Below are 72089 nucleotides of genomic sequence, written 5' to 3'. Positions count from 1 at the left end.
TTTTCGAAAAAACTTGTTAACATAAAAACACCAAAGTGCTTAGAATAGCTTCAAATCGCATTTGGAGACGTTTTACACCATTTTGTGATTTTCGAAAAAACTTGTTAACATAAAAACACCAAAGTGCTTAGAATAGCTTCAAATCGCATTTGGAGACGTTTTAGACCATTTTGTGACTTTCGAAAAAACTTGTTAACAAAAAAACATCAAAGTGTACAGAATAGCTTCAAATCGTATTTTTAGACATTTTAGACCCTTTTGTGATTTTCGAAAAAACTTGGTTACACAAAAACACCAAAGTGCTTAAAATAGCTTCAAATCGCATTTGGAGACGTTTTAGACCAATTTGTGATTTTCGAAAAAACTTGTTAACATAATAACACCAAAGTGCTTAGAATAGCTTCAAATCGCATTTTGTGACATTTTCGACCATTTTGTGATTTTCGAAAAAACTTGTTAACATAAAAACACCAAATTGCTTAGAATAGCTTAAAATCGCATTTGGAGACGTTTTATACCATTTTGTGATTTTCGAAAAAACTTGTTAACATAAAAACACCAAAGTGCTTAGAATAGCTTCAAATCGCATTTGTAGACGTTTTAGACCATTTTGTGATTTTCGAAAAAACTTGTTAACATAAAAACACCAAAGTGCTTAGAATACCTTAAAATCTCATTTGGAGACGTTTTATACCATTTTGTGATTTTCGAAAAAACTTGTTAACATAAAAACACCAAAGTGCTTAGAATTGCTTCAAATCGCATTTGGAGACGTTTTATACCATTTTGTGGTTTTCGAAAAAACTTGTTAACATAAAAACACCAAAGTGCTTAGAATACCTTAAAATCGCATTTGGAGAGGTTTTATACCATTTTGTGATTTTCGAAAAAACTTGTTAACATAAAAACACCAAAGTGCTTAGAATTGCTTCAAATCGCATTTGGAGACGTTTTAGACCATTTTGTGATTTTCTAAAAAAGTTGTTAACATAAAAACATCAAAGTTCTTAAAATCATTTCATTAGAAACCGTTTTAGACCATTTTGAGCATTTCGATAAAACTTTTCACACAAAAACATCAAAGAACACAAAATAGCTTAATATAGTATTTAAAAACGTTTTTGACCATTTTGAGCATTTTGACAAAATTATTCACACAAAACAGCAAAGTGTACGGAATAGCTTCAAATCGCATTTGGAGACGTTTTAGACCATTTTGTGATTTTCGAAAAAACTTGTAAACATAAAAACACCAAAGTGCTTAGAAAATCTTCAAATCGCATTTGGAGACGTTTTATACCATTTTGTGATTTTCGAAAAAACTTGTTAACATAAAAACACCAAAGTGCTTAGAATAGCTTCAAATCGCATTTGTAGACGTTTTAGACCATTTTGTGATTTTCGAAAAAACTTGTTAACATAAAAACACCAAAGTGCTTAGAATACCTTAAAATCGCATTTGGAGACATTTTAGACCATTTTGTGATTTTAGAAAAAACTTGTTAACATAAAAACACGAAATTGCTTAGAATAGCTTCAAATCGCATTTGGAGACGTTTTACACCATTTTGTAATTTTCTAAAAAAGTTGTTAACATAAAAACATCAAAGTGCTTAAAATCACATTAGAAACCGTTTTAGACCATTTTGAGCATTTCGATAAAACTTTTCACACAAAAACATCAAAGAGCACAAAATAGCTTAATATCGTATTTAAAAACGTTTTTGACCATTTTGAGCATTTCGACAAAAATTATTCTCACAAAACAGCAAAGTGTACAGAATAGCTTCAAATCGCATTTGGAGACGTTTTAGACCATTTTGTGATTTTCGAAAAAACTTGTTAACATAAAAACACCAAATTGCTTAGAATAGCTTAAAATCGCATTTGGAGACGTTTTACACCATTTTGTGATTTTCGAAAAAACTTGTTAACATAAAAAACCAAAGTGCTTAGAATAGCTTCAAATCGCATTTGGAGACGTTTTACACCATTTTGTGATTTTCGATAAAACTTGTTAACATAAAAACACCAAAGTGCTTAGAATAGCTTCAAATCGCATTTGGAGACTTTTTAGACCATTTTGTGACTTTCGAAAAAACTTGTTAACAAAAAAACATCAAAGTGTACAGAATAGCTTCAAATCGCATTTTGAGACATTTTAGACCCTTTTGTGATTTTCGAAAAAACTTGGTTACACAAAAACACCAAAGTGCTTAAAATAGCTTCAAATCGCATTTGGAGACGTTTTAGACCAATTTGTGATTTTCGAAAAAACTTGTTAACATAAAAACACCAAAGTGTTTAGAATAGCTTCAAATCACATTTGGAGACGTTTTAGACCATTTTGTGATTTTCGAAAAAACTTGTTAACATAAAAACACCAAAGTGCTTAGAAAAGCTTCAAATCGCATTTGGAGACATTTTAGACCATTTTGTGATTTTCGAAAAAACTTGTTAACATAAAAACACCAAAGTGCTTAAAATCACATTAGAAACCGTTTTAGACCATTTTGAGCATTTCGATAAAACTTTTCACACAAAAACATCAAAGAGCACAAAATAGCTTAATATCGTATTTAAAAACGTTTTTGACCATTTTGAGCATTTCAACAAAAATTATTCACACAAAACAGCAAAGTGTACAGAATAGCTTCAAATCGCATTTGGAGACGTTTTAGACCATTTTGTGATTTTCGAAAAAACTTGTTAACATAAAAACACCAAAGTGCTTAGAATTGCTTCAAATCGCATTTGGAGACGTTTTAGACCATTTTGTAATTTTCTAAAAAAGTTGTTAACATAAAAACATCAAAGTGCTTAAAATCACATTAGAAACCGTTTTAGACCATTTTGAGCATTTCGAAAAAACTTTTCACACAAAAACATCAAAGAACACAAAATAGCTTAATATAGTATTTAAAAACGTTTTTGACCATTTTGAGCATTTTGACAAAAATTATTCACACAAAACAGCAAAGTGTAAAGAATAGCTTCAAATCGCATTTTGAGACATTTTAGACAATTTTGTGATTTTCGAAAAAACTTGTTAACATAAAAACACAAAAGTGCTTAGAATAGCTTCAAATCGCATTTGGAGACGTTTTAGACCATTTTGTGATTTTCGAAAAAACTTGTTAACATAAAAACACAAAATTGCTTAGAATAGCTTCAAATCGCATTTGGAGACGTTTTACACCATTTTGTGATTTTCGAAAAAACTTGTTAACATAAAAACACCAAAGTGCTTAGAATAGCTTCAAATCGCATTTGGAGACGTTTTAGACCATTTTGTGATTTTCGAAAAAACTTGTTAACATAAAAACACCAAAGTGCTTAGAATAGCTTCAAATCGTATTTGGAGCCGTTTTAGACCATTTTGTGATTTTCGAAAAAACTTGTAAACATAAAAACACAAAAGTGCTTAGAAAAGCTTCAAATCGCATTTGGAGACGTTTTAGACCATTTTGTGATTTTCTAAAAAAGTTGTTAACATAAAAACATCAAAGTGCTTAAAATCACATTAGAAACCGTTTTAGACCATTTTGAGCATTTCGATAAAACTTTTCACACAAAAACATCAAAGAGCACAAAATAGCTTAATATCGTATTTAAAAACGTTTTTGACCATTTTGAGCATTTCGACAAAAATTATTCACACAAAACAGCAAAGTGTACAGAATAGCTTCAAATCGCATTTGGAGACGTTTTAGACCATTTTGTGATTTTCGAAAAAACTTGTTAACATAAAAACACCAAAGTGCTTAGAAAAGCTTCAAATCGCATTTGGAGACATTTTAGACCATTTTGTGATATTCAAAAAAACTCGTTACCATAAAAACACCAAAGTGCTTAGAATTGCTTCAAATCGCATTTGGAGACGTTTTAGACCATTTTGTGATTTTCTAAAAAACTTGTTAACATAAAAACACCAAAGTGCTTAGAATACCTTAAAATCGCATTTGGAGACGTTTTATACCACTTTGTGATTTTCGAAAAAACTTGTTAACATAAAAACACCAAAGTGCTTAGAATATCTTCAAATCGCATTTGGAGACGTTGTAGACCATTTTGTGATTTTCGAAAAAACGTGTTAACATAAAAACACCAAAGTGCTTAGAATTGCTTCAAATCGCATTTGGAGACGTTTTAGACCATTTTGTGATTTTCTAAAAAAGTTTTTAACATAAAAACATCAAAGTTCTTAAAATCACATTAGAAACCGTTTTAGACCATTTTGAGCATTTCGATAAAACTTTTCACATAAAAACATCAAAGAACACAAAATAGCTTAATATAGTATTTAAAAACGTTTTTGACCATTTTGAGCATTTTGACAAAAATTATTCACACAAAACAGCAAAGTGTACAGAATAGCTTCAAATCGCATTTGGAGACGTTTTAGACCATTTTGTGATTTTCGAAATAACTCGTTACCATAAAAACACCAAAGTGCTTAGAAAAGCTTCAAATCGCATTTGGAGACGTTTTAGACCAATTTGTGATTTTCGAAAAAACTTATTAACATAAAAACACCAAAGTGTTTAAAATAGCTTCAAATCACATTTGGAGACGTTTTAGACCATTTTGTGATTTTCGAAAAAACTTGTTAACATAAAAACACCAAAGTGCTTAAAATCACATTAGAAACCGTTTTAGACCATTTTGAGCATTTCGATAAAACTTTTCACACAAAAACATCAAAGAGCACAAAATAGCTTAATATCGTATTTAAAAACGTTTTTGACCATTTTGAGCATTTCGACAAAAATTATTCACACAAAACAGCAAAGTGTACAGAATAGCTTCAAATCGCATTTGGAGAGGTTTTAGACCATTTTGTGATTTTCGAAAAAAACTTTTTAACATAAAAACACCAAAGTGCTTAGAATTGCTTAAAATCGCATTTGGAGACGTTTTAGACCAATTTGTGATTTTCGAAAAAACTTGTTAACATAAAAACACCAAAGTGTTTAGAATAGCTTCAAATCACATTTGGAGACGTTTTAGACCATTTTGTGATTTTCGAAAAAACTTGTTAACATAAAAACACCAAAGTGCTTAGAAAAGCTTCAAATCGCATTTGGAGATATTTTAGACCATTTTGTGATTTTCGAAAAAACTTGTTAACATAAAAACACCAAAGTGCTTAAAATCACATTAGAAACCGTTTTAGACCATTTTGAGCATTTCGATAAAACTTTTCACACAAAAACATCAAAGAGCACAAAATAGCTTAATATCGTATTTAAAAACGTTTTTTACCATTTTGAGCATTTCAACAAAAATTATTCACACAAAACAGCAAAGTGTACAGAATAGCTTCAAATAGCATTTGGAGACGTTTTAGACCATTTTGTGATTTTCGAAAAAACTTGTTAACATAAAAACACCAAAGTGCTTAGAATTGCTTCAAATTGCATTTGGAGACGTTTTAGACCATTTTGTAATTTTCTAAAAAAGTTGTTAACATAAAAACATCAAAGTGCTTAAAATCACATTAGAAACCGTTTTAGACCATTTTGAGCATTTCGAAAAAACTTTTCACACAAAAACATCAAAGAACACAAAATAGCTTAATATAGTATTTAAAAACGTTTTTGACCATTTTGAGCATTTTGACAAAAATTATTCACACAAAACAGCAAAGTGTACAGAATAGCTTCAAATCGCATTTTGAGACATTTTAGACCATTTTGTGATTTTCGAAAAAACTTGTTAACATAAAAACACAAAAGTGCTTAGAATAGCTTCAAATCGCATTTGGAGACGTTTTAGACCATTTTGTGATTTTCGAAAAAACTTGTTAACATAAAAACACAAAATTGCTTAGAATAGCTTCAAATCGCATTTGGAGACGTTTTACACCATTTTGTGATTTTCGAAAAAACTTGTTAACATAAAAACACCAAAGTGCTTAGAATAGCTTCAAATCGCATTTGGAGACGTTTTAGACCATTTTGTGATTTTCGAAAAAACTTGTTAACATAAAAACACCAAAGTGCTTAGAATAGCTTCAAATCGTATTTGGAGCCGTTTTAGACCATTTTGTGATTTTCGAAAAAACTTGTAAACATAAAAACACCAACGTGCTTAGAAAAGCTTCAAATCGCATTTGGAGACATTTTAGACCATTTTGTGATATTCAAAAAAACTCGTTACCATAAAAACACCAAAGTGCTTAGAATTGCTTCAAATCGCATTTGGAGACGTTTTAGACCATTTTGTGATTTTCTAAAAAAGTTGTTAACATAAAAACATCAAAGTGTACAGAATAGCTTCAAATCGCATTTTGAGACATTTTAGACCCTTTTGTGATTTTCGAAAAAACTTGGTTACACAAAAACACAAAAGTGCTTAAAATAGCTTCAAATCGCATTTGGAGACGTTTTAGACCAATTTGTGATTTTCGAAAAAACTTGTTAACATAAAAACACCAAAGTGTTTAGAATAGCTTCAAATCACATTTGGAGACGTTTTAGACCATTTTGTGATTTTCGAAAAAACTTGTTAACATAAAAACACCAAAGTGCTTAGAATACATTAAAATCGCATTTGGAGACGTTTTATACCACTTTGTGATTTTCGAAAAAACTTGTTAACATAAAAACACCAAAGTGCTTAGAATAGCTTCAAATCGCATTTGGAGACGTTGTAGACCATTTTGTGATTTTCGAAAAAACGTGTTAACATAAAAACACCAAAGTGCTTAGAATTGCTTCAAATCGCATTTGGAGACGTTTTAGACCATTTTGTGATTTTCTAAAAAAGTTTTTAACATAAAAACATCAAAGTTCTTAAAATCACATTAGAAACCGTTTTAGACCATTTTGAGCATTTCGATAAAACTTTTCACATAAAAACATCAAAGAACACAAAATAGCTTAATATAGTATTTAAAAACGTTTTTGACCATTTTGAGCATTTTGACAAAAATTATTCACACAAAACAGCAAAGTGTACAGAATAGCTTCAAATCGCATTTGGAGACGTTTTAGACCATTTTGTGATTTTCGAAAAAACTTGTAAACATAAAAACACAAAAGTGCTTAGAAAAGCTTCAAATCGCATTTGGAGACATTTTAGACCATTTTGTGATTTTCGAAAAAACTTGTTAACATAAAAACACAAAAGTGCTTAGAATAGCTTCAAATCGCATTTGGAGACGTTTTAGACCATTTTGTGATTTTCGAAAAAACTTGTTAACATAAAAACACCAAATTGCTTAGAATAGCTTCAAATCGCATTTGGAGACGTTTTACACCAATTTGTAATTTTCTAAAAAAGTTGTTAACATAAAAACATCAAAGTGCTTAAAATCACATTAGAAACCGTTTTAGACCATTTTGAGCATTTCGATAAAACTTTTCACACAAAAACATCAAAGAGCACAAAATAGCTTAATATAGTATTTAAAAACGTTTTTGACCATTTTGAGCATTTTGACAAAAATTATTCACACAAAACAGCAAAGTGTACAGAATAGCTTCAAATCGCATTTGGAGACGTTTTAGACCATTTTGTGATTTTCGAAATAACTCGTTACCATAAAAACACCAAAGTGCTTAGAAAAGCTTCAAATCGCATTTGGAGACATTTTAGACCATTTTGTGATATTCAAAAAAACTCGTTACCATAAAAACACCAAAGTGCTTAGAATTGCTTCAAATCGCATTTGGAGACGTTTTAGACCATTTTGTGATTTTCTAAAAAAGTTGTTAACATAAAAACATCAAAGTGCTTAAAATCACATTAGAAACCGTTTTAGACCATTTTGAGCATTTCGATAAAACTTTTCACACAAAAACATAAAAGAGCACAAAATAGCTTAATATCGTATTTAAAAACGTTTTTGACCATTTTGAGCATTTCGACAAAAATTATTCACACAAAACAGCAAAGTGTACAGAATAGCTTCAAATCGCATTTGGAGACGTTTTAGACCATTTTGTGATTTTCGAAAAAACTTGTTAACATAAAAACACCAATGTGCTTAGAAAAGCTTCAAATCGCATTTGGAGACATTTTAGACCATTTTGTGATATTCAAAAAAACTCGTTACCATAAAAACACCAAAGTGCTTAGAATTGCTTCAAATCGCATTTGGAGACGTTTTAGACCATTTTGTGATTTTCTAAAAAAGTTGTTAACATAAAAACATCAAAGTGCTTAAAATCACATTAGAAACCGTTTTAGACCATTTTGAGCATTTCGATAAAACTTTTCACACAAAAACATCAAAGAGCACAAAATAGCTTAATATCGTATTTAAAAACGTTTTTGACCATTTTGAGCATTTCGACAAAAATTATTCACACAAAACAGCAAAGTGCTTAGAATAGCTTCAAATCGCATTTGGAGACGTTTTAGACCATTTTGTGACTTTCGAAAAAACTTGTTAACAAAAAAACATCAAAGTGTACAGAATAGCTTCAAATCGCATTTTGAGACATTTTAGACCCTTTTGTGATTTTCGAAAAAACTTGGTTACACAAAAACACCAAAGTGCTTAAAATAGCTTCAAATCGCATTTGGAGACGTTTTAGACCAATTTGTGATTTTCGAAAAAACTTGTTAACATAAAAACACCAAAGTGTTTAGAATAGCTTCAAATCACATTTGGAGACGTTTTAGACCATTTTGTGATTTTCGAAAAAACTTGTTAACATAAAAACACCAAAGTGCTTAAAATCACATTAGAAACCGTTTTAGACCATTTTGAGCATTTCGATAAAACTTTTCACACAAAAACATCAAAGAGCACAAAATAGCTTAATATCGTATTTAAAAACGTTTTTGACCATTTTGAGCATTTCGACAAAAATTATTCTCACAAAACAGCAAAGTGTACAGAATAGCTTCAAATCGCATTTGGAGACGTTTTAGACCATTTTGTGATTTTCGAAAAAACTTGTTAACATAAAAGAACACCAAATTGCTTAGAATAGCTTAAAATCGCATTTGGAGACGTTTTACACCATTTTGTGATTTTCGAAAAAACTTGTTAACATAAAAACACCAAATGCTTAGAATAGCTTCAAATCGCATTTGGAGACGTTTTACACCATTTTGTGATTTTCGAAAAAACTTGTTAACATAAAAACACCAAAGTGCTTAGAATAGCTTCAAATCGCATTTGGAGACGTTTTAGACCATTTTGTGACTTTCGAAAAAACTTGTTAACAAAAAAAACATCAAAGTGTACAGAATAGCTTCAAATCGCATTTTGAGACATTTTAGACCCTTTTGTGATTTTCGAAAAAACTTGGTTACACAAAAACACCAAAGTGCTTAAACTAGCTTCAAATCGCATTTGGAGACGTTTTAGACCAATTTGTGATTTTCGAAAAAACTTGTTAACATAAAAACACCAAAGTGTTTAGAATAGCTTCAAATCACATTTGGAGACGTTTTAGACCATTTTGTGATTTTCGAAAAAACTTGTTAACATAAAAACACCAAAGTGCTTAGAAAAGCTTCAAATCGCATTTGGAGACATTTTAGACCATTTTGTGATATTCAAAAAAACTCGTTACCATAAAAACACCAAAGTGCTTAGAATAGCTTCAAATCGCATTTGGAGACGTTTTACACCATTTTGTAATTTTCTAAAAAAGTTGTTAACATAAAAACATCAAAGTGCTTAAAATCACATTAGAAACCGTTTTAGACCATTTTGAGCATTTCGATAAAACTTTTCACACAAAAACATCAAAGAGCACAAAATAGCTTAATATAGTATTAAAAAACGTTTTTGACCATTTTGAGCATTTTGACAAAAAATATTCACACAAAACAGCAAAGTGTACAGAATAGCTTCAAATCGCATTTGGAGACGTTTTAGACCATTTTGTGATTTTCGAAATAACTCGTTACCATAAAAACACTAAAGTGCTTAGAAAAGCTTCAAATCGCATTTGGAGAAATTTTAGACCATTTTGTGATATTCAAAAAAACTCGTTACCATAAAAACACCAAAGTGCTTAGAATTACTTCAAATCGCATTTGGAGACGTTTTAGACCATTTTGTGATTTTCTAAAAAAGTTGTTAACATAAAAACATCAAAGTGCTTAAAATCACATTAGAAACCGTTTTAGACCATTTTGAGCATTTCGATAAAACTTTTCACACAAAAACATCAAAGAGCACAAAATAGCTTAATATCGTATTTAAAAACGTTTTTGACCACTTTGAGCATTTCGACAAAAATTATTCACACAAAACAGCAAAGTGTACAGAATAGCTTCAAATCGCATTTGGAGACGTTTTAGACCATTTTGTGATTTTCGAAAAAACTTGTTAACATAAAAACACCAAAGTGCTTACAATAGCTTCAAATCGCATTTGTAGACGTTTTAGACCATTTTGTGATTTTCGAAAAAACTTGTTAACATAAAAACACCAAAGTGCTTAGAATACCTTAAAATCGCATTTGGAGACGTTTTATACCATTTTGTGATTTTCGAAAAAACTTGTTAACATAAAAACACCAAAGTGCTTAGAATTGCTTCAAATCGCATTTGGAGACGTTTTAGACCATTTTGTGATTTTCTAAAAAAGTTGTTAACATAAAAACATCAAAGTTCTTAAAATCATTTCATTAGAAACCGTTTTAGACCATTTTGAGCATTTCGATAAAACTTTTCACACAAAAACATCAAAGAACACAAAATAGCTTAATATAGTATTTAAAAACGTTTTTGACCATTTTGAGCATTTTGACAAAAATTATTCACACAAAACAGCAAAGTGTACAGAATAGCTTCAAATCGCATTTGGAGACGTTTTAGACCATTTTGTGATTTTCGAAAAAACTTGTTAACATAAAAACACCAAATTGCTTAGAATAGCTTAAAATCGTATTTGGAGAAGTTTTACACCATTTTGTGATTTTCGAAAAAACTTGTTAACATAAAAACACCAAAGTGCTTAGAATAGCTTCAAATCGCATTTGGAGACGTTTTACACCATTTTGTGATTTTCGAAAAAACTTGTTAACATAAAAACACCAAAGTGCTTAGAATAGCTTCAAATCGCATTTGGAGACGTTTTAGACCATTTTGTGACTTTCGAAAAAACTTGTTAACAAAAAAACATCAAAGTGTACAGAATAGCTTCAAATCGCATTTTGAGACATGTTAACAAAAAAACATCAAAGTGTACAGAATAGCTTCAAATCGCATTTTGAGACATTTTAGACCCTTTTGTGATTTTCGAAAAAACTTGGTTACACAAAAACACCAAAGTGCTTAAAATAGCTTCAAATCGCATTTGGAGACGTTTTAGACCAATTTGTGATTTTCGAAAAAACTTGTTAACATAATAACACCAAAGTGCTTAGAATAGCTTCAAATCGCATTTGGAGACGTTTTACACCATTTTGTGATTTTCGAAAAAACTTGTTAACATAAAAACACCAAAGTGCTTAGAATAGCTTCAAATCGCATTTGGAGACGTTTTAGACCATTTTGTGATATTCAAAAAAACTCGTTACCATAAAAACACCAAAGTGCTTAGAATTGCTTCAAATCGCATTTGGAGACGTTTTAGACCATTTTGTGATTTTCTAAAAAAGTTGTTAACATAAAAACATCAAAGTGCTTAAAATCACATTAGAAACCGTTTTAGACCATTTTGAGCATTTCGATAAAACTTTTCACACAAAAACATCAAAGAGCACAAAATAGCTTAATATCGTATTTAAAAACGTTTTTGACCATTTTGAGCATTTCGACAAAAATTATTCACACAAAACAGCAAAGTGTACAGAATAGCTTCAAATCGCATTTGGAGACGTTTTAGACCATTTTGTGATTTTCGAAAAAACTTGTTAACATAAAAACACCAAAGTGCTTAGAATACCTTAAAATCGCATTTGGAGACGTTTTATACCATTTTGTGATTTTCGAAAAAACTTGTTAACATAAAAACACCAAAGTGCTTAGAATTGCTTCAAATCGCATTTGGAGACGTTTTATACCATTTTGTGATTTTCGAAAAAACTTGTTAACATAAAAGCACCAAAGTGCTTAGAATTGCTTCAAATCGCATTTGGAGACGTTTTAGACCATTTTGTGATTTTCTAAAAAAGTTGTTAACATAAAAACATCAAAGTGCTTAAAATCACATTAGAAACTGTTTTAGACCATTTTGAGCATTTCGATAAAACTTTTCACACAAAAACATCAAAGAACACAAAATAGCTTAATATAGTATTTAAAAACGTTTTTGACCATTTTGAGCATTTCAACAAAAATTATTCACACAAAACAGCAAAGTGTACAGAATAGCTTCAAATCGCATTTGGAGACGTTTTAGACCATTTTGTGATTTTCGAAAAAACTTGTTAACATAAAAACACCAAATTGCTTAGAATAGCTTAAAATCGTATTTGGAGAAGTTTTACACCATTTTGTGATTTTCGAAAAAACTTGTTAACATAAAAACACCAAAGTGCTTAGAATTGCTTCAAATCGTATTTGGAGACGTTTTATACCATTTTGTGATTTTCGAAAAAACTTGTTAACATAAAAACACCAAATTGCTTAGAATAGCTTAAAATCGTATTTGGAGAAGTTTTACACCATTTTGTGATTTTCGAAAAAACTTGTTAACATAAAAACACCAAAGTGCTTAGAATAGCTTCAAATCGCATTTGGAGACGTTTTAGACCATTTTGTGATTTTCGAAAAAACTTGTTAACATAAAAACACCAAAGTGCTTAGAATACCTTAAAATCGCATTTGGAGACATTTTAGACCATTTTGTGATTTTCGAAAAAACTTGTTAACATAAAAACACAAAAGTGCTTAGAATAGCTTCAAATCGCATTTGGAGACGTTTTAGACCATTTTGTGATTTTCGAAAAAACTTGTTAACATAAAAACACGAAATTGCTTAGAATAGCTTCAAATCGCATTTGGAGACGTTTTACACCATTTTGTAATTTTCTAAAAAAGTTGTTAACATAAAAACATCAAAGTGCTTAAAATCACATTAGAAACCGTTTTAGACCATTTTGAGCATTTCGATAAAACTTTTCACACAAAAACATCAAAGAGCACAAAATAGCTTAATATCGTATTTAAAAACGTTTTTGACCATTTTGAGCATTTCGACAAAAATTATTCTCACAAAACAGCAAAGTGTACAGAATAGCTTCAAATCGCATTTGGAGACGTTTTAGACCATTTTGTGATTTTCGAAAAAACTTGTTAACATAAAAACACCAAATTGCTTAGAATAGCTTAAAATCGCATTTGGAGACGTTTTACACCATTTTGTGATTTTCGAAAAAACTTGTTAACATAAAAACACCAAAGTGCTTAGAATAGCTTCAAATCGCATTTGGAGACGTTTTACACCATTTTGTGATTTTCGATAAAACTTGTTAACATAAAAACACCAAAGTGCTTAGAATAGCTTCAAATCGCATTTGGAGACTTTTTAGACCATTTTGAGACTTTCGAAAAAACTTGTTAACAAAAAAACATCAAAGTGTACAGAATAGCTTCAAATCGCATTTTGAGACATTTTAGACCCTTTTGTGATTTTCGAAAAAACTTGGTTACACAAAAACACCAAAGTGCTTAAAATAGCTTCAAATCGCATTTGGAGACGTTTTAGACCAATTTGTGATTTTCGAAAAAACTTGTTAACATAATAACACCAAAGTGCTTAGAATAGCTTCAAATCGCATTTTGTGACATTTTCGACCATTTTGTGATTTTCGAAAAAACTTGTTAACATAAAAACACCAAATTGCTTAGAATAGCTTAAAATCGCATTTGGAGACGTTTTATACCATTTTGTGATTTTCGAAAAAACTTGTTAACATAAAAACACCAAAGTGCTTAGAATAGCTTCAAATCGCATTTGTAGACGTTTTAGACCATTTTGTGATTTTCGAAAAAACTTGTTAACATAAAAACACCAAAGTGCTTAGAATACCTTAAAATCTCATTTGGAGACGTTTTATACCATTTTGTGATTTTCGAAAAAACTTGTTAACATAAAAACACCAAAGTGCTTAGAATAGCTTCAAATCGCATTTGTAGACGTTTTAGACCATTTTGTGATTTTCGAACAAACTTGTTAACATAAAAACACCAAAGTGCTTAGAATACCTTAAAATCGTATTTGGAGAGGTTTTATACCATTTTGTGATTTTCGAAAAAACTTGTTAACATAAAAACACCAAAGTGCTTAGAATTGCTTCAAATCGCATTTGGAGACGTTTTAGACCATTTTGTGATTTTCTAAAAAAGTTGTTAACATAAAAACATCAAAGTTCTTAAAATCATTTCATTAGAAACCGTTTTAGACCATTTTGAGCATTTCGATAAAACTTTTCACACAAAAACATCAAAGAACACAAAATAGCTTAATATAGTATTTAAAAACGTTTTTGACCATTTTGAGCATTTTGACAAAATTATTCACACAAAACAGCAAAGTGTACAGAATAGCTTCAAATCGCATTTGGAGACGTTTTAGACCATTTTGTGATTTTCGAAAAAACTTGTAAACATAAAAACACCAAAGTGCTTAGAAAATCTTCAAATCGCATTTGGAGACGTTTTATACCATTTTGTGATTTTCGAAAAAACTTGTTAACATAAAAACACCAAAGTGCTTAGAATAGCTTCAAATCGCATTTGTAGACGTTTTAGACTATTTTGTGATTTTCAAAAAAACTTGTTAACATAAAAACACCAAAGTGCTTAGAATACCTTAAAATCGCATTTGGAGACATTTTAGACCATTTTGTGATTTTCGAAAAAACTTGTTAACATAAAAACACAAAAGTGCTTAGAATAGCTTCAAATCGCATTTGGAGACGTTTTAGACCATTTTGTGATTTTCGAAAAAACGTGTTAACATAAAAACACCAAAGTGCTTAGAATTGCTTCAAATCGCATTTGGAGACGTTTTAGACCATTTTGTGATTTTCTAAAAAAGTTTTTAACATAAAAACATCAAAGTTCTTAAAATCACATTAGAAACCGTTTTAGACCATTTTGAGCATTTCGATAAAACTTTTCACATAAAAACATCAAAGAACACAAAATAGCTTAATATAGTATTTAAAAACGTTTTTGACCATTTTGAGCATTTTGACAAAAATTATTCACACAAAACAGCAAAGTGTACAGAATAGCTTCAAATCGCATTTGGAGACGTTTTAGACCATTTTGTGATTTTCGAAAAAACTTGTAAACATAAAAACACAAAAGTGCTTAGAAAAGCTTCAAATCGCATTTGGAGACATTTTAGACCATTTTGTGATTTTCGAAAAAACTTGTTAACATAAAAACACAAAAGTGCTTAGAATAGCTTCAAATCGCATTTGGAGACGTTTTAGACCATTTTGTGATTTTCGAAAAAACTTGTTAACATAAAAACACCAAATTGCTTAGAATAGCTTCAAATCGCATTTGGAGACGTTTTACACCATTTTGTAATTTTCTAAAAAAGTTGTTAACATAAAAACATCAAAGTGCTTAAAATCACATTAGAAACCGTTTTAGACCATTTTGAGCATTTCGATAAAACTTTTCACACAAAAACATCAAAGAGCACAAAATAGCTTAATATAGTATTTAAAAACGTTTTTGACCATTTTGAGCATTTTGACAAAAATTATTCACACAAAACAGCAAAGTGTACAGAATAGCTTCAAATCGCATTTGGAGACGTTTTAGACCATTTTGTGATTTTCGAAATAACTCGTTACCATAAAAACACCAAATTGCTTAGAAAAGCTTCAAATCGCATTTGGAGACATTTTAGACCATTTTGTGATATTCAAAAAAACTCGTTACCATAAAAACACCAAAGTGCTTAGAATTGCTTCAAATCGCATTTGGAGACGTTTTAGACCATTTTGTGATTTTCTAAAAAAGTTGTTAACATAAAAACATCAAAGTGCTTAAAATCACATTAGAAACCGTTTTAGACCATTTTGAGCATTTCGATAAAACTTTTCACACAAAAACATAAAAGAGCACAAAATAGCTTAATATCGTATTTAAAAACGTTTTTGACCATTTTGAGCATTTCGACAAAAATTATTCACACAAAACAGCAAAGTGTACAGAATAGCTTCAAATCGCATTTGGAGACGTTTTAGACCATTTTGTGATTTTCGAAAAAACTTGTTAACATAAAAACACCAAAGTGCTTAGAAAAGCTTCAAATCGCATTTGGAGACATTTTAGACCATTTTGTGATATTCAAAAAAACTCGTTACCATAAAAACACCAAAGTGCTTAGAATTGCTTCAAATCGCATTTGGAGACGTTTTAGACCATTTTGTGATTTTCTAAAAAAGTTGTTAACATAAAAACATCAAAGTGCTTAAAATCACATTAGAAACCGTTTTAGACCATTTTGAGCATTTCGATAAAACTTTTCACACAAAAACATCAAAGAGCACAAAATAGCTTAATATCGTATTTAAAAACGTTTTTGACCATTTTGAGCATTTCGACAAAAATTATTCACACAATACAGCAAAGTGCTTAGAATAGCTTCAAATCGCATTTGGAGACGTTTTAGACCATTTTGTGACTTTCGAAAAAACTTGTTAACAAAAAAACATCAAAGTGTACAGAATAGCTTCAAATCGCATTTTGAGACATTTTAGACCCTTTTGTGATTTTCGAAAAAACTTGGTTACACAAAAACACCAAAGTGCTTAAAATAACTTCAAATCGCATTTGGAGACGTTTTAGACCAATTTGTGATTTTCGAAAAAACTTGTTAACATAAAAACACCAAAGTGTTTTGAATAGCTTCAAATCACATTTGGAGACGTTTTAGACCATTTTGTGATTTTCGAAAAAACTTGTTAACATAAAAACACCAAAGTGCTTAAAATCACATTAGAAACCGTTTTAGACCATTTTGAGCATTTCGATAAAACTTTTCACACAAAAACATCAAAGAGCACAAAATAGCTTAATATCGTATTTAAAAACGTTTTTGACCATTTTGAGCATTTCGACAAAAATTATTCTCACAAAACAGCAAAGTGTACAGAATAGCTTCAAATCGCATTTGGAGACGTTTTAGACCATTTTGTGATTTTCGAAAAAACTTGTTAACATAAAAAAACACCAAATTGCTTAGAATAGCTTAAAATCGCATTTGGAGACGTTTTACACCATTTTGTGATTTTCGAAAAAACTTGTTAACATAAAAACACCAAATTGCTTAGAATAGCTTCAAATCGCATTTGGAGACGTTTTACACCATTTTGTGATTTTCGAAAAAACTTGTTAACATAAAAACACCAAAGTGCTTAGAATAGCTTCAAATCGCATTTGGAGACGTTTTAGACCATTTTGTGACTTTCGAAAAAACTTGTTAACAAAAAAAACATCAAAGTGTACAGAATAGCTTCAAATCGCATTTTGAGACATTTTAGACCCTTTTGTGATTTTCGAAAAAACTTGGTTACACAAAAACACCAAAGTGCTTAAACTAGCTTCAAATCGCATTTGGAGACGTTTTAGACCAATTTGTGATTTTCGAAAAAACTTGTTAACATAAAAACACCAAAGTGTTTAGAATAGCTTCAAATCACATTTGGAGACGTTTTAGACCATTTTGTGATTTTCGAAAAAACTTGTTAACATAAAAACACCAAAGTGCTTAGAAAAGCTTCAAATCGCATTTGGAGACATTTTAGACCATTTTGTGATATTCAAAAAAACTCGTTACCATAAAAACACCAAAGTGCTTAGAATAGCTTCAAATCGCATTTGGAGACGTTTTACACCATTTTGTAATTTTCTAAAAAAGTTGTTAACATAAAAACATCAAAGTGCTTAAAATCACATTAGAAACCGTTTTAGACCATTTTGAGCATTTCGATAAAACTTTTCACACAAAAACATCAAAGAGCACAAAATAGCTTAATATAGTATTTAAAAACGTTTTTGACCATTTTGAGCATTTCAACAAAAATTATTCACACAAAACAGCAAAGTGTACAGAATAGCTTCAAATCGCATTTGGAGACGTTTTAGACCATTTTGTGATTTTCGAAAAAACTTGTTAACATAAAAACACCAAATTGCTTAGAATAGCTTAAAATCGTATTTGGAGAAGTTTTACACCATTTTGTGATTTTCGAAAAAACTTGTTAACATAAAAACACCAAAGTGCTTAGAATAGCTTCAAATCGCATTTGGAGACGTTTTACCCCATTTTGTGATTTTCGAAAAAACTTGTTAACATAAAAACACCAAAGTGCTTAGAATAGTTTCAAATCGCATTTGGAGACGTTTTAGACCATTTTGTGACTTTCGAAAAAACTTGTTAACAAAAAAACATCAAAGTGTACAGAATAGCTTCAAATCGCATTTGGAGACATTTTAGACCATTTTGTGATATTCAAAAAAACTCGTTACCATAAAAACACCAAAGTGCTTAGAATTGCTTCAAATCGCATTTGGAGACGTTTTAGACCATTTTGTGATTTTCTAAAAAAGTTGTTAACATAAAAACATCAAAGTGCTTAAAATCACATTAGAAACCGTTTTAGACCATTTTGAGCATTTCGATAAAACTTTTCACACAAAAACATCAAAGAGCACAAAATAGCTTAATATCGTATTTAAAAACGTTTTTGACCATTTTGAGCATTTCGACAAAAATTATTCACACAAAACAGCAAAGTGTACAGAATAGCTTCAAATCGCATTTGGAGACGTTTTAGACCATTTTGTGATTTTCGAAAAAACTTGTTAACATAAAAACACCAAAGTGCTTAGAATAGCTTCAAATCGCATTTGTAGACGTTTTAGACCATTTTGTGATTTTCGAAAAAACTTGTTAACATAAAAACACCAAAGTGCTTAGAATACCTTAAAATCTCATTTGGAGACGTTTTATACCATTTTGTGATTTTCGAAAAAACTTGTTAACATAAAAACACCAAAGTGCTTAGAATAGCTTCAAATCGCATTTGTAGACGTTTTAGACCATTTTGTGATTTTCGAAAAAACTTGTTAACATAAAAACACCAAAGTGCTTAGAATACCTTAAAATCGCATTTGGAGAGGTTTTATACCATTTTGTGATTTTCGAAAAAACTTGTTAACATAAAAACACCAAAGTGCTTAGAATTGCTTCAAATCGCATTTGGAGACGTTTTAGACCATTTTGTGATTTTCTAAAAAAGTTGTTAACATAAAAACATCAAAGTTCTTAAAATCATTTCATTAGAAACCGTTTTAGACCATTTTGAGCATTTCGATAAAACTTTTCACACAAAAACATCAAAGAACACAAAATAGCTTAATATAGTATTTAAAAACGTTTTTGACCATTTTGAGCATTTTGACAAAATTATTCACACAAAACAGCAAAGTGTACAGAATAGCTTCAAATCGCATTTGGAGACGTTTTAGACCATTTTGTGATTTTCGAAAAAACTTGTAAACATAAAAACACCAAAGTGCTTAGAAAATCTTCAAATCGCATTTGGAGACGTTTTATACCATTTTGTAATTTTCGAAAAAACTTGTTAACATAAAAACACCAAAGTGCTTAGAATTGCTTCAAATCGTATTTGGAGACGTTTTATACCATTTTGTGATTTTCGAAAAAACTTGTTAACATAAAAACACCAAATTGCTTAGAATAGCTTAAAATCGTATTTGGAGAAGTTTTACACCATTTTGTGATTTTCGAAAAAACTTGTTAACATAAAAACACCAAAGTGCTTAGAATAGCTTCAAATCGCATTTGGAGACGTTTTAGACCATTTTGTGATTTTCGAAAAAACTTGTTAACATAAAAACACCAAAGTGCTTAGAATACCTTAAAATCGCATTTGGAGACATTTTAGACCATTTTGTGATTTTCGAAAAAACTTGTTAACATAAAAACACAAAAGTGCTTAGAATAGCTTCAAATCGCATTTGGAGACGTTTTAGACCATTTTGTGATTTTCGAAAAAACTTGTTAACATAAAAACACGAAATTGCTTAGAATAGCTTCAAATCGCATTTGGAGACGTTTTACACCATTTTGTAATTTTCTAAAAAAGTTGTTAACATAAAAACATCAAAGTGCTTAAAATCACATTAGAAACCGTTTTAGACCATTTTGAGCATTTCGATAAAACTTTTCACACAAAAACATCAAAGAGCACAAAATAGCTTAATATCGTATTTAAAAACGTTTTTGACCATTTTGAGCATTTCGACAAAAATTATTCTCACAAAACAGCAAAGTGTACAGAATAGCTTCAAATCGCATTTGGAGACGTTTTAGACCATTTTGTGATTTTCGAAAAAACTTGTTAACATAAAAACACCAAATTGCTTAGAATAGCTTAAAATCGCATTTGGAGACGTTTTACACCATTTTGTGATTTTCGAAAAAACTTGTTAACATAAAAACACCAAAGTGCTTAGAATAGCTTCAAATCGCATTTGGAGACGTTTTACACCATTTTGTGATTTTCGATAAAACTTGTTAACATAAAAACACCAAAGTGCTTAGAATAGCTTCAAATCGCATTTGGAGACTTTTTAGACCATTTTGAGACTTTCGAAAAAACTTGTTAACAAAAAAACATCAAAGTGTACAGAATAGCTTCAAATCGCATTTTGAGACATTTTAGACCCTTTTGTGATTTTCGAAAAAACTTGGTTACACAAAAACACCAAAGTGCTTAAAATAGCTTCAAATCGCATTTGGAGACGTTTTAGACCAATTTGTGATTTTCGAAAAAACTTGTTAACATAAAAACACCAAAGTGTTTAGAATAGCTTCAAATCACATTTGGAGACGTTTTAGACCATTTTGTGATTTTCGAAAAAACTTGTTAACATAAAAACACCAAAGTGCTTAAAATCACATTAGAAACCGTTTTAGACCATTTTGAGCATTTCGATAAAACTTTTCACACAAAAACATCAAAGAGCACAAAATAGCTTAATATCGTATTTAAAAACGTTTTTGACCATTTTGAGCATTTCAACAAAAATTATTCACACAAAACAGCAAAGTGTACAGAATAGCTTCAAATCGCATTTGGAGACGTTTTAGACCATTTTGTGATTTTCGAAAAAACTTGTTAACATAAAAACACCAAAGTGCTTAGAATTGCTTCAAATTGCATTTGGAGACGTTTTAGACCATTTTGTAATTTTCTAAAAAAGTTGTTAACATAAAAACATCAAAGTGCTTAAAATCACATTAGAAACCGTTTTAGACCATTTTGAGCATTTCGAAAAAACTTTTCACACAAAAACATCAAAGAACACAAAATAGCTTAATATAGTATTTAAAAACGTTTTTGACCATTTTGAGCATTTTGACAAAAATTATTCACACAAAACAGCAAAGTGTACAGAATAGCTTCAAATCGCATTTTGAGACATTTTAGACCATTTTGTGATTTTCGAAAAAACTTGTTAACATAAAAACACAAAAGTGCTTAGAATAGCTTCAAATCGCATTTGGAGACGTTTTAGACCATTTTGTGATTTTCGAAAAAACTTGTTAACATAAAAACACAAAATTGCTTAGAATAGCTTCAAATCGCATTTGGAGACGTTTTACACCATTTTGTGATTTTCGAAAAAACTTGTTAACATAAAAACACCAAAGTGCTTAGAATAGCTTCAAATCGCATTTGGAGACGTTTTAGACCATTTTGTGATTTTCGAAAAAACTTGTTAACATAAAAACACCAAAGTGCTTAGAATAGCTTCAAATCGTATTTGGAGCCGTTTTAGACCATTTTGTGATTTTCGAAAAAACTTGTAAACATAAAAACACCAAAGTGCTTAGAAAAGCTTCAAATCGCATTTGGAGACGTTTTAGACCAATTTGTGATTTTCGAAAAAACTTGTTAACATAAAAACACCAAAGTGCTTAAAATCACATTAGAAACCGTTTTAGACCATTTTGAGCATTTCGATAAAACTTTTCACACAAAAACATCAAAGAGCACAAAATAGCTTAATATCGTATTTAAAAACGTTTTTGACCATTTTGAGCATTTCGACAAAAATTATTCACACAAAACAGCAAAGTGTACAGAATAGCTTCAAATCGCATTTGGAGACGTTTTAGACCATTTTGTGATTTTCGAAAAAAACTTGTTAACATAAAAACAACAAAGTGCTTAGAATAGCTTAAAATCGCATTTTGTGACATTTTCGACCATTTTGTGATTTTCGAAAAAACTTGTTAACATAAAAACACCAAATTGCTTAGAATAGCTTCAAATCGCATTTGTAGACGTTTTAGACCATTTTGTGATTTTCGAAAAAACTTGTTAACATAAAAACACCAAAGTGCTTAGAATACCTTAAAATCGCATTTGGAGACGTTTTAGACCATTTTGTGATTTTCGAAAAAACTTGTAAACATAAAAACACCAAAGTGCTTAGAAAATCTTCAAATCGCATTTGGAGACGTTTTATACCATTTTGTGATTTTCGAAAAAACTTGTTAACATAAAAACACCAAAGTGCTTAGAATAGCTTCAAATCGCATTTGTAGACGTTTCGACCATTTTGTGATTTTCGAAAAAACTTGTTAACATAAAAACACCAAAGGGCTTAGAATACCTTAAAATCGCATTTGGAGACATTTTAGACCATTTTGTGATTTTCGAAAAAACTTGTTAACATAAAAACACAAAAGTGCTTAGAATAGCTTCAAATCGCATTTGGAGACGTTTTAGACCATTTTGTGATTTTCGAAAAAACTTGTTAACATAAAAACACCAAATTGCTTAGAATAGCTTCAAATCGCATTTGGAGACGTTTTACACCATTTTGTAATTTTCTAAAAAAGTTGTTAACATAAAAACATCAAAGTGCTTAAAATCACATTAGAAACCGTTTTAGACCATTTTGAGCATTTCGATAAAACTTTTCACACAAAAACATCAAAGAGCACAAAATAGCTTAATATCGTATTTAAAAACGTTTTTGACCATTTTGAGCATTTCGACAAAAATTATTCTCACAAAACAGCAAAGTGTACAGAATAGCTTCAAATCGCATTTGGAGACGTTTTAGACCATTTTGTGATTTTCGAAAAAACTTGTTAACATAAAAACACCCAATTGCTTAGAATAGCTTAAAATCGCATTTGGAGACGTTTTACACCATTTTGTGATTTTCGAAAAAACTTGTTAACATAAAAACACCAAATTGCTTAGAATAGCTTAAAATCGCATTTTGAGACGTTTTACACCATTTTGTGATTTTCGAAAAAACTTGTTAACATAAAAACACCAAAGTGCTTAGAATAGCTTCAAATCGCATTTGGAGACGTTTTAGACCATTTTGTGACTTTCGAAAAAACTTGTTAACAAAAAAAACATCAAAGTGTACAGAATAGCTTCAAATCGCATTTTGAGACATTTTAGACCCTTTTGTGATTTTCGAAAAAACTTGGTTACACAAAAACACCAAAGTGCTTAAAATAGCTTCAAATCGCATTTGGAGACGTTTTAGACCAATTTGTGATTTTCGAAAAAACTTGTTAACATAAAAACACCAAAGTGTTTAGAATAGCTTCAAATCACATTTGGAGACGTTTTAGACCATTTTGTGATTTTCGAAAAAACTTGTTAACATAAAAACACCAAAGTGCTTAGAAAAGCTTCAAATCGCATTTGGAGACATTTTAGACCATTTTGTGATATTCAAAAAAACTCGTTACCATAAAAACACCAAAGTGCTTAGAATAGCTTCAAATCGCATTTGGAGACGTTTTACACCATTTTGTAATTTTCTAAAAAAGTTGTTAACATAAAAACATCAAAGTGCTTAAAATCACATTAGAAACCGTTTTAGACCATTTTGAGCATTTCGATAAAACTTTTCACACAAAAACATCAAAGAGCACAAAATAGCTTAATATAGTATTAAAAAACGTTTTTGACCATTTTGAGCATTTTGACAAAAAATATTCACACAAAACAGCAAAGTGTACAGAATAGCTTCAAATCGCATTTGGAGACGTTTTAGACCATTTTGTGATTTTCGAAATAACTCGTTACCATAAAAACACTAAAGTGCTTAGAAAAGCTTCAAATCGCATTTGGAGAAATTTTAGACCATTTTGTGATATTCAAAAAAACTCGTTACCATAAAAACACCAAAGTGCTTAGAATTACTTCAAATCGCATTTGGAGACGTTTTAGACCATTTTGTGATTTTCTAAAAAAGTTGTTAACATAAAAACATCAAAGTGCTTAAAATCACATTAGAAACCGTTTTAGACCATTTTGAGCATTTCGATAAAACTTTTCACACAAAAACATCAAAGAGCACAAAATAGCTTAATATCGTATTTAAAAACGTTTTTGACCACTTTGAGCATTTCGACAAAAATTATTCACACAAAACAGCAAAGTGTACAGAATAGCTTCAAATCGCATTTGGAGACGTTTTAGACCATTTTGTGATTTTCGAAAAAACTTGTTAACATAAAAACACCAAAGTGCTTACAATAGCTTCAAATCGCATTTGTAGACGTTTTAGACCATTTTGTGATTTTCGAAAAAACTTGTTAACATAAAAACACCAAAGTGCTTAGAATACCTTAAAATCGCATTTGGAGACGTTTTATACCATTTTGTGATTTTCGAAAAAACTTGTTAACATAAAAACACCAAAGTGCTTAGAATTGCTTCAAATCGCATTTGGAGACGTTTTAGACCATTTTGTGATTTTCTAAAAAAGTTGTTAACATAAAAACATCAAAGTTCTTAAAATCATTTCATTAGAAACCGTTTTAGACCATTTTGAGCATTTCGATAAAACTTTTCACACAAAAACATCAAAGAACACAAAATAGCTTAATATAGTATTTAAAAACGTTTTTGACCATTTTGAGCATTTTGACAAAAATTATTCACACAAAACAGCAAAGTGTACAGAATAGCTTCAAATCGCATTTGGAGACGTTTTAGACCATTTTGTGATTTTCGAAAAAACTTGTTAACATAAAAACACCAAATTGCTTAGAATAGCTTAAAATCGTATTTGGAGAAGTTTTACACCATTTTGTGATTTTCGAAAAAACTTGTTAACATAAAAACACCAAAGTGCTTAGAATAGCTTCAAATCGCATTTGGAGACGTTTTACACCATTTTGTGATTTTCGAAAAAACTTGTTAACATAAAAACACCAAAGTGCTTAGAATAGCTTCAAATCGCATTTGGAGACGTTTTAGACCATTTTGTGACTTTCGAAAAAACTTGTTAACAAAAAAACATCAAAGTGTACAGAATAGCTTCAAATCGCATTTTGAGACATGTTAACAAAAAAACATCAAAGTGTACAGAAAAGCTTCAAATCGCATTTTGAGACATTTTAGACCCTTTTGTGATTTTCGAAAAAACTTGGTTACACAAAAACACCAAAGTGCTTAAAATAGCTTCAAATCGCATTTGGAGACGTTTTAGACCAATTTGTGATTTTCGAAAAAACTTGTTAACATAATAACACCAAAGTGCTTAGAATAGCTTCAAATCGCATTTGGAGACGTTTTACACCATTTTGTGATTTTCGAAAAAACTTGTTAACATAAAAACACCAAAGTGCTTAGAATAGCTTCAAATCGCATTTGGAGACGTTTTAGACCATTTTGTGATATTCAAAAAAACTCGTTACCATAAAAACACCAAAGTGCTTAGAATTGCTTCAAATCGCATTTGGAGACGTTTTAGACCATTTTGTGATTTTCTAAAAAAGTTGTTAACATAAAAACATCAAAGTGCTTAAAATCACATTAGAAACCGTTTTAGACCATTTTGAGCATTTCGATAAAACTTTTCACACAAAAACATCAAAGAGCACAAAATAGCTTAATATCGTATTTAAAAACGTTTTTGACCATTTTGAGCATTTCGACAAAAATTATTCACACAAAACAGCAAAGTGTACAGAATAGCTTCAAATCGCATTTGGAGACGTTTTAGACCATTTTGTGATTTTCGAAAAAACTTGTTAACATAAAAACACCAAAGTGCTTAGAATACCTTAAAATCGCATTTGGAGACGTTTTATACAATTTTGTGATTTTCGAAAAAACTTGTTAACATAAAAACACCAAAGTGCTTAGAATTGCTTCAAATCGCATTTGGAGACGTTTTATACCATTTTGTGATTTTCGAAAAAACTTGTTAACATAAAAGCACCAAAGTGCTTAGAATTGCTTCAAATCGCATTTGGAGACGTTTTAGACCATTTTGTGATTTTCTAAAAAAGTTGTTAACATAAAAACATCAAAGTGCTTAAAATCACATTAGAAACTGTTTTAGACCATTTTGAGCATTTCGATAAAACTTTTCACACAAAAACATCAAAGAACACAAAATAGCTTAATATAGTATTTAAAAACGTTTTTGACCATTTTGAGCATTTCAACAAAAATTATTCACACAAAACAGCAAAGTGTACAGAATAGCTTCAAATCGCATTTGGAGACGTTTTAGACCATTTTGTGATTTTCGAAAAAACTTGTTAACATAAAAACACCAAATTGCTTAGAATAGCTTAAAATCGTATTTGGAGAAGTTTTACACCATTTTGTGATTTTCGAAAAAACTTGTTAACATAAAAACACCAAAGTGCTTAGAATAGCTTCAAATCGCATTTGGAGACGTTTTACACCATTTTGTGATTTTCGAAAAAACTTGTTAACATAAAAACACCAAAGTGCTTAGAATAGCTTCAAATCGCATTTGGAGACGTTTTAGACCATTTTGTGACTTTCGAAAAAACTTGTTAACAAAAAAACATCAAAGTGTACAGAATAGCTTCAAATCGCATTTTGAGACATTTTAGACCCTTTTGTGATTTTCGAAAAAACTTGGTTACACAAAAACACCAAAGTGCTTAAAATAGCTTCAAATCGCATTTGGAGACGTTTTAGACCAATTTGTGATTTTCGAAAAAACTTGTTAACATAATAACACCAAAGTGCTTAGAATAGCTTCAAATCGCATTTTGTGACATTTTCGACCATTTTGTGATTTTCGAAAAAACTTGTTAACATAAAAACACCAAATTGCTTAGAATAGCTTAAAATCGCATTTGGAGACGTTTTATACCATTTTGTGATTTTCGAAAAAACTTGTTAACATAAAAACACCAAAGTGCTTAGAATAGCTTCAAATCGCATTTGTAGACGTTTTAGACCATTTTGTGATTTTCGAAAAAACTTGTTAACATAAAATCACCAAAGTGCTTAGAATACCTTAAAATCGCATTTGGAGACGTTTTATACCATTTTGTGATTTTCGAAAAAACTTGTTAACATAAAAACACCAAAGTGCTTAGAATTGCTTCAAATCGCATTTGGAGACGTTTTAGACCATTTTGTGATTTTCTAAAAAAGTTGTTAACATAAAAACATCAAAGTTCTTAAAATCATTTCATTAGAAACCGTTTTAGACCATTTTGAGCATTTCGATAAAACTTTTCACACAAAAACATCAAAGAACACAAAATAGCTTAATATAGTTTTTAAAAACGTTTTTGACCATTTTGAGCATTTTGACAAAATTATTCACACAAAACAGCAAAGTGTACAGAATAGCTTCAAATCGCATTTGGAGACGTTTTAGACCATTTTGTGATTTTCGAAAAAACTTGTAAACATAAAAACACCAAAGTGCTTAGAAAATCTTCAAATCGCATTTGGAGACGTTTTATACCATTTTGTGATTTTCGAAAAAACTTGTTAACATAAAAACACCAAAGTGCTTAGAAGAGCTTCAAATCGCATTTGTAGACGTTTTAGACCATTTTGTGATTTTCGAAAAAACTTGTTAACATAAAAACACCAAAGTGCTTAGAATACCTTAAAATCGCATTTGGAGACATTTTAGACCATTTTGTGATTTTCGAAAAAACTTGTTAACATAAAAACACAAAAGTGCTTAGAATAGCTTCAAATCGCATTTGGAGACGTTTTAGACCATTTTGTGATTTTCGAAAAAACTTGTTAACATAAAAACACGAAATTGCTTAGAATAGCTTCAAATCGCATTTGGAGACGTTTTACACCATTTTGTAATTTTCTAAAAAAGTTGTTAACATAAAAACATCAAAGTGCTTAAAATCACATTAGAAACCGTTTTAGACCATTTTGAGCATTTCGATAAAACTTTTCACACAAAAACATCAAAGAGCACAAAATAGCTTAATATCGTATTTAAAAACGTTTTTGACCATTTTGAGCATTTCGACAAAAATTATTCTCACAAAACAGCAAAGTGTACAGAATAGCTTCAAATCGCATTTGGAGACGTTTTAGACCATTTTGTGATTTTCGAAAAAACTTGTTAACATAAAAACACCAAATTGCTTAGAATAGCTTAAAATCGCATTTGGAGACGTTTTACACCATTTTGTGATTTTCGAAAAAACTTGTTAACATAAAAACACCAAAGTGCTTAGAATAGCTTCAAATCGCATTTGGAGACGTTTTACACCATTTTGTGATTTTCGATAAAACTTGTTAACATAAAAACACCAAAGTGCTTAGAATAGCTTCAAATCGCATTTGGAGACTTTTTAGACCATTTTGTGACTTTCGAAAAAACTTGTTAACAAAAAAACATCAAAGTGTACAGAATAGCTTCAAATCGCATTTTGAGACATTTTAGACCCTTTTGTGATTTTCGAAAAAACTTGGTTACACAAAAACACCAAAGTGCTTAAAATAGCTTCAAATCGCATTTGGAGACGTTTTAGACCAATTTGTGATTTTCGAAAAAACTTGTTAACATAAAAACACCAAAGTGTTTAGAATAGCTTCAAATCACATTTGGAGACGTTTTAGACCATTTTGTGATTTTCGAAAAAACTTGTTAACATAAAAACACCAAAGTGCTTAGAAAAGCTTCAAATCGCATTTGGAGACATTTTAGACCATTTTGTGATTTTCGAAAAAACTTGTTAACATAAAAACACCAAAGTGCTTAAAATCACATTAGAAACCGTTTTAGACCATTTTGAGCATTTCGATAAAACTTTTCACACAAAAACATCAAAGAGCACAAAATAGCTTAATATCGTATTTAAAAACGTTTTTGACCATTTTGAGCATTTCAACAAAAATTATTCACACAAAACAGCAAAGTGTACAGAATAGCTTCAAATCGCATTTGGAGACGTTTTAGACCATTTTGTGATTTTCGAAAAAACTTGTTAACATAAAAACACCAAAGTGCTTAGAATTGCTTCAAATCGCATTTGGAGACGTTTTAGACCATTTTGTAATTTTCTAAAAAAGTTGTTAACATAAAAACATCAAAGTGCTTAAAATCACATTAGAAACCGTTTTAGACCATTTTGAGCATTTCGAAAAAACTTTTCACACAAAAACATCAAAGAACACAAAATAGCTTAATATAGTATTTAAAAACGTTTTTGACCATTTTGAGCATTTTGACAAAAATTATTCACACAAAACAGCAAAGTGTAAAGAATAGCTTCAAATCGCATTTTGAGACATTTTAGACAATTTTGTGATTTTCGAAAAAACTTGTTAACATAAAAACACAAAAGTGCTTAGAATAGCTTCAAATCGCATTTGGAGACGTTTTAGACCATTTTGTGATTTTCGAAAAAACTTGTTAACATAAAAACACAAAATTGCTTAGAATAGCTTCAAATCGCATTTGGAGACGTTTTACACCATTTTGTGATTTTCGAAAAAACTTGTTAACATAAAAACACCAAAGTGCTTAGAATAGCTTCAAATCGCATTTGGAGACGTTTTAGACCATTTTGTGATTTTCGAAAAAACTTGTTAACATAAAAACACCAAAGTGCTTAGAATAGCTTCAAATCGTATTTGGAGCCGTTTTAGACCATTTTGTGATTTTCGAAAAAACTTGTAAACACAAAAAAACACAAAAGTGCTTAGAAAAGCTTCAAATCGCATTTGGAGACGTTTTAGACCATTTTGTGATTTTCTAAAAAAGTTGTTAACATAAAAACATCAAAGTGCTTAAAATCACATTAGAAACCGTTTTAGACCATTTTGAGCATTTCGATAAAACTTTTCACACAAAAACATCAAAGAGCACAAAATAGCTTAATATCGTATTTAAAAACGTTTTTGACCATTTTGAGCATTTCGACAAAAATTATTCACACAAAACAGCAAAGTGTACAGAATAGCTTCAAATCGCATTTGGAGACGTTTTAGACCATTTTGTGATTTTCGAAAAAACTTGTTAACATAAAAACACCAAAGTGCTTAGAAAAGCTTCAAATCGCATTTGGAGACATTTTAGACCATTTTGTGATATTCAAAAAAACTCGTTACCATAAAAACACCAAAGTGCTTAGAATTGCTTCAAATCGCATTTGGAGACGTTTTAGACCATTTTGTGATTTTCTAAAAAACTTGTTAACATAAAAACACCAAAGTGCTTAGAATACCTTAAAATCGCATTTGGAGACGTTTTATACCACTTTGTGATTTTCGAAAAAACTTGTTAACATAAAAACACCAAAGTGCTTAGAATATCTTCAAATCGCATTTGGAGACGTTGTAGACCATTTTGTGATTTTCGAAAAAACGTGTTAACATAAAAACACCAAAGTGCTTAGAATTGCTTCAAATCGCATTTGGAGACGTTTTAGACCATTTTGTGATTTTCTAAAAAAGTTTTTAACATAAAAACATCAAAGTTCTTAAAATCACATTAGAAACCGTTTTAGACCATTTTGAGCATTTCGATAAAACTTTTCACATAAAAACATCAAAGAACACAAAATAGCTTAATATAGTATTTAAAAACGTTTTTGACCATTTTGAGCATTTTGACAAAAATTATTCACACAAAACAGCAAAGTGTACAGAATAGCTTCAAATCGCATTTGGAGACGTTTTAGACCATTTTGTGATTTTCGAAATAACTCGTTACCATAAAAACACCAAAGTGCTTAGAAAAGCTTCAAATCGCATTTGGAGACGTTTTAGACCAATTTGTGATTTTCGAAAAAACTTATTAACATAAAAACACCAAAGTGTTTAAAATAGCTTCAAATCACATTTGGAGACGTTTTAGACCATTTTGTGATTTTCGAAAAAACTTGTTAACATAAAAACACCAAAGTGCTTAAAATCACATTAGAAACCGTTTTAGACCATTTTGAGCATTTCGATAAAACTTTTCACACAAAAACATCAAAGAGCACAAAATAGCTTAATATCGTATTTAAAAACGTTTTTGACCATTTTGAGCATTTCGACAAAAATTATTCACACAAAACAGCAAAGTGTACAGAATAGCTTCAAATCGCATTTGGAGAGGTTTTAGACCATTTTGTGATTTTCGAAAAAAACTTTTTAACATAAAAACACCAAAGTGCTTAGAATTGCTTAAAATCGCATTTGGAGACGTTTTAGACCAATTTGTGATTTTCGAAAAAACTTGTTAACATAAAAACACCAAAGTGTTTAGAATAGCTTCAAATCACATTTGGAGACGTTTTAGACCATTTTGTGATTTTCGAAAAAACTTGTTAACATAAAAACACCAAAGTGCTTAGAAAAGCTTCAAATCGCATTTGGAGATATTTTAGACCATTTTGTGATTTTCGAAAAAACTTGTTAACATAAAAACACCAAAGTGCTTAAAATCACATTAGAAACTGTTTTAGACCATTTTGAGCATTTCGATAAAACTTTTCACACAAAAACATCAAAGAGCACAAAATAGCTTAATATCGTATTTAAAAACGTTTTTGACCATTTTGAGCATTTCAACAAAAATTATTCACACAAAACAGCAAAGTGTACAGAATAGCTTCAAATAGCATTTGGAGACGTTTTAGACCATTTTGTGATTTTCGAAAAAACTTGTTAACATAAAAACACCAAAGTGCTTAGAATTGCTTCAAATTGCATTTGGAGACGTTTTAGACCATTTTGTAATTTTCTAAAAAAGTTGTTAACATAAAAACATCAAAGTGCTTAAAATCACATTAGAAACCGTTTTAGACCATTTTGAGCATTTCGAAAAAACTTTTCACACAAAAACATCAAAGAACACAAAATAGCTTAATATAGTATTTAAAAACGTTTTTGACCATTTTGAGCATTTTGACAAAAATTATTCACACAAAACAGCAAAGTGTACAGAATAGCTTCAAATCGCATTTTGAGACATTTTAGACCATTTTGTGATTTTCGAAAAAACTTGTTAACATAAAAACACAAAAGTGCTTAGAATAGCTTCAAATCGCATTTGGAGACGTTTTAGACCATTTTGTGATTTTCGAAAAAACTTGTTAACATAAAAACACAAAATTGCTTAGAATAGCTTCAAATCGCATTTGGAGACGTTTTACACCATTTTGTGATTTTCGAAAAAACTTGTTAACATAAAAACACCAAAGTGCTTAGAATAGCTTCAAATCGCATTTGGAGACGTTTTAGACCATTTTGTGATTTTCGAAAAAACTTGTTAACATAAAAACACCAAAGTGCTTAGAATAGCTTCAAATCGTATTTGGAGCCGTTTTAGACCATTTTGTGATTTTCGAAAAAACTTGTAAACATAAAAACACCAACGTGCTTAGAAAAGCTTCAAATCGCATTTGGAGACATTTTAGACCATTTTGTGATATTCAAAAAAACTCGTTACCATAAAAACACCAAAGTGCTTAGAATTGCTTCAAATCGCATTTGGAGACGTTTTAGACCATTTTGTGATTTTCTAAAAAAGTTGTTAACATAAAAACATCAAAGTGTACAGAATAGCTTCAAATCGCATTTTGAGACATTTTAGACCCTTTTGTGATTTTCGAAAAAACTTGGTTACACAAAAACACCAAAGTGCTTAAAATAGCTTCAAATCGCATTTGGAGACGTTTTAGACCAATTTGTGATTTTCGAAAAAACTTGTTAACATAAAAACACCAAAGTGTTTAGAATAGCTTCAAATCACATTTGGAGACGTTTTAGACCATTTTGTGATTTTCGAAAAAACTTGTTAACATAAAAACACCAAAGTGCTTAGAATACATTAAAATCGCATTTGGAGACGTTTTATACCACTTTGTGATTTTCGAAAAAACTTGTTAACATAAAAACACCAAAGTGCTTAGAATAGCTTCAAATCGCATTTGGAGACGTTGTAGACCATTTTGTGATTTTCGAAAAAACGTGTTAACATAAAAACACCAAAGTGCTTAGAATTGCTTCAAATCGCATTTGGAGACGTTTTAGACCATTTTGTGATTTTCTAAAAAAGTTTTTAACATAAAAACATCAAAGTTCTTAAAATCACATTAGAAACCGTTTTAGACCATTTTGAGCATTTCGATAAAACTTTTCACATAAAAACATCAAAGAACACAAAATAGCTTAATATAGTATTTAAAAACGTTTTTGACCATTTTGAGCATTTTGACAAAAATTATTCACACAAAACAGCAAAGTGTACAGAATAGCTTCAAATCGCATTTGGAGACGTTTTAGACCATTTTGTGATTTTCGAAAAAACTTGTAAACATAAAAACACAAAAGTGCTTAGAAAAGCTTCAAATCGCATTTGGAGACATTTTAGACCATTTTGTGATTTTCGAAAAAACTTGTTAACATAAAAACACAAAAGTGCTTAGAATAGCTTCAAATCGCATTTGGAGACGTTTTAGACCATTTTGTGATTTTCGAAAAAACTTGTTAACATAAAAACACCAAATTGCTTAGAATAGCTTCAAATCGCATTTGGAGACGTTTTACACCAATTTGTAATTTTCTAAAAAAGTTGTTAACATAAAAACATCAAAGTGCTTAAAATCACATTAGAAACCGTTTTAGACCATTTTGAGCATTTCGATAAAACTTTTCACACAAAAACATCAAAGAGCACAAAATAGCTTAATATAGTATTTAAAAACGTTTTTGACCATTTTGAGCATTTTGACAAAAATTATTCACACAAAACAGCAAAGTGTACAGAATAGCTTCAAATCGCATTTGGAGACGTTTTAGACCATTTTGTGATTTTCGAAATAACTCGTTACCATAAAAACACCAAAGTGCTTAGAAAAGCTTCAAATCGCATTTGGAGACATTTTAGACCATTTTGTGATATTCAAAAAAACTCGTTACCATAAAAACACCAAAGTGCTTAGAATTGCTTCAAATCGCATTTGGAGACGTTTTAGACCATTTTGTGATTTTCTAAAAAAGTTGTTAACATAAAAACATCAAAGTGCTTAAAATCACATTAGAAACCGTTTTAGACCATTTTGAGCATTTCGATAAAACTTTTCACACAAAAACATAAAAGAGCACAAAATAGCTTAATATCGTATTTAAAAACGTTTTTGACCATTTTGAGCATTTCGACAAAAATTATTCACACAAAACAGCAAAGTGTACAGAATAGCTTCAAATCGCATTTGGAGACGTTTTAGACCATTTTGTGATTTTCGAAAAAACTTGTTAACATAAAAACACCAATGTGCTTAGAAAAGCTTCAAATCGCATTTGGAGACATTTTAGACCATTTTGTGATATTCAAAAAAACTCGTTACCATAAAAACACCAAAGTGCTTAGAATTGCTTCAAATCGCATTTGGAGACGTTTTAGACCATTTTGTGATTTTCTAAAAAAGTTGTTAACATAAAAACATCAAAGTGCTTAAAATCACATTAGAAACCGTTTTAGACCATTTTGAGCATTTCGATAAAACTTTTCACACAAAAACATCAAAGAGCACAAAATAGCTTAATATCGTATTTAAAAACGTTTTTGACCATTTTGAGCATTTCGACAAAAATTATTCACACAAAACAGCAAAGTGCTTAGAATAGCTTCAAATCGCATTTGGAGACGTTTTAGACCATTTTGTGACTTTCGAAAAAACTTGTTAACAAAAAAACATCAAAGTGTACAGAATAGCTTCAAATCGCATTTTGAGACATTTTAGACCCTTTTGTGATTTTCGAAAAAACTTGGTTACACAAAAACACCAAAGTGCTTAAAATAGCTTCAAATCGCATTTGGAGACGTTTTAGACCAATTTGTGATTTTCGAAAAAACTTGTTAACATAAAAACACCAAAGTGTTTAGAATAGCTTCAAATCACATTTGGAGACGTTTTAGACCATTTTGTGATTTTCGAAAAAACTTGTTAACATAAAAACACCAAAGTGCTTAAAATCACATTAGAAACCGTTTTAGACCATTTTGAGCATTTCGATAAAACTTTTCACACAAAAACATCAAAGAGCACAAAATAGCTTAATATCGTATTTAAAAACGTTTTTGACCATTTTGAGCATTTCGACAAAAATTATTCTCACAAAACAGCAAAGTGTACAGAATAGCTTCAAATCGCATTTGGAGACGTTTTAGACCATTTTGTGATTTTCGAAAAAACTTGTTAACATAAAAGAACACCAAATTGCTTAGAATAGCTTAAAATCGCATTTGGAGACGTTTTACACCATTTTGTGATTTTCGAAAAAACTTGTTAACATAAAAACACCAAATTGCTTAGAATAGCTTCAAATCGCATTTGGAGACGTTTTACACCATTTTGTGATTTTCGAAAAAACTTGTTAACATAAAAACACCAAAGTGCTTAGAATAGCTTCAAATCGCATTTGGAGACGTTTTAGACCATTTTGTGACTTTCGAAAAAACTTGTTAACAAAAAAAACATCAAAGTGTACAGAATAGCTTCAAATCGCATTTTGAGACATTTTAGACCCTTTTGTGATTTTCGAAAAAACTTGGTTACACAAAAACACCAAAGTGCTTAAACTAGCTTCAAATCGCATTTGGAGACGTTTTAGACCAATTTGTGATTTTCGAAAAAACTTGTTAACATAAAAACACCAAAGTGTTTAGAATAGCTTCAAATCACATTTGGAGACGTTTTAGACCATTTTGTGATTTTCGAAAAAACTTGTTAACATAAAAACACCAAAGTGCTTAGAAAAGCTTCAAATCGCATTTGGAGACATTTTAGACCATTTTGTGATATTCAAAAAAACTCGTTACCATAAAAACACCAAAGTGCTTAGAATAGCTTCAAATCGCATTTGGAGACGTTTTACACCATTTTGTAATTTTCTAAAAAAGTTGTTAACATAAAAACATCAAAGTGCTTAAAATCACATTAGAAACCGTTTTAGACCATTTTGAGCATTTCGATAAAACTTTTCACACAAAAACATCAAAGAGCACAAAATAGCTTAATATAGTATTAAAAAACGTTTTTGACCATTTTGAGCATTTTGACAAAAAATATTCACACAAAACAGCAAAGTGTACAGAATAGCTTCAAATCGCATTTGGAGACGTTTTAGACCATTTTGTGATTTTCGAAATAACTCGTTACCATAAAAACACTAAAGTGCTTAGAAAAGCTTCAAATCGCATTTGGAGAAATTTTAGACCATTTTGTGATATTCAAAAAAACTCGTTACCATAAAAACACCAAAGTGCTTAGAATTACTTCAAATCGCATTTGGAGACGTTTTAGACCATTTTGTGATTTTCTAAAAAAGTTGTTAACATAAAAACATCAAAGTGCTTAAAATCACATTAGAAACCGTTTTAGACCATTTTGAGCATTTCGATAAAACTTTTCACACAAAAACATCAAAGAGCACAAAATAGCTTAATATCGTATTTAAAAACGTTTTTGACCACTTTGAGCATTTCGACAAAAATTATTCACACAAAACAGCAAAGTGTACAGAATAGCTTCAAATCGCATTTGGAGACGTTTTAGACCATTTTGTGATTTTCGAAAAAACTTGTTAACATAAAAACACCAAAGTGCTTACAATAGCTTCAAATCGCATTTGTAGACGTTTTAGACCATTTTGTGATTTTCGAAAAAACTTGTTAACATAAAAACACCAAAGTGCTTAGAATACCTTAAAATCGCATTTGGAGACGTTTTATACCATTTTGTGATTTTCGAAAAAACTTGTTAACATAAAAACACCAAAGTGCTTAGAATTGCTTCAAATCGCATTTGGAGACGTTTTAGACCATTTTGTGATTTTCTAAAAAAGTTGTTAACATAAAAACATCAAAGTTCTTAAAATCATTTCATTAGAAACCGTTTTAGACCATTTTGAGCATTTCGATAAAACTTTTCACACAAAAACATCAAAGAACACAAAATAGCTTAATATAGTATTTAAAAACGTTTTTGACCATTTTGAGCATTTTGACAAAAATTATTCACACAAAACAGCAAAGTGTACAGAATAGCTTCAAATCGCATTTGGAGACGTTTTAGACCATTTTGTGATTTTCGAAAAAACTTGTTAACATAAAAACACCAAATTGCTTAGAATAGCTTAAAATCGTATTTGGAGAAGTTTTACACCATTTTGTGATTTTCGAAAAAACTTGTTAACATAAAAACACCAAAGTGCTTAGAATAGCTTCAAATCGCATTTGGAGACGTTTTACACCATTTTGTGATTTTCGAAAAAACTTGTTAACATAAAAACACCAAAGTGCTTAGAATAGCTTCAAATCGCATTTGGAGACGTTTTAGACCATTTTGTGACTTTCGAAAAAACTTGTTAACAAAAAAACATCAAAGTGTACAGAATAGCTTCAAATCGCATTTTGAGACATGTTAACAAAAAAACATCAAAGTGTACAGAATAGCTTCAAATCGCATTTTGAGACATTTTAGACCCTTTTGTGATTTTCGAAAAAACTTGGTTACACAAAAACACCAAAGTGCTTAAAATAGCTTCAAATCGCATTTGGAGACGTTTTAGACCAATTTGTGATTTTCGAAAAAACTTGTTAACATAATAACACCAAAGTGCTTAGAATAGCTTCAAATCGCATTTGGAGACGTTTTACACCATTTTGTGATTTTCGAAAAAACTTGTTAACATAAAAACACCAAAGTGCTTAGAATAGCTTCAAATCGCATTTGGAGACGTTTTAGACCATTTTGTGATATTCAAAAAAACTCGTTACCATAAAAACACCAAAGTGCTTAGAATTGCTTCAAATCGCATTTGGAGACGTTTTAGACCATTTTGTGATTTTCTAAAAAAGTTGTTAACATAAAAACATCAAAGTGCTTAAAATCACATTAGAAACCGTTTTAGACCATTTTGAGCATTTCGATAAAACTTTTCACACAAAAACATCAAAGAGCACAAAATAGCTTAATATCGTATTTAAAAACGTTTTTGACCATTTTGAGCATTTCGACAAAAATTATTCACACAAAACAGCAAAGTGTACAGAATAGCTTCAAATCGCATTTGGAGACGTTTTAGACCATTTTGTGATTTTCGAAAAAACTTGTTAACATAAAAACACCAAAGTGCTTAGAATACCTTAAAATCGCATTTGGAGACGTTTTATACCATTTTGTGATTTTCGAAAAAACTTGTTAACATAAAAACACCAAAGTGCTTAGAATTGCTTCAAATCGCATTTGGAGACGTTTTATACCATTTTGTGATTTTCGAAAAAACTTGTTAACATAAAAGCACCAAAGTGCTTAGAATTGCTTCAAATCGCATTTGGAGACGTTTTAGACCATTTTGTGATTTTCTAAAAAAGTTGTTAACATAAAAACATCAAAGTGCTTAAAATCACATTAGAAACTGTTTTAGACCATTTTGAGCATTTCGATAAAACTTTTCACACAAAAACATCAAAGAACACAAAATAGCTTAATATAGTATTTAAAAACGTTTTTGACCATTTTGAGCATTTCAACAAAAATTATTCACACAAAACAGCAAAGTGTACAGAATAGCTTCAAATCGCATTTGGAGACGTTTTAGACCATTTTGTGATTTTCGAAAAAACTTGTTAACATAAAAACACCAAATTGCTTAGAATAGCTTAAAATCGTATTTGGAGAAGTTTTACACCATTTTGTGATTTTCGAAAAAACTTGTTAACATAAAAACACCAAAGTGCTTAGAATAGCTTCAAATCGCATTTGGAGACGTTTTACACCATTTTGTGATTTTCGAAAAAACTTGTTAACATAAAAACACCAAAGTGCTTAGAATAGCTTCAAATCGCATTTGGAGACGTTTTAGACCATTTTGTGACTTTCGAAAAAACTTGTTAACAAAAAAACATCAAAGTGTACAGAATAGCTTCAAATCGCATTTTGAGACATTTTAGACCCTTTTGTGATTTTCGAAAAAACTTGGTTACACAAAAACACCAAAGTGCTTAAAATAGCTTCAAATCGCATTTGGAGACGTTTTAGACCAATTTGTGATTTTCGAAAAAACTTGTTAACATAATAACACCAAAGTGCTTAGAATAGCTTCAAATCGCATTTTGTGACATTTTCGACCATTTTGTGATTTTCGAAAAAACTTGTTAACATAAAAACACCAAATTGCTTAGAATAGCTTAAAATCGCATTTGGAGACGTTTTATACCATTTTGTGATTTTCGAAAAAACTTGTTAACATAAAAACACCAAAGTGCTTAGAATAGCTTCAAATCGCATTTGTAGACGTTTTAGACCATTTTGTGATTTTCGAAAAAACTTGTTAACATAAAATCACCAAAGTGCTTAGAATACCTTAAAATCGCATTTGGAGACGTTTTATACCATTTTGTGATTTTCGAAAAAACTTGTTAACATAAAAACACCAAAGTGCTTAGAATTGCTTCAAATCGCATTTGGAGACGTTTTAGACCATTTTGTGATTTTCTAAAAAAGTTGTTAACATAAAAACATCAAAGTTCTTAAAATCATTTCATTAGAAACCGTTTTAGACCATTTTGAGCATTTCGACAAAACTTTTCACACAAAAACATCAAAGAACACAAAATAGCTTAATATAGTATTTAAAAACGTTTTTGACCATTTTGAGCATTTTGACAAAATTATTCACACAAAACAGCAAAGTGTACAGAATAGCTTCAAATCGCATTTGGAGACGTTTTAGACCATTTTGTGATTTTCGAAAAAACTTGTAAACATAAAAACACCAAAGTGCTTAGAAAATCTTCAAATCGCATTTGGAGACGTTTTATACCATTTTGTGATTTTCGAAAAAACTTGTTAACATAAAAACACCAAAGTGCTTAGAAGAGCTTCAAATCGCATTTGTAGACGTTTTAGACCATTTTGTGATTTTCGAAAAAACTTGTTAACATAAAAACACCAAAGTGCTTAGAATACCTTAAAATCGCATTTGGAGACATTTTAGACCATTTTGTGATTTTCGAAAAAACTTGTTAACATAAAAACACAAAAGTGCTTAGAATAGCTTCAAATCGCATTTGGAGACGTTTTAGACCATTTTGTGATTTTCGAAAAAACTTGTTAACATAAAAACACGAAATTGCTTAGAATAGCTTCAAATCGCATTTGGAGACGTTTTACACCATTTTGTAATTTTCTAAAAAAGTTGTTAACATAAAAACATCAAAGTGCTTAAAATCACATTAGAAACCGTTTTAGACCATTTTGAGCATTTCGATAAAACTTTTCACACAAAAACATCAAAGAGCACAAAATAGCTTAATATCGTATTTAAAAACGTTTTTGACCATTTTGAGCATTTCGACAAAAATTATTCTCACAAAACAGCAAAGTGTACAGAATAGCTTCAAATCGCATTTGGAGACGTTTTAGACCATTTTGTGATTTTCGAAAAAACTTGTTAACATAAAAACACCAAATTGCTTAGAATAGCTTAAAATCGCATTTGGAGACGTTTTACACCATTTTGTGATTTTCGAAAAAACTTGTTAACATAAAAACACCAAAGTGCTTAGAATAGCTTCAAATCGCATTTGGAGACGTTTTACACCATTTTGTGATTTTCGATAAAACTTGTTAACATAAAAACACCAAAGTGCTTAGAATAGCTTCAAATCGCATTTGGAGACTTTTTAGACCATTTTGTGACTTTCGAAAAAACTTGTTAACAAAAAAACATCAAAGTGTACAGAATAGCTTCAAATCGCATTTTGAGACATTTTAGACCCTTTTGTGATTTTCGAAAAAACTTGGTTACACAAAAACACCAAAGTGCTTAAAATAGCTTCAAATCGCATTTGGAGACGTTTTAGACCAATTTGTGATTTTCGAAAAAACTTGTTAACATAAAAACACCAAAGTGTTTAGAATAGCTTCAAATCACATTTGGAGACGTTTTAGACCATTTTGTGATTTTCGAAAAAACTTGTTAACATAAAAACACCAAAGTGCTTAGAAAAGCTTCAAATCGCATTTGGAGACATTTTAGACCATTTTGTGAATTTCGAAAAAACTTGTTAACATAAAAACACCAAAGTGCTTAAAATCACATTAGAAACCGTTTTAGACCATTTTGAGCATTTCGATAAAACTTTTCACACAAAAACATCAAAGAGCACAAAATAGCTTAATATCGTATTTAAAAACGTTTTTGACCATTTTGAGCATTTCAACAAAAATTATTCACACAAAACAGCAAAGTGTACAGAATAGCTTCAAATCGCATTTGGAGACGTTTTAGACCATTTTGTGATTTTCGAAAAAACTTGTTAACATAAAAACACCAAAGTGCTTAGAATTGCTTCAAATCGCATTTGGAGACGTTTTAGACCATTTTGTAATTTTCTAAAAAAGTTGTTAACATAAAAACATCAAAGTGCTTAAAATCACATTAGAAACCGTTTTAGACCATTTTGAGCATTTCGAAAAAACTTTTCACACAAAAACATCAAAGAACACAAAATAGCTTAATATAGTATTTAAAAACGTTTTTGACCATTTTGAGCATTTTGACAAAAATTATTCACACAAAACAGCAAAGTGTAAAGAATAGCTTCAAATCGCATTTTGAGACATTTTAGACAATTTTGTGATTTTCGAAAAAACTTGTTAACATAAAAACACAAAAGTGCTTAGAATAGCTTCAAATCGCATTTGGAGACGTTTTAGACCATTTTGTGATTTTCGAAAAAACTTGTTAACATAAAAACACAAAATTGCTTAGAATAGCTTCAAATCGCATTTGGAGACGTTTTACACCATTTTGTGATTTTCGAAAAAACTTGTTAACATAAAAACACCAAAGTGCTTAGAATAGCTTCAAATCGCATTTGGAGACGTTTTAGACCATTTTGTGATTTTCGAAAAAACTTGTTAACATAAAAACACCAAAGTGCTTAGAATAGCTTCAAATCGTATTTGGAGCCGTTTTAGACCATTTTGTGATTTTCGAAAAAACTTGTAAACATAAAAACACAAAAGTGCTTAGAAAAGCTTCAAATCGCATTTGGAGACGTTTTAGACCATTTTGTGATTTTCTAAAAAAGTTGTTAACATAAAAACATCAAAGTGCTTAAAATCACATTAGAAACCGTTTTAGACCATTTTGAGCATTTCGATAAAACTTTTCACACAAAAACATCAAAGAGCACAAAATAGCTTAATATCGTATTTAAAAACGTTTTTGACCATTTTGAGCATTTCGACAAAAATTATTCACACAAAACAGCAAAGTGTACAGAATAGCTTCAAATCGCATTTGGAGACGTTTTAGACCATTTTGTGATTTTCGAAAAAACTTGTTAACATAAAAACACCAAAGTGCTTAGAAAAGCTTCAAATCGCATTTGGAGACATTTTAGACCATTTTGTGATATTCAAAAAAACTCGTTACCATAAAAACACCAAAGTGCTTAGAATTGCTTCAAATCGCATTTGGAGACGTTTTAGACCATTTTGTGATTTTCTAAAAAACTTGTTAACATAAAAACACCAAAGTGCTTAGAATACCTTAAAATCGCATTTGGAGACGTTTTATACCACTTTGTGATTTTCGAAAAAACTTGTTAACATAAAAACACCAAAGTGCTTAGAATATCTTCAAATCGCATTTGGAGACGTTGTAGACCATTTTGTGATTTTCGAAAAAACGTGTTAACATAAAAACACCAAAGTGCTTAGAATTGCTTCAAATCGCATTTGGAGACGTTTTAGACCATTTTGTGATTTTCTAAAAAAGTTTTTAACATAAAAACATCAAAGTTCTTAAAATCACATTAGAAACCGTTTTAGACCATTTTGAGCATTTCGATAAAACTTTTCACATAAAAACATCAAAGAACACAAAATAGCTTAATATAGTATTTAAAAACGTTTTTGACCATTTTGAGCATTTTGACAAAAATTATTCACACAAAACAGCAAAGTGTACAGAATAGCTTCAAATCGCATTTGGAGACGTTTTAGACCATTTTGTGATTTTCGAAATAACTCGTTACCATAAAAACACCAAAGTGCTTAGAAAAGCTTCAAATCGCATTTGGAGACGTTTTAGACCAATTTGTGATTTTCGAAAAAACTTATTAACATAAAAACACCAAAGTGTTTAAAATAGCTTCAAATCACATTTGGAGACGTTTTAGACCATTTTGTGATTTTCGAAAAAACTTGTTAACATAAAAACACCAAAGTGCTTAAAATCACATTAGAAACCGTTTTAGACCATTTTGAGCATTTCGATAAAACTTTTCACACAAAAACATCAAAGAGCACAAAATAGCTTAATATCGTATTTAAAAACGTTTTTGACCATTTTGAGCATTTCGACAAAAATTATTCACACAAAACAGCAAAGTGTACAGAATAGCTTCAAATCGCATTTGGAGAGGTTTTAGACCATTTTGTGATTTTCGAAAAAAACTTTTTAACATAAAAACACCAAAGTGCTTAGAATTGCTTAAAATCGCATTTGGAGACGTTTTAGACCAATTTGTGATTTTCGAAAAAACTTGTTAACATAAAAACACCAAAGTGTTTAGAATAGCTTCAAATCACATTTGGAGACGTTTTAGACCATTTTGTGATTTTCGAAAAAACTTGTTAACATAAAAACACCAAAGTGCTTAGAAAAGCTTCAAATCGCATTTGGAGATATTTTAGACCATTTTGTGATTTTCGAAAAAACTTGTTAACATAAAAACACCAAAGTGCTTAAAATCACATTAGAAACCGTTTTAGACCATTTTGAGCATTTCGATAAAACTTTTCACACAAAAACATCAAAGAGCACAAAATAGCTTAATATCGTATTTAAAAACGTTTTTGACCATTTTGAGCATTTCAACAAAAATTATTCACACAAAACAGCAAAGTGTACAGAATAGCTTCAAATAGCATTTGGAGACGTTTTAGACCATTTTGTGATTTTCGAAAAAACTTGTTAACATAAAAACACCAAAGTGCTTAGAATTGCTTCAAATTGCATTTGGAGACGTTTTAGACCATTTTGTAATTTTCTAAAAAAGTTGTTAACATAAAAACATCAAAGTGCTTAAAATCACATTAGAAACCGTTTTAGACCATTTTGAGCATTTCGAAAAAACTTTTCACACAAAAACATCAAAGAACACAAAATAGCTTAATATAGTATTTAAAAACGTTTTTGACCATTTTGAGCATTTTGACAAAAATTATTCACACAAAACAGCAAAGTGTACAGAATAGCTTCAAATCGCATTTTGAGACATTTTAGACCATTTTGTGATTTTCGAAAAAACTTGTTAACATAAAAACACAAAAGTGCTTAGAATAGCTTCAAATCGCATTTGGAGACGTTTTAGACCATTTTGTGATTTTCGAAAAAACTTGTTAACATAAAAACACAAAATTGCTTAGAATAGCTTCAAATCGCATTTGGAGACGTTTTACACCATTTTGTGATTTTCGAAAAAACTTGTTAACATAAAAACACCAAAGTGCTTAGAATAGCTTCAAATCGCATTTGGAGACGTTTTAGACCATTTTGTGATTTTCGAAAAAACTTGTTAACATAAAAACACCAAAGTGCTTAGAATAGCTTCAAATCGTATTTGGAGCCGTTTTAGACCATTTTGTGATTTTCGAAAAAACTTGTAAACATAAAAACACCAACGTGCTTAGAAAAGCTTCAAATCGCATTTGGAGACATTTTAGACCATTTTGTGATATTCAAAAAAACTCGTTACCATAAAAACACCAAAGTGCTTAGAATTGCTTCAAATCGCATTTGGAGACGTTTTAGACCATTTTGTGATTTTCTAAAAAAGTTGTTAACATAAAAACATCAAAGTGTACAGAATAGCTTCAAATCGCATTTTGAGACATTTTAGACCCTTTTGTGATTTTCGAAAAAACTTGGTTACACAAAAACACCAAAGTGCTTAAAATAGCTTCAAATCGCATTTGGAGACGTTTTAGACCAATTTGTGATTTTCGAAAAAACTTGTTAACATAAAAACACCAAAGTGTTTAGAATAGCTTCAAATCACATTTGGAGACGTTTTAGACCATTTTGTGATTTTCGAAAAAACTTGTTAACATAAAAACACCAAAGTGCTTAGAATACATTAAAATCGCATTTGGAGACGTTTTATACCACTTTGTGATTTTCGAAAAAACTTGTTAACATAAAAACACCAAAGTGCTTAGAATAGCTTCAAATCGCATTTGGAGACGTTGTAGACCATTTTGTGATTTTCGAAAAAACGTGTTAACATAAAAACACCAAAGTGCTTAGAATTGCTTCAAATCGCATTTGGAGACGTTTTAGACCATTTTGTGATTTTCTAAAAAAGTTTTTAACATAAAAACATCAAAGTTCTTAAAATCACATTAGAAACCGTTTTAGACCATTTTGAGCATTTCGATAAAACTTTTCACATAAAAACATCAAAGAACACAAAATAGCTTAATATAGTATTTAAAACCGTTTTTGACCATTTTGAGCATTTTGACAAAAATTATTCACACAAAACAGCAAAGTGTACAGAATAGCTTCAAATCGCATTTTGAGACGTTTTAGACCATTTTGTGATTTTCGAAAAAACTTGTAAACATAAAAACACAAAAGTGCTTAGAAAAGCTTCAAATCGCATTTGGAGACATTTTAGACCATTTTGTGATTTTCGAAAAAACTTGTTAACATAAAAACACAAAAGTGCTTAGAATAGCTTCAAATCGCATTTGGAGACGTTTTAGACCATTTTGTGATTTTCGAAAAAACTTGTTAACATAAAAACACCAAATTGCTTAGAATAGCTTCAAATCGCATTTGGAGACGTTTTACACCAATTTGTAATTTTCTAAAAAAGTTGTTAACATAAAAACATCAAAGTGCTTAAAATCACATTAGAAACCGTTTTAGACCATTTTGAGCATTTCGATAAAACTTTTCACACAAAAACATCAAAGAGCACAAAATAGCTTAATATAGTATTTAAAAACGTTTTTGACCATTTTGAGCATTTTGACAAAAATTATTCACACAAAACAGCAAAGTGTACAGAATAGCTTCAAATCGCATTTGGAGACGTTTTAGACCATTTTGTGATTTTCGAAATAACTCGTTACCATAAAAACACCAAAGTGCTTAGAAAAGCTTCAAATCGCATTTGGAGACATTTTAGACCATTTTGTGATATTCAAAAAAACTCGTTACCATAAAAACACCAAAGTGCTTAGAATTGCTTCAAATCGCATTTGGAGACGTTTTAGACCATTTTGTGATTTTCTAAAAAAGTTGTTAACATAAAAACATCAAAGTGCTTAAAATCACATTAGAAACCGTTTTAGACCATTTTGAGCATTTCGATAAAACTTTTCACACAAAAACATAAAAGAGCACAAAATAGCTTAATATCGTATTTAAAAACGTTTTTGACCATTTTGAGCATTTCGACAAAAATTATTCACACAAAACAGCAAAGTGTACAGAATAGCTTCAAATCGCATTTGGAGACGTTTTAGACCATTTTGTGATTTTCGAAAAAACTTGTTAACATAAAAACACCAATGTGCTTAGAAAAGCTTCAAATCGCATTTGGAGACATTTTAGACCATTTTGTGATATTCAAAAAAACTCGTTACCATAAAAACACCAAAGTGCTTAGAATTGCTTCAAATCGCATTTGGAGACGTTTTAGACCATTTTGTGATTTTCTAAAAAAGTTGTTAACATAAAAACATCAAAGTGCTTAAAATCACATTAGAAACCGTTTTAGACCATTTTGAGCATTTCGATAAAACTTTTCACACAAAAACATCAAAGAGCACAAAATAGCTTAATATCGTATTTAAAAACGTTTTTGACCATTTTGAGCATTTCGACAAAAATTATTCACACAAAACAGCAAAGTGCTTAGAATAGCTTCAAATCGCATTTGGAGACGTTTTAGACCATTTTGTGACTTTCGAAAAAACTTGTTAACAAAAAAACATCAAAGTGTACAGAATAGCTTCAAATCGCATTTTGAGACATTTTAGACCCTTTTGTGATTTTCGAAAAAACTTGGTTACACAAAAACACCAAAGTGCTTAAAATAGCTTCAAATCGCATTTGGAGACGTTTTAGACCAATTTGTGATTTTCGAAAAAACTTGTTAACATAAAAACACCAAAGTGTTTAGAATAGCTTCAAATCACATTTGGAGACGTTTTAGACCATTTTGTGATTTTCGAAAAAACTTGTTAACATAAAAACACCAAAGTGCTTAAAATCACATTAGAAACCGTTTTAGACCATTTTGAGCATTTCGATAAAACTTTTCACACAAAAACATCAAAGAGCACAAAATAGCTTAATATCGTATTTAAAAACGTTTTTGACCATTTTGAGCATTTCGACAAAAATTATTCTCACAAAACAGCAAAGTGTACAGAATAGCTTCAAATCGCATTTGGAGACGTTTTAGACCATTTTGTGATTTTCGAAAAAACTTGTTAACATAAAAGAACACCAAATTGCTTAGAATAGCTTAAAATCGCATTTGGAGACGTTTTACACCATTTTGTGATTTTCGAAAAAACTTGTTAACATAAAAACACCAAATTGCTTAGAATAGCTTCAAATCGCATTTGGAGACGTTTTACACCATTTTGTGATTTTCGAAAAAACTTGTTAACATAAAAACACCAAAGTGCTTAGAATAGCTTCAAATCGCATTTGGAGACGTTTTAGACCATTTTGTGACTTTCGAAAAAACTTGTTAACAAAAAAAACATCAAAGTGTACAGAATAGCTTCAAATCGCATTTTGAGACATTTTAGACCCTTTTGTGATTTTCGAAAAAACTTGGTTACACAAAAACACCAAAGTGCTTAAACTAGCTTCAAATCGCATTTGGAGACGTTTTAGACCAATTTGTGATTTTCGAAAAAACTTGTTAACATAAAAACACCAAAGTGTTTAGAATAGCTTCAAATCACATTTGGAGACGTTTTAGACCATTTTGTGATTTTCGAAAAAACTTGTTAACATAAAAACACCAAAGTGCTTAGAAAAGCTTCAAATCGCATTTGGAGACATTTTAGACCATTTTGTGATATTCAAAAAAACTCGTTACCATAAAAACACCAAAGTGCTTAGAATAGCTTCAAATCGCATTTGGAGACGTTTTACACCATTTTGTAATTTTCTAAAAAAGTTGTTAACATAAAAACATCAAAGTGCTTAAAATCACATTAGAAACCGTTTTAGACCATTTTGAGCATTTCGATAAAACTTTTCACACAAAAACATCAAAGAGCACAAAATAGCTTAATATAGTATTAAAAAACGTTTTTGACCATTTTGAGCATTTTGACAAAAATTATTCACACAAAACAGCAAAGTGTACAGAATAGCTTCAAATCGCATTTGGAGACGTTTTAGACCATTTTGTGATTTTCGAAATAACTCGTTACCATAAAAACACCAAAGTGCTTAGAATATCTTCAAATCGCATTTGGAGACGTTTTAGACCATTTTGTGATTTTCGAAAAAACTTGTTAACATAAAAACACCAACGTGCTTAGAATAGCTTCAAATCGCATTTGGAGACGTTTTACACCATTTTGTGATTTTCGAAAAAACTTGTTAACATAAAAACATCAAAGTGCTTAAAATCACATTAGAAACCGTTTTAGACCATTTTGAGCATTTCGATAAAACTTTTCACACAAAAACATCAAAGAACACAAAATAGCTTAATATAGTATTTAAAAACGTTTTTGACCATTTTGAGCATTTCAACAAAAATTATTCACACAAAACAGCAAAGTGTACAGAATAGCTTCAAATCGCATTTGGAGACGTTTTAGACCATTTTGTGATTTTCGAAAAAACTTGTTCACATAAAAACACCAAATTGCTTAGAATAGCTTAAAATCGTATTTGGAGAAGTTTTACACCATTTTGTGATTTTCGAAAAAACTTGTTAACATAAAAACACCAAAGTGCTTAGAATAGCTTCAAATCGCATTTGGAGACGTTTTACACCATTTTGTGATTTTCGAAAAAACTTGTTAACATAAAAACACCAAAGTGCTTAGAATAGCTTCAAATCGCATTTGGAGACGTTTTAGACCATTTTGTGACTTTCGAAAAAACTTGTTAACAAAAAAACATCAAAGTGTACAGAATAGCTTCAAATCGCATTTTGAGACATTTTAGACCCTTTTGTGATTTTCGAAAAAACTTGGTTACACAAAAACACCAAAGTGCTTAAAATAGCTTCAAATCGCATTTGGATACGTTTTAGACCAATTTGTGATTTTCGAAAAAACTTGTTAACATAAAAACACCAAAGTGTTTAGAATAGCTTCAAATCACATTTGGAGACGTTTTAGACCATTTTGTGATTTTCGAAAAAACTTGTTAACATAAAAACACCAAAGTGCTTAAAATCACATTAGAAACCGTTTTAGACCATTTTGAGCATTTCGATAAAACTTTTCACACAAAAACATCAAAGAGCACAAAATAGCTTAATATCGTATTTAAAAACGTTTTTGACCATTTTGAGCATTTCGACAAAAATTATTCTCACAAAACAGCAAAGTGTACAGAATAACTTCAAATCGCATTTGGAGACGTTTTAGACCATTTTGTGATTTTCGAAAAAACTTGTTAACATAAAAACACCAAATTGCTTAGAATAGCTTAAAATCGTATTTGGAGAAGTTTTACACCATTTTGTGATTTTCGAAAAAACTTGTTAACATAAAAACACCAAAGTGCTTAGAATAGCTTCAAATCGCATTTGGAGACGTTTTACACCATTTTGTGATTTTCGAAAAAACTTGTTAACATAAAAACACCAAAGTGCTTAGAATAGCTTCAAATCGCATTTGGAGACGTTTTAGGCCATTTTGTGACTTTCGAAAAAACTTGTTAACAAAAAAACATCAAAGTGTACAGAATAGCTTCAAATCGTATTTTTAGACATTTTAGACCCTTTTGTGATTTTCGAAAAAACTTGGTTACACAAAAACACCAAAGTGCTTAAAATAGCTTCAAATCGCATTTGGAGACGTTTTAGACCAATTTGTGATTTTCGAAAAAACTTGTTAACATAATAACACCAAAGTGCTTAGAATAGCTTCAAATCGCATTTTGTGACATTTTCGACCATTTTGTGATTTTCGAAAAAACTTGTTAACATAAAAACACCAAATTGCTTAGAATAGCTTAAAATCGCATTTGGAGACGTTTTATACCATTTTGTGATTTTCGAAAAAACTTGTTAACATAAAAACACCAAAGTGCTTAGAATAGCTTCAAATCGCATTTGTAGACGTTTTAGACCATTTTGTGATTTTCGAAAAAACTTGTTAACATAAAAACACCAAAGTGCTTAGAATACCTTAAAATCTCATTTGGAGACGTTTTATACCATTTTGTGATTTTCGAAAAAACTTGTTAACATAAAAACACCAAAGTGCTTAGAATTGCTTCAAATCGCATTTGGAGACGTTTTATACCATTTTGTGGTTTTCGAAAAAACTTGTTAACATAAAAACACCAAAGTGCTTAGAATACCTTAAAATCGCATTTGGAGAGGTTTTATACCATTTTGTGATTTTCGAAAAAACTTGTTAACATAAAAACACCAAAGTGCTTAGAATTGCTTCAAATCGCATTTGGAGACGTTTTAGACCATTTTGTGATTTTCTAAAAAAGTTGTTAACATAAAAACATCAAAGTTCTTAAAATCATTTCATTAGAAACCGTTTTAGACCATTTTGAGCATTTCGATAAAACTTTTCACACAAAAACATCAAAGAACACAAAATAGCTTAATATAGTATTTAAAAACGTTTTTGACCATTTTGAGCATTTTGACAAAATTATTCACACAAAACAGCAAAGTGTACGGAATAGCTTCAAATCGCATTTGGAGACGTTTTAGACCATTTTGTGATTTTCGAAAAAACTTGTAAACATAAAAACACCAAAGTGCTTAGAAAATCTTCAAATCGCATTTGGAGACGTTTTATACCATTTTGTGATTTTCGAAAAAACTTGTTAACATAAAAACACCAAAGTGCTTAGAATAGCTTCAAATCGCATTTGTAGACGTTTTAGACCATTTTGTGATTTTCGAAAAAACTTGTTAACATAAAAACACCAAAGTGCTTAGAATACCTTAAAATCGCATTTGGAGACATTTTAGACCATTTTGTGATTTTAGAAAAAACTTGTTAACATAAAAACACGAAATTGCTTAGAATAGCTTCAAATCGCATTTGGAGACGTTTTACACCATTTTGTAATTTTCTAAAAAAGTTGTTAACATAAAAACATCAAAGTGCTTAAAATCACATTAGAAACCGTTTTAGACCATTTTGAGCATTTCGATAAAACTTTTCACACAAAAACATCAAAGAGCACAAAATAGCTTAATATCGTATTTAAAAACGTTTTTGACCATTTTGAGCATTTCGACAAAAATTATTCTCACAAAACAGCAAAGTGTACAGAATAGCTTCAAATCGCATTTGGAGACGTTTTAGACCATTTTGTGATTTTCGAAAAAACTTGTTAACATAAAAACACCAAATTGCTTAGAATAGCTTAAAATCGCATTTGGAGACGTTTTACACCATTTTGTGATTTTCGAAAAAACTTGTTAACATAAAAAACCAAAGTGCTTAGAATAGCTTCAAATCGCATTTGGAGACGTTTTACACCATTTTGTGATTTTCGATAAAACTTGTTAACATAAAAACACCAAAGTGCTTAGAATAGCTTCAAATCGCATTTGGAGACTTTTTAGACCATTTTGTGACTTTCGAAAAAACTTGTTAACAAAAAAACATCAAAGTGTACAGAATAGCTTCAAATCGCATTTTGAGACATTTTAGACCCTTTTGTGATTTTCGAAAAAACTTGGTTACACAAAAACACCAAAGTGCTTAAAATAGCTTCAAATCGCATTTGGAGACGTTTTAGACCAATTTGTGATTTTCGAAAAAACTTGTTAACATAAAAACACCAAAGTGTTTAGAATAGCTTCAAATCACATTTGGAGACGTTTTAGACCATTTTGTGATTTTCGAAAAAACTTGTTAACATAAAAACACCAAAGTGCTTAGAAAAGCTTCAAATCGCATTTGGAGACATTTTAGACCATTTTGTGATTTTCGAAAAAACTTGTTAACATAAAAACACCAAAGTGCTTAAAATCACATTAGAAACCGTTTTAGACCATTTTGAGCATTTCGATAAAACTTTTCACACAAAAACATCAAAGAGCACAAAATAGCTTAATATCGTATTTAAAAACGTTTTTGACCATTTTGAGCATTTCAACAAAAATTATTCACACAAAACAGCAAAGTGTACAGAATAGCTTCAAATCGCATTTGGAGACGTTTTAGACCATTTTGTGATTTTCGAAAAAACTTGTTAACATAAAAACACCAAAGTGCTTAGAATTGCTTCAAATCGCATTTGGAGACGTTTTAGACCATTTTGTAATTTTCTAAAAAAGTTGTTAACATAAAAACATCAAAGTGCTTAAAATCACATTAGAAACCGTTTTAGACCATTTTGAGCATTTCGAAAAAACTTTTCACACAAAAACATCAAAGAACACAAAATAGCTTAATATAGTATTTAAAAACGTTTTTGACCATTTTGAGCATTTTGACAAAAATTATTCACACAAAACAGCAAAGTGTAAAGAATAGCTTCAAATCGCATTTTGAGACATTTTAGACAATTTTGTGATTTTCGAAAAAACTTGTTAACATAAAAACACAAAAGTGCTTAGAATAGCTTCAAATCGCATTTGGAGACGTTTTAGACCATTTTGTGATTTTCGAAAAAACTTGTTAACATAAAAACACAAAATTGCTTAGAATAGCTTCAAATCGCATTTGGAGACGTTTTACACCATTTTGTGATTTTCGAAAAAACTTGTTAACATAAAAACACCAAAGTGCTTAGAATAGCTTCAAATCGCATTTGGAGACGTTTTAGACCATTTTGTGATTTTCGAAAAAACTTGTTAACATAAAAACACCAAAGTGCTTAGAATAGCTTCAAATCGTATTTGGAGCCGTTTTAGACCATTTTGTGATTTTCGAAAAAACTTGTAAACATAAAAACACAAAAGTGCTTAGAAAAGCTTCAAATCGCATTTGGAGACGTTTTAGACCATTTTGTGATTTTCTAAAAAAGTTGTTAACATAAAAACATCAAAGTGCTTAAAATCACATTAGAAACCGTTTTAGACCATTTTGAGCATTTCGATAAAACTTTTCACACAAAAACATCAAAGAGCACAAAATAGCTTAATATCGTATTTAAAAACGTTTTTGACCATTTTGAGCATTTCGACAAAAATTATTCACACAAAACAGCAAAGTGTACAGAATAGCTTCAAATCGCATTTGGAGACGTTTTAGACCATTTTGTGATTTTCGAAAAAACTTGTTAACATAAAAACACCAAAGTGCTTAGAAAAGCTTCAAATCGCATTTGGAGACATTTTAGACCATTTTGTGATATTCAAAAAAACTCGTTACCATAAAAACACCAAAGTGCTTAGAATTGCTTCAAATCGCATTTGGAGACGTTTTAGACCATTTTGTGATTTTCTAAAAAACTTGTTAACATAAAAACACCAAAGTGCTTAGAATACCTTAAAATCGCATTTGGAGACGTTTTATACCACTTTGTGATTTTCGAAAAAACTTGTTAACATAAAAACACCAAAGTGCTTAGAATATCTTCAAATCGCATTTGGAGACGTTGTAGACCATTTTGTGATTTTCGAAAAAACGTGTTAACATAAAAACACCAAAGTGCTTAGAATTGCTTCAAATCGCATTTGGAGACGTTTTAGACCATTTTGTGATTTTCTAAAAAAGTTTTTAACATAAAAACATCAAAGTTCTTAAAATCACATTAGAAACCGTTTTAGACCATTTTGAGCATTTCGATAAAACTTTTCACATAAAAACATCAAAGAACACAAAATAGCTTAATATAGTATTTAAAAACGTTTTTGACCATTTTGAGCATTTTGACAAAAATTATTCACACAAAACAGCAAAGTGTACAGAATAGCTTCAAATCGCATTTGGAGACGTTTTAGACCATTTTGTGATTTTCGAAATAACTCGTTACCATAAAAACACCAAAGTGCTTAGAAAAGCTTCAAATCGCATTTGGAGACGTTTTAGACCAATTTGTGATTTTCGAAAAAACTTATTAACATAAAAACACCAAAGTGTTTAAAATAGCTTCAAATCACATTTGGAGACGTTTTAGACCATTTTGTGATTTTCGAAAAAACTTGTTAACATAAAAACACCAAAGTGCTTAAAATCACATTAGAAACCGTTTTAGACCATTTTGAGCATTTCGATAAAACTTTTCACACAAAAACATCAAAGAGCACAAAATAGCTTAATATCGTATTTAAAAACGTTTTTGACCATTTTGAGCATTTCGACAAAAATTATTCACACAAAACAGCAAAGTGTACAGAATAGCTTCAAATCGCATTTGGAGAGGTTTTAGACCATTTTGTGATTTTCGAAAAAAACTTTTTAACATAAAAACACCAAAGTGCTTAGAATTGCTTAAAATCGCATTTGGAGACGTTTTAGACCAATTTGTGATTTTCGAAAAAACTTGTTAACATAAAAACACCAAAGTGTTTAGAATAGCTTCAAATCACATTTGGAGACGTTTTAGACCATTTTGTGATTTTCGAAAAAACTTGTTAACATAAAAACACCAAAGTGCTTAGAAAAGCTTCAAATCGCATTTGGAGATATTTTAGACCATTTTGTGATTTTCGAAAAAACTTGTTAACATAAAAACACCAAAGTGCTTAAAATCACATTAGAAACCGTTTTAGACCATTTTGAGCATTTCGATAAAACTTTTCACACAAAAACATCAAAGAGCACAAAATAGCTTAATATCGTATTTAAAAACGTTTTTGACCATTTTGAGCATTTCAACAAAAATTATTCACACAAAACAGCAAAGTGTACAGAATAGCTTCAAATAGCATTTGGAGACGTTTTAGACCATTTTGTGATTTTCGAAAAAACTTGTTAACATAAAAACACCAAAGTGCTTAGAATTGCTTCAAATTGCATTTGGAGACGTTTTAGACCATTTTGTAATTTTCTAAAAAAGTTGTTAACATAAAAACATCAAAGTGCTTAAAATCACATTAGAAACCGTTTTAGACCATTTTGAGCATTTCGAAAAAACTTTTCACACAAAAACATCAAAGAACACAAAATAGCTTAATATAGTATTTAAAAACGTTTTTGACCATTTTGAGCATTTTGACCTAAATTATTCACACAAAACAGCAAAGTGTACAGAATAGCTTCAAATCGCATTTTGAGACATTTTAGACCATTTTGTGATTTTCGAAAAAACTTGTTAACATAAAAACACAAAAGTGCTTAGAATAGCTTCAAATCGCATTTGGAGACGTTTTAGACCATTTTGTGATTTTCGAAAAAACTTGTTAACATAAAAACACAAAATTGCTTAGAATAGCTTCAAATCGCATTTGGAGACGTTTTACACCATTTTGTGATTTTCGAAAAAACTTGTTAACATAAAAACACCAAAGTGCTTAGAATAGCTTCAAATCGCATTTGGAGACGTTTTAGACCATTTTGTGATTTTCGAAAAAACTTGTTAACATAAAAACACCAAAGTGCTTAGAATAGCTTCAAATCGTATTTGGAGCCGTTTTAGACCATTTTGTGATTTTCGAAAAAACTTGTAAACATAAAAACACCAACGTGCTTAGAAAAGCTTCAAATCGCATTTGGAGACATTTTAGACCATTTTGTGATATTCAAAAAAACTCGTTACCATAAAAACACCAAAGTGCTTAGAATTGCTTCAAATCGCATTTGGAGACGTTTTAGACCATTTTGTGATTTTCTAAAAAAGTTGTTAACATAAAAACATCAAAGTGTACAGAATAGCTTCAAATCGCATTTTGAGACATTTTAGACCCTTTTGTGATTTTCGAAAAAACTTGGTTACACAAAAACACCAAAGTGCTTAAAATAGCTTCAAATCGCATTTGGAGACGTTTTAGACCAATTTGTGATTTTCGAAAAAACTTGTTAACATAAAAACACCAAAGTGTTTAGAATAGCTTCAAATCACATTTGGAGACGTTTTAGACCATTTTGTGATTTTCGAAAAAACTTGTTAACATAAAAACACCAAAGTGCTTAGAATACATTAAAATCGCATTTGGAGACGTTTTATACCACTTTGTGATTTTCGAAAAAACTTGTTAACATAAAAACACCAAAGTGCTTAGAATAGCTTCAAATCGCATTTGGAGACGTTGTAGACCATTTTGTGATTTTCGAAAAAACGTGTTAACATAAAAACACCAAAGTGCTTAGAATTGCTTCAAATCGCATTTGGAGACGTTTTAGACCATTTTGTGATTTTCTAAAAAAGTTTTTAACATAAAAACATCAAAGTTCTTAAAATCACATTAGAAACCGTTTTAGACCATTTTGAGCATTTCGATAAAACTTTTCACATAAAAACATCAAAGAACACAAAATAGCTTAATATAGTATTTAAAAACGTTTTTGACCATTTTGAGCATTTTGACAAAAATTATTCACACAAAACAGCAAAGTGTACAGAATAGCTTCAAATCGCATTTGGAGACGTTTTAGACCATTTTGTGATTTTCGAAAAAACTTGTAAACATAAAAACACAAAAGTGCTTAGAAAAGCTTCAAATCGCATTTGGAGACATTTTAGACCATTTTGTGATTTTCGAAAAAACTTGTTAACATAAAAACACAAAAGTGCTTAGAATAGCTTCAAATCGCATTTGGAGACGTTTTAGACCATTTTGTGATTTTCGAAAAAACTTGTTAACATAAAAACACCAAATTGCTTAGAATAGCTTCAAATCGCATTTGGAGACGTTTTACACCAATTTGTAATTTTCTAAAAAAGTTGTTAACATAAAAACATCAAAGTGCTTAAAATCACATTAGAAACCGTTTTAGACCATTTTGAGCATTTCGATAAAACTTTTCACACAAAAACATCAAAGAGCACAAAATAGCTTAATATAGTATTTAAAAACGTTTTTGACCATTTTGAGCATTTTGACAAAAATTATTCACACAAAACAGCAAAGTGTACAGAATAGCTTCAAATCGCATTTGGAGACGTTTTAGACCATTTTGTGATTTTCGAAATAACTCGTTACCATAAAAACACCAAAGTGCTTAGAAAAGCTTCAAATCGCATTTGGAGACATTTTAGACCATTTTGTGATATTCAAAAAAACTCGTTACCATAAAAACACCAAAGTGCTTAGAATTGCTTCAAATCGCATTTGGAGACGTTTTAGACCATTTTGTGATTTTCTAAAAAAGTTGTTAACATAAAAACATCAAAGTGCTTAAAATCACATTAGAAACCGTTTTAGACCATTTTGAGCATTTCGATAAAACTTTTCACACAAAAACATAAAAGAGCACAAAATAGCTTAATATCGTATTTAAAAACGTTTTTGACCATTTTGAGCATTTCGACAAAAATTATTCACACAAAACAGCAAAGTGTACAGAATAGCTTCAAATCGCATTTGGAGACGTTTTAGACCATTTTGTGATTTTCGAAAAAACTTGTTAACATAAAAACACCAATGTGCTTAGAAAAGCTTCAAATCGCATTTGGAGACATTTTAGACCATTTTGTGATATTCAAAAAAACTCGTTACCATAAAAACACCAAAGTGCTTAGAATTGCTTCAAATCGCATTTGGAGACGTTTTAGACCATTTTGTGATTTTCTAAAAAAGTTGTTAACATAAAAACATCAAAGTGCTTAAAATCACATTAGAAACCGTTTTAGACCATTTTTAGCATTTCGATAAAACTTTTCACACAAAAACATCAAAGAGCACAAAATAGCTTAATATCGTATTTAAAAACGTTTTTGACCATTTTGAGCATTTCGACAAAAATTATTCACACAAAACAGCAAAGTGCTTAGAATAGCTTCAAATCGCATTTGGAGACGTTTTAGACCATTTTGTGACTTTCGAAAAAACTTGTTAACAAAAAAACATCAAAGTGTACAGAATAGCTTCAAATCGCATTTTGAGACATTTTAGACCCTTTTGTGATTTTCGAAAAAACTTGGTTACACAAAAACACCAAAGTGCTTAAAATAGCTTCAAATCGCATTTGGAGACGTTTTAGACCAATTTGTGATTTTCGAAAAAACTTGTTAACATAAAAACACCAAAGTGTTTAGAATAGCTTCAAATCACATTTGGAGACGTTTTAGACCATTTTGTGATTTTCGAAAAAACTTGTTAACATAAAAACACCAAAGTGCTTAAAATCACATTAGAAACCGTTTTAGACCATTTTGAGCATTTCGATAAAACTTTTCACACAAAAACATCAAAGAGCACAAAATAGCTTAATATCGTATTTAAAAACGTTTTTGACCATTTTGAGCATTTCGACAAAAATTATTCTCACAAAACAGCAAAGTGTACAGAATAGCTTCAAATCGCATTTGGAGACGTTTTAGACCATTTTGTGATTTTCGAAAAAACTTGTTAACATAAAAGAACACCAAATTGCTTAGAATAGCTTAAAATCGCATTTGGAGACGTTTTACACCATTTTGTGATTTTCGAAAAAACTTGTTAACATAAAAACACCAAATTGCTTAGAATAGCTTCAAATCGCATTTGGAGACGTTTTACACCATTTTGTGATTTTCGAAAAAACTTGTTAACATAAAAACACCAAAGTGCTTAGAATAGCTTCAAATCGCATTTGGAGACGTTTTAGACCATTTTGTGACTTTCGAAAAAACTTGTTAACAAAAAAAACATCAAAGTGTACAGAATAGCTTCAAATCGCATTTTGAGACATTTTAGACCCTTTTGTGATTTTCGAAAAAACTTGGTTACACAAAAACACCAAAGTGCTTAAACTAGCTTCAAATCGCATTTGGAGACGTTTTAGACCAATTTGTGATTTTCGAAAAAACTTGTTAACATAAAAACACCAAAGTGTTTAGAATAGCTTCAAATCACATTTGGAGACGTTTTAGACCATTTTGTGATTTTCGAAAAAACTTGTTAACATAAAAACACCAAAGTGCTTAGAAAAGCTTCAAATCGCATTTGGAGACATTTTAGACCATTTTGTGATATTCAAAAAAACTCGTTACCATAAAAACACCAAAGTGCTTAGAATAGCTTCAAATCGCATTTGGAGACGTTTTACACCATTTTGTAATTTTCTAAAAAAGTTGTTAACATAAAAACATCAAAGTGCTTAAAATCACATTAGAAACCGTTTTAGACCATTTTGAGCATTTCGATAAAACTTTTCACACAAAAACATCAAAGAGCACAAAATAGCTTAATATAGTATTAAAAAACGTTTTTGACCATTTTGAGCATTTTGACAAAAAATATTCACACAAAACAGCAAAGTGTACAGAATAGCTTCAAATCGCATTTGGAGACGTTTTAGACCATTTTGTGATTTTCGAAATAACTCGTTACCATAAAAACACTAAAGTGCTTAGAAAAGCTTCAAATCGCATTTGGAGAAATTTTAGACCATTTTGTGATATTCAAAAAAACTCGTTACCATAAAAACACCAAAGTGCTTAGAATTACTTCAAATCGCATTTGGAGACGTTTTAGACCATTTTGTGATTTTCTAAAAAAGTTGTTAACATAAAAACATCAAAGTGCTTAAAATCACATTAGAAACCGTTTTAGACCATTTTGAGCATTTCGATAAAACTTTTCACACAAAAACATCAAAGAGCACAAAATAGCTTAATATCGTATTTAAAAACGTTTTTGACCACTTTGAGCATTTCGACAAAAATTATTCACACAAAACAGCAAAGTGTACAGAATAGCTTCAAATCGCATTTGGAGACGTTTTAGACCATTTTGTGATTTTCGAAAAAACTTGTTAACATAAAAACACCAAAGTGCTTACAATAGCTTCAAATCGCATTTGTAGACGTTTTAGACCATTTTGTGATTTTCGAAAAAACTTGTTAACATAAAAACACCAAAGTGCTTAGAATACCTTAAAATCGCATTTGGAGACGTTTTATACCATTTTGTGATTTTCGAAAAAACTTGTTAACATAAAAACACCAAAGTGCTTAGAATTGCTTCAAATCGCATTTGGAGACGTTTTAGACCATTTTGTGATTTTCTAAAAAAGTTGTTAACATAAAAACATCAAAGTTCTTAAAATCATTTCATTAGAAACCGTTTTAGACCATTTTGAGCATTTCGATAAAACTTTTCACACAAAAACATCAAAGAACACAAAATAGCTTAATATAGTATTTAAAAACGTTTTTGACCATTTTGAGCATTTTGACAAAAATTATTCACACAAAACAGCAAAGTGTACAGAATAGCTTCAAATCGCATTTGGAGACGTTTTAGACCATTTTGTGATTTTCGAAAAAACTTGTTAACATAAAAACACCAAATTGCTTAGAATAGCTTAAAATCGTATTTGGAGAAGTTTTACACCATTTTGTGATTTTCGAAAAAACTTGTTAACATAAAAACACCAAAGTGCTTAGAATAGCTTCAAATCGCATTTGGAGACGTTTTACACCATTTTGTGATTTTCGAAAAAACTTGTTAACATAAAAACACCAAAGTGCTTAGAATAGCTTCAAATCGCATTTGGAGACGTTTTAGACCATTTTGTGACTTTCGAAAAAACTTGTTAACAAAAAAACATCAAAGTGTACAGAATAGCTTCAAATCGCATTTTGAGACATGTTAACAAAAAAACATCAAAGTGTACAGAATAGCTTCAAATCGCATTTTGAGACATTTTAGACCCTTTTGTGATTTTCGAAAAAACTTGGTTACACAAAAACACCAAAGTGCTTAAAATAGCTTCAAATCGCATTTGGAGACGTTTTAGACCAATTTGTGATTTTCGAAAAAACTTGTTAACATAATAACACCAAAGTGCTTAGAATAGCTTCAAATCGCATTTGGAGACGTTTTACACCATTTTGTGATTTTCGAAAAAACTTGTTAACATAAAAACACCAAAGTGCTTAGAATAGCTTCAAATCGCATTTGGAGACGTTTTAGACCATTTTGTGATATTCAAAAAAACTCGTTACCATAAAAACACCAAAGTGCTTAGAATTGCTTCAAATCGCATTTGGAGACGTTTTAGACCATTTTGTGATTTTCTAAAAAAGTTGTTAACATAAAAACATCAAAGTGCTTAAAATCACATTAGAAACCGTTTTAGACCATTTTGAGCATTTCGATAAAACTTTTCACACAAAAACATCAAAGAGCACAAAATAGCTTAATATCGTATTTAAAAACGTTTTTGACCATTTTGAGCATTTCGACAAAAATTATTCACACAAAACAGCAAAGTGTACAGAATAGCTTCAAATCGCATTTGGAGACGTTTTAGACCATTTTGTGATTTTCGAAAAAACTTGTTAACATAAAAACACCAAAGTGCTTAGAATACCTTAAAATCGCATTTGGAGACGTTTTATACCATTTTGTGATTTTCGAAAAAACTTGTTAACATAAAAACACCAAAGTGCTTAGAATTGCTTCAAATCGCATTTGGAGACGTTTTATACCATTTTGTGATTTTCGAAAAAACTTGTTAACATAAAAGCACCAAAGTGCTTAGAATTGCTTCAAATCGCATTTGGAGACGTTTTAGACCATTTTGTGATTTTCTAAAAAAGTTGTTAACATAAAAACATCAAAGTGCTTAAAATCACATTAGAAACTGTTTTAGACCATTTTGAGCATTTCGATAAAACTTTTCACACAAAAACATCAAAGAACACAAAATAGCTTAATATAGTATTTAAAAACGTTTTTGACCATTTTGAGCATTTCAACAAAAATTATTCACACAAAACAGCAAAGTGTACAGAATAGCTTCAAATCGCATTTGGAGACGTTTTAGACCATTTTGTGATTTTCGAAAAAACTTGTTAACATAAAAACACCAAATTGCTTAGAATAGCTTAAAATCGTATTTGGAGAAGTTTTACACCATTTTGTGATTTTCGAAAAAACTTGTTAACATAAAAACACCAAAGTGCTTAGAATAGCTTCAAATCGCATTTGGAGACGTTTTACACCATTTTGTGATTTTCGAAAAAACTTGTTAACATAAAAACACCAAAGTGCTTAGAATAGCTTCAAATCGCATTTGGAGACGTTTTAGACCATTTTGTGACTTTCGAAAAAACTTGTTAACAAAAAAACATCAAAGTGTACAGAATAGCTTCAAATCGCATTTTGAGACATTTTAGACCCTTTTGTGATTTTCGAAAAAACTTGGTTACACAAAAACACCAAAGTGCTTAAAATAGCTTCAAATCGCATTTGGAGACGTTTTAGACCAATTTGTGATTTTCGAAAAAACTTGTTAACATAATAACACCAAAGTGCTTAGAATAGCTTCAAATCGCATTTTGTGACATTTTCGACCATTTTGTGATTTTCGAAAAAACTTGTTAACATAAAAACACCAAATTGCTTAGAATAGCTTAAAATCGCATTTGGAGACGTTTTATACCATTTTGTGATTTTCGAAAAAACTTGTTAACATAAAAACACCAAAGTGCTTAGAATAGCTTCAAATCGCATTTGTAGACGTTTTAGACCATTTTGTGATTTTCGAAAAAACTTGTTAACATAAAATCACCAAAGTGCTTAGAATACCTTAAAATCGCATTTGGAGACGTTTTATACCATTTTGTGATTTTCGAAAAAACTTGTTAACATAAAAACACCAAAGTGCTTAGAATTGCTTCAAATCGCATTTGGAGACGTTTTAGACCATTTTGTGATTTTCTAAAAAAGTTGTTAACATAAAAACATCAAAGTTCTTAAAATCATTTCATTAGAAACCGTTTTAGACCATTTTGAGCATTTCGATAAAACTTTTCACACAAAAACATCAAAGAACACAAAATAGCTTAATATAGTATTTAAAAACGTTTTTGACCATTTTGAGCATTTTGACAAAATTATTCACACAAAACAGCAAAGTGTACAGAATAGCTTCAAATCGCATTTGGAGACGTTTTAGACCATTTTGTGATTTTCGAAAAAACTTGTAAACATAAAAACACCAAAGTGCTTAGAAAATCTTCAAATCGCATTTGGAGACGTTTTATACCATTTTGTGATTTTCGAAAAAACTTGTTAACATAAAAACACCAAAGTGCTTAGAAGAGCTTCAAATCGCATTTGTAGACGTTTTAGACCATTTTGTGATTTTCGAAAAAACTTGTTAACATAAAAACACCAAAGTGCTTAGAATACCTTAAAATCGCATTTGGAGACATTTTAGACCATTTTGTGATTTTCGAAAAAACTTGTTAACATAAAAACACAAAAGTGCTTAGAATAGCTTCAAATCGCATTTGGAGACGTTTTAGACCATTTTGTGATTTTCGAAAAAACTTGTTAACATAAAAACACGAAATTGCTTAGAATAGCTTCAAATCGCATTTGGAGACGTTTTACACCATTTTGTAATTTTCTAAAAAAGTTGTTAACATAAAAACATCAAAGTGCTTAAAATCACATTAGAAACCGTTTTAGACCATTTTGAGCATTTCGATAAAACTTTTCACACAAAAACATCAAAGAGCACAAAATAGCTTAATATCGTATTTAAAAACGTTTTTGACCATTTTGAGCATTTCGACAAAAATTATTCTCACAAAACAGCAAAGTGTACAGAATAGCTTCAAATCGCATTTGGAGACGTTTTAGACCATTTTGTGATTTTCGAAAAAACTTGTTAACATAAAAACACCAAATTGCTTAGAATAGCTTAAAATCGCATTTGGAGACGTTTTACACCATTTTGTGATTTTCGAAAAAACTTGTTAACATAAAAACACCAAAGTGCTTAGAATAGCTTCAAATCGCATTTGGAGACGTTTTACACCATTTTGTGATTTTCGATAAAACTTGTTAACATAAAAACACCAAAGTGCTTAGAATAGCTTCAAATCGCATTTGGAGACTTTTTAGACCATTTTGTGACTTTCGAAAAAACTTGTTAACAAAAAAACATCAAAGTGTACAGAATAGCTTCAAATCGCATTTTGAGACATTTTAGACCCTTTTGTGATTTTCGAAAAAACTTGGTTACACAAAAACACCAAAGTGCTTAAAATAGCTTCAAATCGCATTTGGAGACGTTTTAGACCAATTTGTGATTTTCGAAAAAACTTGTTAACATAAAAACACCAAAGTGTTTAGAATAGCTTCAAATCACATTTGGAGACGTTTTAGACCATTTTGTGATTTTCGAAAAAACTTGTTAACATAAAAACACCAAAGTGCTTAGAAAAGCTTCAAATCGCATTTGGAGACATTTTAGACCATTTTGTGAATTTCGAAAAAACTTGTTAACATAAAAACACCAAAGTGCTTAAAATCACATTAGAAACCGTTTTAGACCATTTTGAGCATTTCGATAAAACTTTTCACACAAAAACATCAAAGAGCACAAAATAGCTTAATATCGTATTTAAAAACGTTTTTGACCATTTTGAGCATTTCAACAAAAATTATTCACACAAAACAGCAAAGTGTACAGAATAGCTTCAAATCGCATTTGGAGACGTTTTAGACCATTTTGTGATTTTCGAAAAAACTTGTTAACATAAAAACACCAAAGTGCTTAGAATTGCTTCAAATCGCATTTGGAGACGTTTTAGACCATTTTGTAATTTTCTAAAAAAGTTGTTAACATAAAAACATCAAAGTGCTTAAAATCACATTAGAAACCGTTTTAGACCATTTTGAGCATTTCGAAAAAACTTTTCACACAAAAACATCAAAGAACACAAAATAGCTTAATATAGTATTTAAAAACGTTTTTGACCATTTTGAGCATTTTGACAAAAATTATTCACACAAAACAGCAAAGTGTAAAGAATAGCTTCAAATCGCATTTTGAGACATTTTAGACAATTTTGTGATTTTCGAAAAAACTTGTTAACATAAAAACACAAAAGTGCTTAGAATAGCTTCAAATCGCATTTGGAGACGTTTTAGACCATTTTGTGATTTTCGAAAAAACTTGTTAACATAAAAACACAAAATTGCTTAGAATAGCTTCAAATCGCATTTGGAGACGTTTTACACCATTTTGTGATTTTCGAAAAAACTTGTTAACATAAAAACACCAAAGTGCTTAGAATAGCTTCAAATCGCATTTGGAGACGTTTTAGACCATTTTGTGATTTTCGAAAAAACTTGTTAACATAAAAACACCAAAGTGCTTAGAATAGCTTCAAATCGTATTTGGAGCCGTTTTAGACCATTTTGTGATTTTCGAAAAAACTTGTAAACATAAAAACACAAAAGTGCTTAGAAAAGCTTCAAATCGCATTTGGAGACGTTTTAGACCATTTTGTGATTTTCTAAAAAAGTTGTTAACATAAAAACATCAAAGTGCTTAAAATCACATTAGAAACCGTTTTAGACCATTTTGAGCATTTCGATAAAACTTTTCACACAAAAACATCAAAGAGCACAAAATAGCTTAATATCGTATTTAAAAACGTTTTTGACCATTTTGAGCATTTCGACAAAAATTATTCACACAAAACAGCAAAGTGTACAGAATAGCTTCAAATCGCATTTGGAGACGTTTTAGACCATTTTGTGATTTTCGAAAAAACTTGTTAACATAAAAACACCAAAGTGCTTAGAAAAGCTTCAAATCGCATTTGGAGACATTTTAGACCATTTTGTGATATTCAAAAAAACTCGTTACCATAAAAACACCAAAGTGCTTAGAATTGCTTCAAATCGCATTTGGAGACGTTTTAGACCATTTTGTGATTTTCTAAAAAACTTGTTAACATAAAAACACCAAAGTGCTTAGAATACCTTAAAATCGCATTTGGAGACGTTTTATACCACTTTGTGATTTTCGAAAAAACTTGTTAACATAAAAACACCAAAGTGCTTAGAATATCTTCAAATCGCATTTGGAGACGTTGTAGACCATTTTGTGATTTTCGAAAAAACGTGTTAACATAAAAACACCAAAGTGCTTAGAATTGCTTCAAATCGCATTTGGAGACGTTTTAGACCATTTTGTGATTTTCTAAAAAAGTTTTTAACATAAAAACATCAAAGTTCTTAAAATCACATTAGAAACCGTTTTAGACCATTTTGAGCATTTCGATAAAACTTTTCACATAAAAACATCAAAGAACACAAAATAGCTTAATATAGTATTTAAAAACGTTTTTGACCATTTTGAGCATTTTGACAAAAATTATTCACACAAAACAGCAAAGTGTACAGAATAGCTTCAAATCGCATTTGGAGACGTTTTAGACCATTTTGTGATTTTCGAAATAACTCGTTACCATAAAAACACCAAAGTGCTTAGAAAAGCTTCAAATCGCATTTGGAGACGTTTTAGACCAATTTGTGATTTTCGAAAAAACTTATTAACATAAAAACACCAAAGTGTTTAAAATAGCTTCAAATCACATTTGGAGACGTTTTAGACCATTTTGTGATTTTCGAAAAAACTTGTTAACATAAAAACACCAAAGTGCTTAAAATCACATTAGAAACCGTTTTAGACCATTTTGAGCATTTCGATAAAACTTTTCACACAAAAACATCAAAGAGCACAAAATAGCTTAATATCGTATTTAAAAACGTTTTTGACCATTTTGAGCATTTCGACAAAAATTATTCACACAAAACAGCAAAGTGTACAGAATAGCTTCAAATCGCATTTGGAGAGGTTTTAGACCATTTTGTGATTTTCGAAAAAAACTTTTTAACATAAAAACACCAAAGTGCTTAGAATTGCTTAAAATCGCATTTGGAGACGTTTTAGACCAATTTGTGATTTTCGAAAAAACTTGTTAACATAAAAACACCAAAGTGTTTAGAATAGCTTCAAATCACATTTGGAGACGTTTTAGACCATTTTGTGATTTTCGAAAAAACTTGTTAACATAAAAACACCAAAGTGCTTAGAAAAGCTTCAAATCGCATTTGGAGATATTTTAGACCATTTTGTGATTTTCGAAAAAACTTGTTAACATAAAAACACCAAAGTGCTTAAAATCACATTAGAAACCGTTTTAGACCATTTTGAGCATTTCGATAAAACTTTTCACACAAAAACATCAAAGAGCACAAAATAGCTTAATATCGTATTTAAAAACGTTTTTGACCATTTTGAGCATTTCAACAAAAATTATTCACACAAAACAGCAAAGTGTACAGAATAGCTTCAAATAGCATTTGGAGACGTTTTAGACCATTTTGTGATTTTCGAAAAAACTTGTTAACATAAAAACACCAAAGTGCTTAGAATTGCTTCAAATTGCATTTGGAGACGTTTTAGACCATTTTGTAATTTTCTAAAAAAGTTGTTAACATAAAAACATCAAAGTGCTTAAAATCACATTAGAAACCGTTTTAGACCATTTTGAGCATTTCGAAAAAACTTTTCACACAAAAACATCAAAGAACACAAAATAGCTTAATATAGTATTTAAAAACGTTTTTGACCATTTTGAGCATTTTGACAAAAATTATTCACACAAAACAGCAAAGTGTACAGAATAGCTTCAAATCGCATTTTGAGACATTTTAGACCATTTTGTGATTTTCGAAAAAACTTGTTAACATAAAAACACAAAAGTGCTTAGAATAGCTTCAAATCGCATTTGGAGACGTTTTAGACCATTTTGTGATTTTCGAAAAAACTTGTTAACATAAAAGAACACCAAATTGCTTAGAATAGCTTAAAATCGCATTTGGAGACGTTTTACACCATTTTGTGATTTTCGAAAAAACTTGTTAACATAAAAACACCAAATTGCTTAGAATAGCTTCAAATCGCATTTGGAGACGTTTTACACCATTTTGTGATTTTCGAAAAAACTTGTTAACATAAAAACACCAAAGTGCTTAGAATAGCTTCAAATCGCATTTGGAGACGTTTTAGACCATTTTGTGACTTTCGAAAAAACTTGTTAACAAAAAAAACATCAAAGTGTACAGAATAGCTTCAAATCGCATTTTGAGACATTTTAGACCCTTTTGTGATTTTCGAAAAAACTTGGTTACACAAAAACACCAAAGTGCTTAAACTAGCTTCAAATCGCATTTGGAGACGTTTTAGACCAATTTGTGATTTTCGAAAAAACTTGTTAACATAAAAACACCAAAGTGTTTAGAATAGCTTCAAATCACATTTGGAGACGTTTTAGACCATTTTGTGATTTTCGAAAAAACTTGTTAACATAAAAACACCAAAGTGCTTAGAAAAGCTTCAAATCGCATTTGGAGACATTTTAGACCATTTTGTGATATTCAAAAAAACTCGTTACCATAAAAACACCAAAGTGCTTAGAATAGCTTCAAATCGCATTTGGAGACGTTTTACACCATTTTGTAATTTTCTAAAAAAGTTGTTAACATAAAAACATCAAAGTGCTTAAAATCACATTAGAAACCGTTTTAGACCATTTTGAGCATTTCGATAAAACTTTTCACACAAAAACATCAAAGAGCACAAAATAGCTTAATATAGTATTAAAAAACGTTTTTGACCATTTTGAGCATTTTGACAAAAATTATTCACACAAAACAGCAAAGTGTACAGAATAGCTTCAAATCGCATTTGGAGACGTTTTAGACCATTTTGTGATTTTCGAAATAACTCGTTACCATAAAAACACCAAAGTGCTTAGAATTGCTTCAAATCGCATTTGGAGACGTTTTAGACCATTTTGTGATTTTCGAAAAAACTTGTTAACATAAAAACACCAACGTGCTTAGAATAGCTTCAAATCGCATTTGGAGACGTTTTACACCATTTTGTGATTTTCGAAAAAACTTGTTAACATAAAAACATCAAAGTGCTTAAAATCACATTAGAAACCGTTTTAGACCATTTTGAGCATTTCGATAAAACTTTTCACACAAAAACATCAAAGAACACAAAATAGCTTAATATAGTATTTAAAAACGTTTTTGACCATTTTGAGCATTTCAACAAAAATTATTCACACAAAACAGCAAAGTGTACAGAATAGCTTCAAATCGCATTTGGAGACGTTTTAGACCATTTTGTGATTTTCGAAAAAACTTGTTAACATAAAAACACCAAATTGCTTAGAATAGCTTAAAATCGTATTTGGAGAAGTTTTACACCATTTTGTGATTTTCGAAAAAACTTGTTAACATAAAAACACCAAAGTGCTTAGAATAGCTTCAAATCGCATTTGGAGACGTTTTACACCATTTTGTGATTTTCGAAAAAACTTGTTAACATAAAAACACCAAAGTGCTTAGAATAGCTTCAAATCGCATTTGGAGACGTTTTAGACCATTTTGTGACTTTCGAAAAAACTTGTTAACAAAAAAACATCAAAGTGTACAGAATAGCTTCAAATCGCATTTTGAGACATTTTAGACCCTTTTGTGATTTTCGAAAAAACTTGGTTACACAAAAACACCAAAGTGCTTAAAATAGCTTCAAATCGCATTTGGATACGTTTTAGACCAATTTGTGATTTTCGAAAAAACTTGTTAACATAAAAACACCAAAGTGTTTAGAATAGCTTCAAATCACATTTGGAGACGTTTTAGACCATTTTGTGATTTTCGAAAAAACTTGTTAACATAAAAACACCAAAGTGCTTAAAATCACATTAGAAACCGTTTTAGACCATTTTGAGCATTTCGATAAAACTTTTCACACAAAAACATCAAAGAGCACAAAATAGCTTAATATCGTATTTAAAAACGTTTTTGACCATTTTGAGCATTTCGACAAAAATTATTCTCACAAAACAGCAAAGTGTACAGAATAACTTCAAATCGCATTTGGAGACGTTTTAGACCATTTTGTGATTTTCGAAAAAACTTGTTAACATAAAAACACCAAATTGCTTAGAATAGCTTAAAATCGTATTTGGAGAAGTTTTACACCATTTTGTGATTTTCGAAAAAACTTGTTAACATAAAAACACCAAAGTGCTTAGAATAGCTTCAAATCGCATTTGGAGACGTTTTACACCATTTTGTGATTTTCGAAAAAACTTGTTAACATAAAAACACCAAAGTGCTTAGAATAGCTTCAAATCGCATTTGGAGACGTTTTAGACCATTTTGTGACTTTCGAAAAAACTTGTTAACAAAAAAACATCAAAGTGTACAGAATAGCTTCAAATCGTATTTTGAGACATTTTAGACCCTTTTGTGATTTTCGAAAAAACTTGGTTACACAAAAACACCAAAGTGCTTAAAATAGCTTCAAATCGCATTTGGAGACGTTTTAGACCAATTTGTGATTTTCGAAAAAACTTGTTAACATAATAACACCAAAGTGCTTAGAATAGCTTCAAATCGCATTTTGTGACATTTTCGACCATTTTGTGATTTTCGAAAAAACTTGTTAACATAAAAACACCAAATTGCTTAGAATAGCTTAAAATCGCATTTGGAGACGTTTTATACCATTTTGTGATTTTCGAAAAAACTTGTTAACATAAAAACACCAAAGTGCTTAGAATAGCTTCAAATCGCATTTGTAGACGTTTTAGACCATTTTGTGATTTTCGAAAAAACTTGTTAACATAAAAACACCAAAGTGCTTAGAATACCTTAAAATCTCATTTGGAGACGTTTTATACCATTTTGTGATTTTCGAAAAAACTTGTTAACATAAAAACACCAAAGTGCTTAGAATTGCTTCAAATCGCATTTGGAGACGTTTTATACCATTTTGTGGTTTTCGAAAAAACTTGTTAACATAAAAACACCAAAGTGCTTAGAATACCTTAAAATCGCATTTGGAGAGGTTTTATACCATTTTGTGATTTTCGAAAAAACTTGTTAACATAAAAACACCAAAGTGCTTAGAATTGCTTCAAATCGCATTTGGAGACGTTTTAGACCATTTTGTGATTTTCTAAAAAAGTTGTTAACATAAAAACATCAAAGTTCTTAAAATCATTTCATTAGAAACCGTTTTAGACCATTTTCAGCATTTCGATAAAACTTTTCACACAAAAACATCAAAGAACACAAAATAGCTTAATATAGTATTTAAAAACGTTTTTGACCATTTTGAGCATTTTGACAAAATTATTCACACAAAACAGCAAAGTGTACGGAATAGCTTCAAATCGCATTTGGAGACGTTTTAGACCATTTTGTGATTTTCGAAAAAACTTGTAAACATAAAAACACCAAAGTGCTTAGAAAATCTTCAAATCGCATTTGGAGACGTTTTATACCATTTTGTGATTTTCGAAAAAACTTGTTAACATAAAAACACCAAAGTGCTTAGAATAGCTTCAAATCGCATTTGTAGACGTTTTAGACCATTTTGTGATTTTCGAAAAAACTTGTTAACATAAAAACACCAAAGTGCTTAGAATACCTTAAAATCGCATTTGGAGACATTTTAGACCATTTTGTGATTTTAGAAAAAACTTGTTAACATAAAAACACAAAAGTGCTTAGAATAGCTTCAAATCGCATTTGGAGACGTTTTAGACCATTTTGTGATTTTCGAAAAAACTTGTTAACATAAAAACACGAAATTGCTTAGAATAGCTTCAAATCGCATTTGGAGACGTTTTACACCATTTTGTAATTTTCTAAAAAAGTTGTTAACATAAAAACATCAAAGTGCTTAAAATCACATTAGAAAC

Source organism: Antedon mediterranea, chromosome 1 (assembly GCF_964355755.1).
Source record: "Antedon mediterranea chromosome 1, ecAntMedi1.1, whole genome shotgun sequence".
Classification (NCBI taxonomy): domain Eukaryota; kingdom Metazoa; phylum Echinodermata; class Crinoidea; order Comatulida; family Antedonidae; genus Antedon; species Antedon mediterranea.
The sequence above is the reverse complement of the archived record's forward strand: the minus strand, read 5'-3'. Positions refer to the sequence as shown.